Genomic DNA, 52702 nt, shown 5'->3' on the forward strand with positions numbered 1-52702 from the left:
ATTTTACCCTCTGTCCCGTTATTTTTTTCCCGGAATTTTCTCGTCTCGTTTCGTCTGTCCCGGTTCATTTCGAGAAAATTATTTCGAGACGCAGGAGTCTACATGGTACACTACATTCATATTTTCTGTTTTATCATACCATCATTGCTTAATGAAACGACCAACGACCCTGTGTTGGAGGTCTTTGAGTGGTCCCTTCATTTCATAACGCAGTTTAATGCTGATATCTTGAAGTGCTGCTGGCAGGTCATCTATGGCGGTTGTCCTCAACAATTTTTCAATTTTGTGTCGGAGTTTCTTGCCTCTTAGTTGTTTTTTGATGTTGATGCGTGAAGAATTCCCTGTATATATGATAGCCTGCGAAAGTCGTGAAGTTTTTATTCTCTTTCGGCTCAGTCTGACGACATTAGTCAGAAGTTTCTCTTTTTATTCCTCCTTTAAACCGTCAATGAATCCAATAGTTTTGTTTTTCACAGCTCTTAATTTACTCGAACTGAACAACATGGATACATGTGGGGATCTCTGCATGAGAGCGCTGATCATTTCCATAACTTTATCCGCATCCTTGTGGAGGCGGTCGCTTTTGGTCTCCTCATCACCTTAGGCTGTAAGGTTTGTGGCAAAATAATTAGCATACTGCATGTCTAAGGTTTCTAGCACCCTGTTAAGGCATTTCCGGATCATCTCTGTATCCTCTCCGTTTGCCTGAAACATGTCCAAGTTCGTTGATAGCAGAGCATCTTCCTGGAGTGGTTCTCCAAAAATGTTAGTAATGGACGTGAGCAGAGATAGGATGTTGAAAGCATATACGCATTACTTCTCGTAAAGCATTTATTGCCTGGATGTGGTTTATTCAGAAGCACTGACAAAAAAGAAATTTTTCATCTATGGCCCAGTTAGTTTTAGGCCCACTCGAGCAAGCAGGCAAAATTCTTTTATTGCAAATAGATTCAAAAAGTCTGCTATAAGTGCGGCACACAGGTCCCCATGATTGCTTGGCATATGAGTATGCAGCATCTGTTTGACGAGGGTGTGGTGCTTTATAAGAATTTTGCTGGTATGGAAAAGCATATGCAGGCGGTTGCGACGATATCATGGGATGATCCCAAGAGGTAGATTATTTTCCTTCAGGAAAGATATGAACCCTTGTCGGTTACCTTTAGCATCTTTGTAGCGCAGCTTGTTGAAAGTCAGGATAATTCTTGCTGCCATGCAGTCATTGCCGAAGAGCTTGCTCACTTGGCCTGATTCCAACTCCGCCTTTCTAAGTGTCACCCTACATGCTGAGGCGACCGAGTCCAAAGGATGCAAATATTTATAAATTGAACGAGTCCAAAGGATGCTCGTTTATAAATTGAACCTATTGCAAAGTTATGATAAATGACCGCAAAAGCCTTCTTGTGTTTATAAATTTAACCTGTTGCAAAGTTATGATATATGACCGCGATAGCAAAATCCTCATAAAGTTTTTAAATTCAACCTGTTTCAAAGCAGCAATAAAAACTTTATGATAAAGCATTTGAGTGCTAATGAATGTAGCAATGAAATTTACCTGTATCGTTTCACAATTTCACAATTAACATGTAACTAGTATAGACAATTTCTAATAGATAAACTATAGATAATTATAGATAATATAATAGATAAACCTACGCAAATTAAAAATGCGGCAACATTGAACCCAGAAAAAATGCGGTCAAACTCACTATTTTGTTCGTCACTGAGATGTTGACAATCGTTCATGAGGTCACACACGTAGGTAGGGATGCAGGCCCCGCCGTCCTTGCATCGGAATTGTGACGAGCTGCATTCACCTGTTGACCAGCGGCTCACTGGGACCATACTATAGGAATAGTTATGAGTTCGTAAGTCCAGCAGCCAATCACTGACGGCTTTTTTAGCGAACTGAGGCCGTACTATAAAAATAGTTATGAGTTCGTAACTCCGTCAGCCATGATCACTGACGGCGTTTAAAGGTTAACCCACTAATTACTGACGAGTAATCGGCTGATATCCCAGGAGGCATTCGGCGGTTGAATCAACGTTGAATCAGCTACGCATTACGACGTAGAGATCAGGGTGAAAGGGGGTTTAGGATGAAAATTGAAGCAACATATTTCATGAATCGTATTGACGTTACAATGCAACGTTGAATCAATGTTGCTACTACGACGTTGCTGCAATGTTGAATTCTATGGTTGAATCGGCGTTGAAACAACTACCTATTACGACGTTGAGATCGGGATGAAAAGAGGTTTAGAATGAAAATTGAAGCAACGTCTCTCATGTAACGTCGTACGGACGTTACAATGCAACGTTGAATCAATGTTACTACTACGAAATTGCTGCAACGTCAAATTCTCTAGTTGAATCAACGTTGAAAAACCAACCTGTTTTTCGTCCGTAGCAGGATTCGAACCCGGGATCGCTGGAGACCGCGCCACGCCTTAGCAACCTTGACCACTGCAGCATAAAAATAAGCTAAAGAATTGTTCGACTCCTTGAAAATTGAAATGCATTCTCTGGTCATTAATCGTGCACTTATATATATGTATTTCACTCAATGCTAGTGTGATAACATCTGTTCCATGCTGGTAAATAGCTAATAATTCAACGTACCAATATCGACCATTTTTAAACGTTGAAATAAGGTTGTTTTACGTCCGTTCTAGTTTTGGTCAGATTTCGACGTTGATCGGACGTTCAACAATAAATAAACATTCAACGTACCAATATAGACGTTGTTTCAACATTGAAATCAGGTTGTTTTACGTCCATTCTAGTTTTGGTCAGATTTCGACGTTTATCGGACGTTTAAAATTAAATAAACATTCAACGTACCAATACCGACGTTGTTTCAACGTTGAAATAAGGTTGTTTTACGTCCGTTCTAGTTTTGATCAGATTTCGACGTTGATCGGACGTTTAAAACTAAATAAACATTCAACGTATCAATATCGACGTTGTTTCAACGTTGAAATGAGGTTGTTTTACGTCTGTTCTAGTTTTGGTCAGATTTCGACGTTGATCGGACGTTTAAAAATAAATAAACATTCAACGAATCAATATCGACGTTGTTTCAACGTTGAAATAAATTTGTTTTACGTCCGTTCTAGTGTTGGTCAGATTTCGACGTTGATCGGACGTTTAAAAATAAATAAACATTCAATGTACCAATATCGACGTTGTTTCAACGTTGAAATAAGGTTGTTTTACGCCCGTTCTAGTTTTGGTCAGATTCCCACGTTGATCGGACATTTAAAAATAAATAAAAATTCATCGTGCCAATATCGACGTTGTATCAACGTTGAAATAAGGTTGTTTTACGTCCGTTCTAGTTTTGGTCGAATTTCGACGTTGATCGGACGTTTAAAAATAAATAAACATTCAACGTACCAAGAGCGACGTGGTTTCAGCGATGAAATAAGTTTGTTTTACGACCCTTCTAGTGTTGGTCAGATTTCGACGTTGATATGACGTTTAATTTTAATTGTTCAACATTTCAACCCGAAATCCACCAATAATCAACGTTGTTTCAACGTCAGATGCCTGCTGGGGTGTGTCCTTAGGCCGCAAAGTGTACCAAAGTGAGTTTAGATGGTACGACCCTTAGAGGCAAGCCTAGAAACATACATCGAGAGGAGAGGGGCATAAATATATAAATAAGGACAATTTCATGTTAGGAAAATCTGCTATCAATGCTGGGTAAAAGTTGTTCTTCAATGCAAGTGCGACTGGAGGAAGTAAATAGGTAGGGCAACATGGGGCAACGCGCCTTCCACTTTTTTAAACTAAATTTTTGATGAAGTTTTAATTGATACGAGGTGGTTCTTTGTTTTGTTTAAAGGTACAACTAATGAGGGATGTATGATGTGAATTAAAAGCCTATAGAGTTATTCAATTTTTAGTGAAACACTATTTTGTAAAAAGTGTCAAAATGGGCCCATTGCCCCACCCCTGGGGCAATGGGCCCATGTGCTTGGGCAAGCTGCGCCCACCCTTGGTCCCTTTACCACAATTGCATATTTTTCGTTTAAAAATGATAAAACAACACTTTACAGTTAAAAATATGAAAAATGTAATAAAAAATTTGACATTCATTCATTTACTAACAACTCAAAAAGTCATATCCTTAACTTGAAAAAAATATACTCTTGTCTTGAAAAAATATATCCTTGCGATAAAAAATTCGTCCTTGACATGAAAAAATGTATCCTTGACAAGAAAAAATATATTTAATCTATCTGAAAAAACTTCGTTCCAGTTTCGTCCATAATCAAGATATTATGTGCGGAGAATTCGTACCTATATATAAGCGTGATTTCAGCCAACACTATAAAAACTCATCAACTTTTGGCTCATTGGTGTTGACTGAAATCAACTTTTGGCAAGGCAAGAGTCAATAACTCGATAAGGAGTCATAAATACGCATAACTAGAAACTAAACCTTCTGCCTTGAGTCGGCAAATCAAAAAATCATGCAATATGAAGTGTAATTTGTAACTCAAAAAGCTAGTCATAGTTTTGAAAAGGTCATTGAGACAAATCTAATATATAACACAAGACTTCACCATGGGCGCTTTGTCCCGTGGCACGCTTGGGCCCGTTGCCCCACCAGGTATCATTTCTATTTATATCGTGTCAACATTTTATTTTAAAAGCTAATAGTCTAAACTTGATCTCAAAATTATCCCTATAAATATTACTTTCAAAATATAATTCACAGTAATTTCAAAAGCTTCATCTACAGTAATTGAAAACAGTTTTATATATCGGAAAAAAAACTTTTATCTGGGCTAAACAGTTATTCACAAATAACTTAATAACGCAAACACTTAGCAAAACGTAAATCCGTACACTTCATCCCAGTGAAACTGTCGACCGGCAGTAGAGAACACGGACCAATATCTGCCATACTTAGCGAGAAACCCGCTATGGGCCCATGACCCGCAGTGGGCTCGCTGCCCCATGTTACCCTATATATAACCGATTTCACATTTAAAATACAACATCTGCTATTGCTGGACTGAACGTGCTTCTTAATGCAAGTTTGATTGAAGAAAAAATAACGAAATTAATTAACAATTTTATTGTTAGGTTCCTACAAACGGTCGAACGGTGTTTTTCGTTGGCGCACTTACCATATCTAAGCCCAAACATGGAAGAAAAATTTTGTTGATCGTTCTCATACGTTCATTGAAGCCGTTGATTCAATGTTCTACTCAATGTGAAGAAAACTCAATTATAGGACTTGAATTAAACAGAGTTATCCTGTCTGATATTCATTGAAACCTATACAGTTTACACATGCACAAAATGGTGTAATTCGGCAGAAGCTTACATATACAAATAAGCAGGTTTTATTGAAGACCAGAGAATTTGTTTATTGACTGTTTGTTTTATTAGTTATTGGAAAATATTTCTCGTTAGGTAAATCTAAAATCGTTTTAAATGTATCAAAGGCATTTAACGACGTTTCAAATTTATCAATCATTCATTGTCAAGTTACGTCTTGAGTGATGAAATTTGGATCGACATAAGTACAATCACGCAAATAGGATACTGCTCGAAAATCAAAATTGGTTAGAAATAATGCCTAGTTACGAAAGTATGAAGATGTACAGAAATTAAAGCACCAAAAATTACTTCGAAAACAGTCTCAAGGTTCTGACAAATGCAGTAGTTTGTAGGTTAATGGCTGAGATCCCATCCTTGATGATGAAAGCCTCAGCTATCGCGAGTCGGGTGGCGTCGGGCCTTCGCAGGACGACGCTGGTGCACTCCTCCAGCACCGTACGTTGTGGGCTTCCATTAGGTTGTTCCTTGGTCCTCCAGACTGAAGGTGGCACGTGAAACGTCGGCTTAATGTTGTAGTAGTGACCCCGATATAGTCCATATTAGGGAGAAGTCTCCAACCTTCTCTATTGCAGGGAAATTTATAGACTATATTGATCTCTGGGAAAACTTCAGTTTTTTGCAATTTTGCGAAAATATACAGTTACTGAATACTATTAGCAAAGCTGGTAACTATAACCTAAATTATAACCTCAGCCCTCCCGCAGCTTCTGGCTAGTTTGGTGCAGCTACATGGCTCTGCTATCCGAAGCTTGTCGCTTGGTCTTGCGTTTGAAGCTACAGCCTAAATTATAATGTAGAGCCTCAAATATATTAACTAAAGTAAAAATTATGTATAAAGTTTTATTATTCCTTCACTAATCATACCTAGTTAATTTGGTCGGATTCCGTCCGGTATTGTTTAAATGATGTTTCGAGAGTGAAATTCCGATTATGCTCTATAGCCTCGTGGATAAATTTCCGCTCGGATCAAGTCGATACCTAATTAAAATTACCAAGTTGATACAGCTTTGGTGAAAGTCAGCTAGTGTTTCCCAAACTTTTGCTGGCTGGCACGCACTTGGCTCCCCAGTAAATTCCTTGCGCCCCCTCACAGACACATATGGAAATAAAGACCTCTTTCTTAAAATTTGATATGCCGCAATTTGAGAAGAGAAAGGTAAAAAACAAATGTGTATTTCACAAATAAAACCCAGTTTGGTAGTTGTATTGTATAGTATCTTCGGCGTTGAAGAACAAGAATGGATAAGCCTGGCGCCGATTCCTGTATAATTCGTGACTTGTTCAAATATTAAAAAAAACGGACGGTGGTTTGAAATAGTTCCTAGACTTTGTTGTTTCGTAGGGTATTAGGCATTTCAAGACTAAAGATATACTTCTGCGTAGCGTTGTCTAGTCTGTTCTTGAATGCTTTCATACTCGGAGCATCAACAATATCATCAGGGAGGCTGTTCCACACACTGGTGACTCGAAGCGAGAAAAAGTTGTCGCGTGGATAAGTTGCAGCGCAGTTTTTTTTAGTTTCTAGCTGTGGCCCCTGGTGTTGGTTCTTGTTTCAAACACTAGTAATCATTCTTGGACCTTGTATAAACCATGAGTATGCTTGTATACTTCAATGAGGTCACCACGCAGACGTCGACAGCAGAGACTGGGAAGCTTCATAATAATTAATCTTTCTTCATAAGACTTGCTCTTTAAGCATGGAATTATCCTTGATACACGTCTTTGAACACTCGACTAAATATTTGTCCTTTTCAAGTTTTGGTGACTACACGGCGTTTCCAAACTCTAAATTCGGGCGCACGACAGAGATAAACAACAGCTTCATCCTTCTGCATCTAGGTACTCGCAGGAGCGTCTGACCAGCCCAAGCAGTATATTGGATTTATTAGCTTGCGTTTCAATATGCCTAAAAATTTTCAGCCCCTTTTCGACACAAACTCCCAGATCTTTTTCTACGCTTGACTTTTCAATTATTACTCTCTCGCTGCAACCATCTCTTCTCATGCTGTAAGCCTGTTGTTCTTTGTTCTCGCCAATAATTAAGGTGAAGTAAACCAATATATATTTTTTAGCAGTTTCAACTGCTGCAGCAACATAGAATGGTTATTATATTTTAAAAAATTATACTAGTAATCAAAGCGAGCTTCAAAAAAGCAGATCTAGGCAGAAAAACCTATCGCTGGGAGCCGTGTGTTGCACGTGTTGTGCACAAATTTTCAAACAAACGTTCTAACTTCTGACTTCGACTTCGTTCTGCAGCCCCCCTACCCTTCTTCCTCACCGCCCCCCAGATCTCTCCACCGCCCACTTTGGGAACTACTGATGTAAGTAATAGTTAATTTAAACTAAAAATAACGCATTTTGCTATGCCAATAAAATCTTTTATCACTGTAGTCCAAGCAATCATCGATACCGTCTATTCTTAGATCTCGCTTCTGCAGTACTATGTTTGCGTGCTTCAAATCTTACACCGGAAATGTAGAGAAGCCGATAGATACATAATGAGTCAATGTTTTATGAAAATTTTATTTTCAATGATGAGTTCCGCTACATTAGGAAATAAGAGGGAAAGATCGATTTGAAGTACAAAGACAATTTTTGTTTTGTTAAGTCTAAGTTTTGTTCAGTAATTAGAAATCACGTTACAGTTTATGAAACAACAGGACTTGAACAGGAAATCCGTGATAAATGTTGGTTTTATCAATTTTTTTAATAAGAAATTTTCGTATGGTTGCTTGATTCGGGATGATGGGGCTCGGGATGACCGGAATCAGGATCACGGGATATAATATAAAGGATCAAAGCGATTTGTTATTGAGCGGTTCCAATAACACATAGTACTCAACTAAAATAATCCATTATATAAAAATTTTGTATGCAACTTGATACTCTGCTACATTGAATCATCAGAACCTTTTAAGAACTGAAATAGATAGCGAAAATTTCCAAACAAAACATTAATTCGAGAAAGTTCATCGTTTTCTGTGGCGTTCGCATTTTCACACATGCATCCTGTTAATTCTATCATAGTGCAATACTTCGCTGTCGTCGCAGCTCATGCGATCAATATAGAGATAGCAGCATCCGTTCACAGTCTTTGTGTCGTTTATCAAAACTGATTCCGGATACAAGTACGTGACAGCCTCACTTGAGATCTCAAACTAAATGAAAATTTACGCGCTCCTTCCTGTACGAATGTAAACGCGCCTAATGTTGTCGTATAGCAACTTATATTTTATTTACAATTATTGATATCTTTGGAGTGAAAATATTGCTTGAACTCATCTCTATGTCCTCCCAAATTCTGAGAACTTTGTGGTTACCATATCATGGTTCGGGCGGAAACGTTCGCTGTTGCAGCGCGCGATACAATTTAGCTTTGCCCGCAGTCTTGTCCCAAGCAGGCGTCAGAGGCGACCTTACTCTGACGCCTCTTCGCTGATACGCACGCGGGCCTCAAAAGTGATCACTGATTAAATTTGTTTCAACTGTTTGCAGCATTAGAAATACGTTCATTCTGGCATTGAACTCGAGTGCAACAAGGAAAATTTAAATTCGGCGCTTACTTTTTTTTCAACTATTGATGTCACTTGATTGCATAAATAGCGAATTCACCTGAAATTTGAAGCTAAGAAAATTCCACAATAATTGGTGTGCAATTTTCTTCGCATTAAAATTTATTTTACCTGAGCTCAAAAATAAATTAAAGATACTCTAGTATAACTAAAAAAATTTAATAGGAATTTATATTATATCTAACCATGAACTCTGTTGATCGTTTGCTTAGGTAAAGTTGATTTGGCGTAAATGAATTAATTTCGGTCTTTGATCACGTGAACAAGAACAAGAATTTTCTCCAATCATATATTTTAACGAATTTAACTTTCATCGTTTGGTGCAGTTTAGATACATATATATATAACATGCATGAAAAAATAGGAAAAATTCTGTAACAGGCCCTTGGTTTTGTTTAATTTATTTCCATTACTTGAACTTCTACTATTGAGTCTTGAGCGATAATTCATTTTCATGGCCGTATATGTTTTTAAAATATTCCCTCAAGTTTTGATTTACAATGTTTGACATTAGCATGTTTAGAAATTGATTCTTTTTACGCATTAAAATGCTAATCATACAATGCACAGCTGATTAGTTATTAATCATCACGATTATCTTCAATCAATACATTTATTATGTTGTTTTAGCTTATTCACAAAACACATAAAATTTAATTTTAAATTCAATACTTCAATTAAGTTGAAATTATGGTAAGAGTCTCTATCAGTATAACAATTCTTCAATAAAAGTATCAGCGAAGACCGCAAGTTACACGCGTGACGTCATCAGAGCGACGGGATGAGGGTGCCTGAGAAGGCGCTGTGCCTGGCGCTGCTGTGCCTCACGGCCGCAACGGCGCAGTCGCCTGCTGCTGATCAGGCGTGCGCGACAACGTTTGGCAACAGTGCCGGCACCAGTCATTGGTGAGGGGAATGGTGTCATAACTATTATGAATAAAATAGTAAGATCGGAATTGAATGCTGGAGTTATAATATCTCTGGTTGTTTGGTAACAAAAGTTATTAGAGCGAGGAACAGCGACATGCAAGGTAACGCATGAGTCCTTATCAAGAATGGGTTATCATTGCAATAACGTTGAATTGGAGGCCGCTGGCATCATTAAGTATTAGGAAAAAATAATAGTACTCGATAGAAAAAATCCCAATGATAATTAATGTAGGTACCAAATGTCAATAGAAATTGACAATTTCCGAACTAATATATGCAACTAATAAAACAGCATAAAAATAGTTTATGCAGTCTCACACGTTGATCACATTGAGTTGAATTTATTTACAAAATAAAACTCGGTATATTTAGCCACACTGAAACATCAAAAACTGTCAATGATGTTTTTTAAATAGTTACCAAGTCACGTGACCCTTTAAAGTTCGTGTATTTCAGGAAGCAAGAGAGTAATTTCAGAAATAGAATTCACTGAACACAATTTTGACCGTACTATTTCAGAAAGCAATAGAGTAATTTCAGAAATAGAATTCACTGAACACAATATTGACCGAACTATTTCAGAAAGCTATAGAGTAATTTCAGAAATATAATTCACTGAACACAATATTGAACGAACTATTTTCTCCAACTTTGCATCAGGTGCCCGGGCTGGTGCACGACATGGCGGAACCAGTCCTACTCCGAGACATACGGCGGTGGATCAGACGTTACAGGCACTTTAATTTATGACGGGGTGAGAGAAATTAACAGCATGAAAGCAATGATATGCTTTCAGCCTGAAGAAAATGTAATTCCTAGCCAATCACATTTAGGGTTTTTCGCCTGAAGTTTGGGCTTGATATTTCTAAAGTGCACTAAAATCTTGAAAATGTAGGCATTCATTTTGTTTTCTTAGGTCCATGGTTACAAGCTATGCCTAGAAATTTTACCTTTATTCTCAAATTATTTATCACGTTTATCAAATTATATTTTTCATTATGTTCAGTAGGGATATTAATTTCTGGGAGGTGTTTCACATAAGCGTTTGCCAAGGCAGGAAAGGAGACAACTTCTTTGGCACATTTACTTAAACGTAATGAGTTTATGTCACTTAGGCACGGGATACTTGATGTTAAAATGTCAATCATGTTGAGATGCCAAATTCAAGTCGGAAATTGAGGTTTCAAATTGATTGATTGATCAAGCTTAGAGGGGAGGGGGGGATTTGGGATGACGCTTTGCGATATCGGAACAATTATTCCAATAGTAAACTTGATTTTCATAATTACAATGCTCTGTTGGTTTCATGAGTTTGCAAGTAAAATTCGACCCAAGAACGCATTCTAAAGAGGAACGCATTCAAGGTAAACGCAAAGCCGTTGGTAAATTCGCTTCCCACACCTGCGAATAAAGGTTTTGAATAAAAATGTTTAGTTGTTCATAAGATTCGCAATATCTATAGTCCTATTATTTACAACTATTATGTCTCTCTAAAATGTTTCTTAGCCGACATGTCTCGCAGTTGCAAAAGACAATTTCGATGATGTTAGAACCCACGGTAAGACATTCAACTTTGTAACTGCTGCTCTGACCGAGCTGAACGTGGCAGAGCTCCCCGGTGTGTCTGGCCGCCCTCCACGCCGGCGTCTTGCGGGCTGGGGAGGACAAGGCGGTCGCCTTCACATCTGCGACGGCCGCCGACAGCTTCGTGGGCACAATCCGTAATCGCGTTGTGTCGAAATACAAGAAAGTATCGTGAGTAAAGACTTATTATTTAATAAAAACAGAGATTGGTATTCAAGAATTTATTCGCGTAGTGTCTAAAATCATGTGCGTTATAGAAACTTTTGACATTACATCACTATTGAGATCATTTTTTAGCAAAATGCTCATTTTTGAAGGAATTTAACATATATAAACATATATAAGTGAGGGATGCTTTCAAGACATTAATCGTGCTGTCATAAATAAATTGAATGAGACCTTAACATGACAGAGATTCACTCAAAAAACGTGTCCTGTAAGAAATGGAGTCAATAATGGAATCTTCAATATAAATGGATAAATATTTAAATTTTTAGATACCACGTAGAGATTTATCCTAATAAACGTCACATTTTTTACAGACCAAATCAACGATCGTTCAGTTTCAGTGAAAAATCCTTCCCAACGACCACTGGTAAGGCCACCACTCAGTGATAATATCCTCTATAAGCATTGTTATGTCACTTCTGGCTCTCCGTGAGAAACATGTCTCTGGGATTGGTTCATGATTCTAATCCTCAATATGATAACCATTTAACTATTACATGGATATTAGATTGACAGAGAATAATTGTGTCAAGTGCTGCTTTTCCATCCATTTACTTGCAATTATTCCCACTTTTTCCGCACTTATATTAACCGCGACAAAATATCACCGGGATGGTCATATTCTTACCTATAAGGTCCTATCAGGTAAATGAGGTATTAGGTAATAAGGTCCTATTAGGTAAATGAGGTAATAGGTAATGAAGTCCTATTAGGTAAATTAGGTAAGTTTCAAGAGTAAATGATCTCATCGGGATACACTATATGATAATCACTGACAATATTCTGTGCAGTACAGATCAGATTCCCGGGTTTGTCGACACGACGGCAAGAGCCGGAGCAGCGCCACCGAGACGTGGCTCAACGGCTGCGTCGGAGCTTAGGTGGAGCAATAGCACTAACTTCCTACTTAGGTGGAGCAATAGCACTAACTTCCTGCTTAGGTGGAGCAATAGCACTAACTTCCTACTTAGTGACGGCTAATAGCCTGTCTCTTATACACATCTAGATGTGTATAAGAGACGAGCAAGAGCACTAACTTCCTACTTAGGTGGAGCAATAGCACTAACTTCCTACTTAGGTGGAGCAATAGCACAAACTTCCTACTCTGAGTGACGGCTAATAGAGCCTCCTCGGCAGCCTTACCCAAATCTTATAAAGCCTTCTCAGGAAACACGTCAAAAGACAGAACCAATGTTTCGGAAGTTCACTGATATCTTGTCTAGTGCAGCTAGATCAATAGATTACCCCTGAATATTAAAATATTAGTTATAAAATCTTGATTTCAGCTGATTAAGATATGGTATTTAATGTAAATTTGAGGACTCATTAATTTATGAAGTTACTGCTTGCACTACCCGAATTCTTGGTATAACTCCACTAAATTGATCCTCAAATTTCGAACAGCGCTTGCATCGAAACAATTTCATGCCTCTCACATGTCAATGATGTTCTATATGGACAAAGCATGACTATTGACTAGTCCTGCATATTATTATTCTATGTATTTTAATCCGATTTAATTTGTTATTCATCAATAATAACGTATCATGAATTGATCACTAGAATTGAACTCTTTCACAGTTTTACTAAGCTAAGCACTCGCATTTTCAGGCGACCTAGACCTTGCGCCCAAATTCTTGCAGTTTGCCCTCGCTTTTATTTTGATTACGCTGTAGCATAGATTATGTTCAGATTATCAAGTCTGGGCATCTACTATTTCTGGGCATGCAAGGTATTTGCATCAATAATTAATGTGCTAATGTCTCAAGATTGCTTGAATCGCAAATTCACTAGGAATATAAAGGCGAAGAAAATTTCTCAAAAATTCAACGTATTTGAATTTTTACAGGTATTTACTTTATTACTCTGCCTTTTACCTGTAAATTTAGGTTTTTAACTTTTAACAACTTTTTAACTGTATTTTTTCAATCCCAACTTTATTAACTTTTCATTGTATTTGCGTTATAGATTTTTCGAACTGACGATGGAGCTGGTCTCCGAAACGTTTGCAATAGAGATATGATGAATTTTTGTGGAGCTTTCTTCGCTTTTAAATTCCTAGTAATTAATGTGCTTATTACGTCTAACCACCAATAACCTCCCTTTGTATGGTCGCACAAATTCGCAACTACCCATGTTTTTTAAATGTCTGAGTACCAATTATTCTAGTAATTTCACTTCAAAGAACAAATGTTACAGGTTGTTGTAATGTAGATGCTTCAATTATCCTCATATATTTCATGTGTCGGGTATAAAATGTCGACGTAGCAATAGTTTCATTGATTAATGCGTGCAAGTAACTTAACACCTATAATATTCGCACATATAAGGCCATAGTAACACTCTCTTGGCGTTTATAACATAATATCTAGGTGCAAATTATCTCCAAATTTAAAAAGTGTAAGGGGAAATTGCCTTTGTCTCTATATCCTAGGCGTCAATTATTTTAATCCTTCCGATATTTAAAAAGCAGTTATTCTCGTTTTATTATATACTTGCATCAACAAACTAGAGGAAGTTTTCATTGGAACATTTTTTATTTCATAATATCGTAGCATCAATTGTCCCCGAGTATACACTGGTCTAGCACAGTAATTATTCTCATGTTTATAACATAAATCATAAATTATTCCTAGGTCACAATTATTGACAAATATGTCACATACAAATTATTACATCACGCCAGCCCCTACGGCCCCCCAATTGAGCTTGAGGCCGTCCGCCACCACCGCTGACGTCACTTGGACGTCGCAGCGAGCAGAGCGCTTCAACGTGTCTTGGGTGGTGAGAGTCAGGAGGTTGTGTTGTGTTCAGCCGAGTTGACCGCAGTCATTTGTCTTCCAAGACAATAGTTGACTTAGCTTGTGAAATGCCCTAAAAAATCATTATGTGTGGAGTTTTGTTAGTAATGGCTTAAAATTCAAGCCATATAACGCTGTTATCTAATTCCTGATGTTACGATGACATCTGATTACATAGTTTAATATATGATTAAGAAGGAGATTTCTTATGCTGGATCAGTATTGTACAGGTTTCTCTGTTCAAGTATATTGAGCATTTTTACGGCATTTTCTCATTTATGGAAAAAACGTACTATTGTGCTCGCCATGTCCGTCTGTTCGTCCGTCTGTCTGTCCGTGACTTCACGTTTTCGTTGATTTTAAGAATACTCTGGAATGGGTCGTGATTTAGATTACATTTTTAAATTGGTTGGAGATTGGCCTCTCCGAAAATATGTAAGATAACCCAGGTCTTGATCTCAGCCATCATAAATAATTGACATAATAAATAAATAATACACGCACCGAAATTCTTAGCGCATTTTCTCATTTATGGAGAAAGGCGCTATGTGCTCGTCATGTTCGTCCGTCCGTCCGTCTGTCCGTCTGTCTGTCCGTATGTCCGTCCGTGACCACGTTTTCGTCGACGAGAAAATGCGCTCTCTGTCACTCACTGCAGTGAGTACTGAGTTATACTTTTTAATATATGTATATGCGCATGTTTCGCTGATTCGACAAGAAAAACAGTTCTATTTCAGACCTCCTGAACATGAATAAAGGCTTTCCGGAGGGGCCGAATGACCTAAACTCTTCCATTATAAAATGAAATAAACTGAAAAAAATAAAGCCTAAGAATAAATGAAGAATAATGTCCACCTAAACTGAAAAGAATAAAGCCTTTCCGGAGTGGCTGAATGACCTAAACTCTTCATTATAAAAACAAAATAAGTTCAAGGCCGCAGTGCAGCGTGAGATCTGAAGTATGCAAGTCCAATGGCGGGAAATTTAGGCTGAAAAAATCTAATTCTTTGCCAACACGAACAGCACCAAACAATTCTCCAACGCACTCAAAACTTTCTACGGACCACTGAAATTTGGTACCCACCCATTAGTGTCGTCAGTCGATAAGGCGGCCCGTGACCAGATCCCAAAAATCGCATCATGGAGCATCTTAATGTAGCTCCTTCAATTGAATGAGCCAAAAAAACAATCAAGTCTATGAGCGGGAAAGGCATTCGGCAAAGACGGGATCTCAGCTGAAGTGTACAAGGCGTTGGACGAAGTCACTTCAGGCGTTTCAGGCGGTCTTGACCAGCATATGGCAGAAGAAGACCAGGCCACCAAAACTCAGACATGCCTCCATTGTAGCCGGAGCAGAATCTGCCTGAATCACAGTGTAACTTCCGACCAGACCGCAGCACAATCGACATTTTCGTCGATTGACAGGCCGTCAATCGACGTAGTCAATTTCTGATGCGCCACAGTATGCACGGTCAAGCAAATGCAGGAAAAATGCATCGGACAGAACTAGAGTGTAGCCGCCATTTACATTTTTATAGGTTTTGCAGAAGTAGAATTAGTCTACTAGACGTAGTCAATTTCTGATGCGCCATAGCATTCCGTTTTTTTTTTGACCCTATATAGATGCCTCTATAGCGAGAGGAACGCAAGCCATCCGGTCAGTTAGATTTGTTGATTACTTGAATTATTGATTATGCCGTTTCATATTTATTTATTTGTCTTGGTTCATACATTGTCATTTCTTGTATATATCATGAACCATTCTTTGTATATTTATCTTCTGTATTTTCTTGTTATTTTCTTTCTAGAAATCGTACGTCATGGAATGTTCGTTCTTATCTTGCCATGATGGAGCGTAATGGAATAGCCAATCAAAGTTCCCGAAGGACTAGACACTAGACTATAAGAAAGTCCTTTATATAGACAGTCCATTTTATCTTCATTGACCTGACGAAAGCTTTCGAGTCGGTAAACAGGGACGCCATGTGGATGATCCTTGCAAAATGGGCTACCCAGAAAAATTTACCTAACTGATGGAGCTTTTTCTTGTCGACATTGCTGGCGAGATTCTTTCCGATGTAAAACCTCGTCCATAATACGAGGCTTTCCTTATATAAGTCTCGTCCAATAAAAGCCTCGTACTTTTGGACTTTGAAACTGCTCGAGGATGCAGAAATAGATTACAGTGCATAAAGACAGCCGTCATTTTCGCTTTCAAAAGACTACCTATGTATGTATGTTTTGCGCAGAGGACAAGAAGAGGAGGCTGCAGAGACAAAGAACACGAAAATGTTCGACAGTTTCTAAGTCTGTACGAGCCCCGCGTGCAGCTGACGCAGCTGGAGGCGTACACGGAGTACGAGGTTTGCGTGCGCGCCTTCAACAGAGGCGGGAGCAGTGAGACGTGCGAGGCGCTGCTCACCCTGCCTAACAGCGGTGAGGGGTGCCGCCTTCACATGCACGGAATAACCACGTATAAATAAACAGTGTGGTCGAACACGTATAATCACTAGAAGAAAATAATTCTCTGCTACTAGGAATTTTATATTATTTTATTCTTCTACTATATTATAACTAGTTATCTTTTGCAGAAAGTAAAAGGTAGCAGACAATTCTGGGGCTTTCCGTCTTGCTTCTATAATTGGATTATTAATTAAGTATTTTATTAAATTTTCTCAATGTGCCTAATATTTAATTTATACTATAAAAAATACCAGAAAAATTTTCAGAGCTTGTTGTAAAAAAAACCACAATTTACATCACTGGAAGTCAAGAATGGTCAATTTAGGATTTTAACGAATATGTGATTAATTTTCACAGCTCCTACCTTGCCAGTTACTGAACTGGAATGCCTGTCTTACGGATGTTTCGTTCACGTCGGTGACAGCTGTTCACAATTCAACGGACCCAACCTGACACTCGTGTGGTCCTTTTCTGGAGCCCCGGCCTGCAACGCTTCTGCCCGACAGTCACTGCGTTTTGAAGATAAATTATCTTACTTTGGTACAACAAGTTTCAACTCTAGAAATCTAAATTTTCTGCCCGGAATAACTTATAACTTGAGCGTGTCTGTCAAGAACGACTATGGGGAGGGCCAGCCAGTGCACACCACATACGCCAGCCCGAATGACAGAGGTGAGTGCCACACATCGGTTGAATGATCAAAATTAATTGATTTGTCTGCTAGGAAAGAACTTATTATTTCCTTTCATATTTCCTTTCCTTTCTTATTACAACACTTCTCATTAACATCACTTCTTTTTATTATACTTCTCTTCAACTTCACTTCTTGTTGTTTGTTTGTCTGCTACAAATCTGATAATCAATATTTAACATACTTCTATCAGTCCAATCGATCTAAAATTTTGGACATTTACGTAAAGTCGGAGACAATGCATGAATCAATTGACAGAATAAATAATTTTGAAAATTTAATTTTTTTCATATATTGAAAAAATTATTAATTAATTTTTTTAATATATGAAAATAAAATTAGAAATTCATTGTATATGTGTAACATTGGAGACACTGGATTCTTTAGATATGTTGTCTTTAAAAAATCTTTATAAGCATATTTTGTTTATTTGTTTGTTTGTCTGCTACAAATCTTATAATCGATATTTAACACACTTCTACCTCTCCAAGCTATCTGAAAATTTGCACACTTTCGTAAAGTTGGACAATGCATGAATCAATTGACAGAATAAATAATTTTAAACATAAAAAGATTCATTATTAAAAAAATTTTAAAATAATTTTGTCTGCTACAAATATTATAATCAATATTTAACACACTTCTAACAGTCCAATCGATCTGAAATTTTCCACACTTGCATAAAGTTAGAGACAATGCAAGAATCAGTTGACGGAATAAATAATTCTGAAATTTGTAAAAATTTTATATATTAAAAAATTTTGAAAATTAATTTTTTTAACTTTTTAAAATAAAATTAGAAATTTATTGTACATATGTAACATCAAAGAAACAGGATTAATTAGAAATGTTGTCTCTAAAAAGTAATTTTTAAGCGCATATTATATTTTTTAACATACTCTAACTTTAACTTTATTATGTGTTTTACAGTACCTCTCCTTAACTTCACTTCTTGTTGTTTGTCTGTTTGTTTGTCTGCTACAAATCTTATAATCTATATTTGACACACTTCTACCTGTCCAATCGATCTGAAATTTTGCACACTTGCGTAAAGTCGGAGACAATGCATCACGTGACAGAATAAATAATTTTAAATATAAAAAAATTTATTATTAACAAATTTATAAATATTTTTCTAATACAACTTTAAATTTAGTGTACATTTGTAACGTCGGAGACAGTGGCCTCTTTAGAAGTGTTGTCTCTAAAAAGTAATTTTTAAACTCATATTATTAACTTTAACTTAATTTAGCCAGGACTCATACACTCTTTATAACCGATATTACAGCGAATTCACGGAATATGTTAAGAGCCACGGGCTAGATTAGGCGTGACCGTGTTTATAGTTTTAGGTATATCATGTTTGCGAATATTACGCACTTTGTAGATCAATTCAAGCTAATATTTGAAACTTTTTTTCTGTCAAAGAATTCCTTAAACGATTAGACTGCATTTCTTTATTGTTACTTGAAGTAGGCTCTCTACGAGGTTAAATGATATAATTTGGCATTTGCAAACGAAAAAAAGGTTTTTTTTTGTGTCTTCACCATCAGTTCCCGGGCCGGTGGAAGAGTTGACCTCAACTGCAACGTCCACTTCCGTCAGCCTGCGCTGGAGAAGACCTTGTCCCCCCAAGGCCCTCATCCTCAGTTATCGTATCTTCGCTTCCGAGCGTCACCGTCAGTTGGTTAACCGTAACTACTCTGAGTCAGAGTGTTCCGGTAACGCAGCTCACTTCTGCCTCACTTTCACGGGATTGAATCCTGATCGGACGTACAAATTTGAAGTAAGATAGAGTAGGGTAAAGTAAAGAAAAATGTCTGTGATAAAGATTTCAATAAAAGTTCAATTAAAGGAGATTAACGATGAAAATTCCAGGAAAATGAGTCTTCGTAGTAGCTCGATAACATGGTCCAGGCGGAGCATTGTATCAGTTACTCTGGAAAACGTCAGCGAGTTTCATATAAAAAGGAACTCTTCGAAATAAAATTCATTTCACAATTGTATTAAAGCCTCAATTTACTTGAATTTTTTGCCAATGAGGCTTGCATGAAGCCTTGACCTTCATATTGCGTACCCGAAGTTCATTCGCGCAGCATTATTGTATAATTAAAAAATTACTTTGTTGATCAAACTATGCAGACTATGTGGTCCTGCAGGTACAGGGCTGCACAAGCGACTCTTATTGGGGATGTTCTGCAGCGGAGACGATAAGCGTCAGTACACGAGAAACAGGTCAGGCGCTGTGGGCGCAGGATCTCGGGAATCCTAACCACGGACTTTTTCAATGCTAGAGTTTATCGAGGATTTTTACCATGTTTTTCTTCTTTTCTCTTCGTGTCCGTCTGACTGTCTGTCATCAAAAATTCAAACCTTAATTTGGAGCACTTCTGAAGATCCTAGAAACTTCAAATTTGACATGCATGCTTATGCTGCCTAACAATTCAAGATTTGATCATCAGAAGTAATAATTAAAAAATAATAATAAAAAAATAAAAAACGTAGAAATTCACGTTTGGGAATCGAGTTTTTTATCGAACATCCAGAGTTGCCAACCTTGGAAAATGATTCGAATTGCTAAAATTTCCAAAGTAAAAAGAATAAAATAAATACATATAAAAAAATTTTAAAAACCACGTTTTTCTGGTGGTTGCAAAACTAAAAAAAATGAAATAAAACAAACAAAATACCTTCAAAAACCACATTTTCTTAACGGATAAAAAAAACATTAACTCTTTTACATAACATCAAAGTTATGTAGAATGTTATGTAATGTTATGTAAGAGTCAATGTTTTTCTTTTTTGTCCGTTAAGAAAACGTGATTTTGAAGGGGAGCGTCGGTCAAAATCGAAAATTTTTACTTTTATCTTTTCATACTCATCTTAAAGCTTACATTCTGACGCGTCTAACGGTGCCAAAACCATCTCTGTGCGTTGCTTTATGCGTTCACGACAGATCGTGCAAGAGTTAGGGGTGGTGGTGTTCTTTAACATTTAAGATAGGCCGAAATCACCGGTAGGACACTAAAATAGCTAGTCTGAACATGCTGTGCTTCAGTTATCCGCCTGCAGTCGTACGGGATGGTTCTCGTGCCGTCGTTCGCACCATTCTTGACAGAAATTGAGCTCCAATATCGTCTAGTCTTGCAACCTGGCCCCCTTGAATGTCTATTTCGAGGCGCGCGCGACTTTGTCGGGCTCTACTGAAAAGTTAACTTATTGCCACTGCAAACCAATCTCCTAGAGTTTTGAAGCTACATCAATGAGAAATATACCATTCGATTTGGAATTAAGAGATCTCCAAATGAAGTATGCGTTTTTCTAATTTCATTATAGTTTGGATTTTATTCTGCAAAAAGGGGGGGGGGTGGCGGTGGGTAAAATCGAAAAATTTACAAAAAATGCCCCCACACCCACAAAAAAAGTATTTCAAAAAACGCATACATCATTCTTGAGATATGGACTTAACGCATCGAATGATATGTGTCTCGATGTTGTAGCTTGAAAATCCTAGGAGGAGATTTCCTAGGATTTCCTAGGAGGAGATTTCCTCCCTCTAAGAAAGGGGGAGAAAGTACCCCTTTTTTGGCCGTTTTCTAAGAATTTCACGTTTTCTTTCATTTTTCGAAAAATTCACACGAAAAATTCCGTGAATTCACACACGTGAATTCCGTTCTACATAGGTACGTGTACCAAATTTCGAATCGATCCGTCCGTAAATAACCGAGATTAAAATTGCCACAGACGCTCCCCTTAAAAGTTTTTTTATTTGTTTTATTTCATTGTTTTTAGTTTTGTGACCACCAGAAAAACCCGTTTTAAAAAAATGGTTTCTATATTTATTTATCTTCAATACCAATAATTACGTATAATGTTACAATTAATTACATTAGCACAATAAATTATCGGGGAATATTTAATTTCACCCAATTTAATTTGGTTCAATGGTTAATTAAGGGGGGGTATACCCTGAAAATCGGAAATTTTGGCCCTCTCGGTTTTTATGCTCATCTTAAAGCTGCTTTTCTGACGCATTCAACGGTACCAAAATCATCTCTGTACGTTGATTTATGCGTTTGCGACAGATCCCGTAAAGGGGGAGGCGTCCGGGCCCCTTCAGTAAAGTTTAGGCGTTCACGGCAGATCGCGAAAGGGTGGGGGGTGGCGGAGTTCTTCAACATTTAAGATACGGGTAAATTAGCTTCCGAGCACTATATATAGAATGTCTGCTTGAGCTGCACTTCAGTTACCTGCCTGGCGTCGTATGGGGTGGTGTGCATGCAGTCATTCCCACCATCCTTGACTGGAATCAAGCTCCAGTAACGTTTAGTTTTGTATCCTTGCTACATTGAGTGCCTATTCCCATGCGCGCGGGACTTTATTTGTCGGGCTCTCCTGAAAAGTTGCAATTGCTCTCACTGCAAACCTATCTCTTCCTACAGTTTTCAAGCATTGAAAGATATACCATTCGTTTCGTAAAGACCATACCTAACGTGTAACGAAGCCTTTTTTTAGGTTTGTACATAGTTTGGATTGTAAAGAGGGGGGGGAGGGGGGGTTGGGAAATCAGAATATTTTATCCCCCAATCTTCTGATTTGAAATCCCCCAAATTAATCTTCTGATTTTATGCAATCAGAAGATTAATTGCAATTATTCGCGTTGGCTGAAACCCATATTGATATTTAATATTTGTTGATTGAGATTTAAATGCGAGTAATTATAATCATGTTAATCGATGACTCATTTAGTGATCATTTTTTTCATCTCACTAAGTTTAGTGACGAATCATCAAAATCTATATGTAACTTTTTTAAAATGTCTTATTGTTTTAACCTTTTGGGCTATGACATATTGACTCAAGTTATTGGTAAACTTTGAAAAAGTATTAGATTCGTTGACAATAGTAAATTTCTTCTACATTTGAATGAGCAATAATTATAGGGCAATTTTGCGCTTTTTAATTATAGTTTCTTTATTATTTTAAAATTTTTGAAATCTACATGAATAATCGATGAATAAATTATTGAATGCGTTATTGGAAATTGACTAGCCATGCGTTATCTGATATACACGAATACAACTAAAATATTGTAATGATGAAGGCAAAACTATGATGATTAACCCTTGAAATACTCTCTGTTCGTCAGTGACTTGAGTCTAACAGGAGCCTCCTATTACATACCCTCCGTGATATGAAATAAATTATGACGATTATTAATAGGTGTTTGAGGATAAATTTTGCCGGTGACTTTTTCTATAATTAACATAATAGGCTTATATTCCCCAACAAAATAGTTTCATATATAATAATTTATAACAATTTCACATGCCAACGTTAGCACAAATGGATATAAGTTTAAAATTCTCTGCGGACATGATTAACTTTATGTCAGTTTACACTTTCCTTAGCAATTAATTAATTTCGCTAATTACAGCTCCTGAACCACCAACGATGACGCTGAAGAGAAGGCTGAAGGGCTTGAACGTTTCGTTTACGCCGTCTGGGGCGAACACAAAACAATGTTTTATTGAAACTTTTCACGGCGGCGACCTCATATCTAACAATACTTACGACATCAGCGACAACGGGCAGCAGATGAACCCATCGGTGAGCATTCATTGAGTGATAAAATTCGATGAGGTCAAACTTGCCATTTATATTACGAAAAAATATTTTTGCGCGGTAAAATCAAAGATTGTGTCTTCACAATTTAAGAATGGAACTCCGAATAATTCAATATTCACCAATGTCAGTGTGCCTTCGTCGTTTTTTTATTCCGTTAAGAATCTCGTTTAATTTATCTGAAGAAATAGAGTAACGTTTCGGACGCTGGAAAGTTGATCAAATATCATCCCTTGCGCGGTATGAGTCAAAACTCTGATTTCTTCTTCCATCGCGCAGATGGACGATCTTCTTCCTAGTTCTGTGTACGACTTCTCGTCGTGGTGCTGCAACCACGTCGGCTGTTCACTGCGAACCAACGCCTCAGAAGCAACCGAGTTTGAGGCTCCGGTGGTGAGAGACAGGCTGCAAGTCGTGAGCATTTACGACACCAACGCAACCTTACGACTTCCCACCGTCGAAGCTGGAGACGCTCAGACGTAAGCAAGGAACAAGCGTTATTTGAGATTTTTAGTATCATACACGATCTTTAATGAATTTTATTCATTTCAAATCTCATTTGTAATTTTTTTGTAATTTGAATACAAAAATCAAACTTATAAATTTATTCTATTTTGAGTTCTGTTCAGAATCGAAAAGTTCCTTGCTAGTAATTTCTGCAACCATTTAGTAACATATTAACGTAACTTTAGTACAAGTCTAGCTAAAGTTTTTGAATTAAACGGGGCGTATTATTTTCTCCTTTACAACAGAAATTTCACGATCATGGTTCATAATATCAGTGCTGGTTTGGAAGGAGTAAATTTTACTGCTGAATTTCACAAATGGCGGAGAGCAAATCATATGCAAATCAACCGTCGCCGCCGCAGTTCTCGGCCTGGCTGTGCTGAGAACGCTCCTGTATTCATCGCTGGACACGTGGCTAAAGTAAACATTTCACCGATTTCTTAGAACAATTGGTAATAATGAATAAATGAGCATGACATTTGAATTAATGGTGAAGTGATTTCACTAACTTCAACAACTAGTGAATAAATGTTATATTCATTAAATATTTGGCGTGTGTCAGGGCACCTCGGAGTTCGTCTTGGGCTCGGGGGAGTCCGCCCCAGGCACCAGCAACTGCCCCCTGATTAAGGGCAACGCGTACGGCGTCGCCGTCATGATGTCAGCCCGTCTAAAACGTGAGCATTTATATGCACGTCATGATGTCAGCCTGTCTAAAACGTGAGCATTTATATGCGCTGGAAATATCATGAAGCGTGCAGCACATGGAGAATAAAAATGCGGTGGAGATAGCGTGGTCTGAAACATTACGACTAAGCATTCATATTTTTAAAGTATTTTGGTATTTGGTAAAATGTATCCTTATCGAAGCGGTACGATTCAGTCATTCGTAGAGCTTCTGTAATGTCCATATTTCAGGAATTTATTCTGCCTGAGATCTTTTCTCTGACAAGTTGCATGAGTGCACAATCTAATAATTTATTCCTATATTGTGACAGACGAAGAAGAATTCGTCTTAGTAAAGTTAGACCGTCCAATCATCGCTGGCGACAGCGGCGGAATGGCAGCAGGCGCTGGCGTAGGCATCGCCATAGTCGTGTTGGTGATCCTCGTGCTGGTGGTCGGTCTTCTGGTGTAAGTTCTTTTATTTTGGCATTGTAACTGCCACAGATCATACACGGTAAGAATACATGGTATTAACATTACCTGATAGCTGAATATTTTCCTCGTTCCTGACTAAGATCGTAAGTTATAAGAATACCATGTAATCTAATGAATCTATGCATAACTCAATGAATACTGGGTGATTTGTTTAACTCTACCCGTAGTATACCTTTACCTGCTCCGTGCACACATACCTCACGCTCCAAATCAACTGTGCGTGTTTCAAGGATGCCACGTGCTGGATCAAGTTCTCTCCTTCCAGTTTCAGGTCCAGCTTCCAGCGGCGCAAAAAACTGCGTAGACTCCAAGTCCCTGTGCGGCCTCCGGTTCCCGACACCCTTCCGTTACATCGTACGTGTGCAAGACTCGCCTCATGCAGTGCAGCAAAAAGACTTACTATGCTGACCTATACAAGTCTAGAAGAGTTTGATAGATGAGTTCATCAAGTCACTCTACGCAATGCTCAAGTCTATACGTAGAAATGATGCTGACCATGTTTTTTGGGTCCCTTTACCAGCTTTTCTTTAACCAGTTAAACCCAACCTTGAACAATATCCGTTTCAATTCATCAATTGCCACAATTAACTACACCTTCTTTAAACGTGCTATTCTACTCTTCCAACGTGCTTCGAGCGTTTAAATCTCCCAGCATCTTCAAAACCGTGCCAGAGATTGTTTTAATTAACAACATCAAACATACGAAACTTAAAACACGGTACATTACATTCCATTACGTTGCAGCATGCACATCTTTACGAGACAAATGCCGCCATTTAAGTTTGTATCACGTTGGTTTCGATATTACGTTCGCATTTTTATCGAAATGGAATATGTCAACTAGGACTACAATCTGATGGTAGAATAACTTTGACCTCTTCGTGCGGGCCTTACTTACGATCATTAACTGTTCACGTTCGATTAACAGCATCACAAATTTAATGTTCTCGCTGCACAGTGCGATGTAACTTCTTGCAAATAACCTATATACTTGGTGAGTATTTTTAGTTGTAGGTTATTAGATAATCAAAGGGAGTTCGTTTTATGATCCGATAACTTGATCCACCTTGCCTTATCTGACAAAATTATTTCAATACCGTAATACATCGCAACCCCAGAACAATGGACGACATTGTAGCTGATCACTACGTGCATGAAACTGAACATATTTATAACTGATATTATCTCATAATAAAAATAGAAGTAATTACAAATGGAAGGTTCAAAACGAATACGTCATTGATATAATATGGTCAACAAGCAGCGCTGCAACCTGCCCGACATCCGCAGCAGGATCAGAACGCACAGCAGCGAGATGCTCATCAGGGAGCTGCAAACTGCAGAGAATCTGCAGGTAATATTCATGTCATAAAATTATAATTTTTACTTATTAAATCTCTTAGCAAAAACAGGTCAAACGTCTTGGGTTGACCCAGTATTCATTAAGTTATGTATTCATTCATCAGATTACAAGGTATTCTTTTAACTTACAATCTCAGTCAAGAATGAATAAAATACAAATTTCACTGTAGTATCCTATTTACGTATATTATGTACTTATTTCCACCAAAATTTCAATATTTAATGCTTATTGTAACTTGAAAATGAACGTTTGTTGCATTCGAAACGTCGTTAATAAACTAAAAGTACTTCCTGATATGTGCCTTTCGATCTACCGACGTCATCTGAAGAATTGTCTGACTCTTTGATATATAAATATATAAAGGTGTCAAGCATTATAAAGAAGGGTTTTATACACACCTAACCCTAACTCTAACCCTAACCTAACGAGGTTGGCGTTTTTTAGAATGACCGGTAGTGTAGTTCATTTATTTTCGTGTCCGGTTTTTAAGTACAAACTAATTGCAGAGTTAATAACCGGACTCGATTTTGTCCGGTTTTCTAACCCCTGTCCGGTATTGTTACCAATTTTGTCCGGTAATTGTTCGAAATTCTTATATATATATATATATATATAATACCGAATTTAAATTGAAAGCTCTGTACTAGTATAGTTTGTCTCGATACACAGTCCCGTACCTAACACGGATCACGAGAGTTAAAAATTCACTCCTTAATTGGGCTCTATAATTAAACGTGATGTAAAAGGCTTTTGAAATTGTAAGTGAGCGAAGATGCTAATTTAACTGTTTTTTCTATTTTAAACCACATCGATAGAATTTAATTTTTTTGTATGTTCAACAAATAATTGGAATTAGATTCCCTTGTTTACGCCTAATAAGCAATTTTATATTTCAGTATATGATGACTTTTATGATTTCCGAGCCGGGTGGGTTCCGGCAGACGACTTGCCCGTTTCTATGGCGAACATCGAAACGTTCCTCAACAAGAGCATCGGGTCGCTGTACATGAAGCACAAGTTCTCGGTGGGAATAAATGTCAATGCTTTTTAAAATCAATAATGAAAATATTTATAGTCCCCGTGATTCTTAGGATCACGGACCATTACTTGTTCCCAAGGACCATAAAGAAGCTGACTCCTGCCTCAAAGAAAATTGTTCATAAGGTGATTCTTTTAGCAGTACTGTTTGTACCTATAAATTTTTGATAATTCGCGCATAGTCGATTATACAGTTATTTGCTAATTATATTTTGTACTCGTCTTTCGAAGTCGCTCTTGAATAAGGGGACCAACGAAAATGGGATTTAGTAACAAAAAAATCCCAATGCCCAAACTGCCACTGCCAGACCCGACAAATACAACGCCTAAAAAACAATGTAGAAATGAAAATGACAAAACTTGTCATAAACACCAATACGAAACCCTCCTAATTTAAGCACTGAAATTTTAGCTACACAACATATGCTCTGGTCATGGACCAGAGCTTACAGTCATTAGGCAATCTTCCACTTTATTACAATCCAAGCAGCAACACTCCAAACAAATAAAAGTAGGCACTCATCCCAACATCAGAACTCCCTAAACAGTTCTGAACAGCGACAAAATACTTGTTTCACTCCAAAAGAGAACAGGCCCATGCCGCCTCCTGCCATACAAACAGAAGTACCCCAAGAAAAATAAACAATATTTACACAAAATTGGCGGAAATTTGTAACCAGAAACAGCAACATAAGCATCATACTGAAACTGCTTATTTATTAAGCATCATTCAGAAAAACAGTCTATAATACATGAATGGTGTTTGACACTCCATCTAACATATATACAAAAACATAGGAGTATGAAACAATCCACTCCGAGCCATCACCAACACCTACTGCTCAGATTTCATCACACTGCATAGATTTTGTAAATGCTGTAACATGCTTCCAATCAACCTATAAGCAAACATTTAGTTAACCGCCTAGCGCATGTTTGCCTCCCTTTCTATTTCTACTTCTCCAAAGAACGTTTCCTGGATGCTGCAGTGAGTTTTGTCAATGCTATACAGATCTTTTGTGCATTTCTATGAGTTATGTTTACATTGATACTTTCGCGGCGATTCCTAACCGACAGAACAAAGATTGAATTTTCATTTCCGTCTTCAGGCGGAACCACATTTCCATCAATTTCTGAATTGTACTGCAGAAAGAACAACTCAAGCTTAGTGACCATATACCAACAATCAATGGCAGTGTTCCGTCATGGTTAGATTTTACATCCATGAATAGAGAACAAAATTTAATTATAGGAACAGTGTATCGTCTCATATGAAATCTAACGCAAATTCTTCAGACAATCGTGACTTGTTTGCGGCTTGGAAAATCTGTGTGCAATGTGGCAGTATGTAATTTTGTGACAATAAAACTTTGTTGGATCGATTATTTCATTCAATGTTATTATTGGCCAAATATCCAACTAAAATCATATGTATTGAGAAGTTCATTCGATTTATTTCTCTGTAATGCTTCACCAATATGCTTCACCTCAGAGCATCCCGGTGAACCGCGACAAACCCACAAGAGTGGCAGCATTGGCTGGCAATCTAAAAAAGAACAGATACGGCAACAACTTACCTTGTGAGTATAGCCTTCTGGCGTTCATGTTTTTAAAAGTATTTTTAAAATCTGAATACCAGATCATATCACTGTAACTTACTTTGAATGAATATTTCATGAATATCATCACAAAGTTTGCCTATTATGCTCATTGGGATACACAAACTTGTTCTCAGACGACGACACGAGGGTGCACTTGCTGGAGATCGATGATTATGCCGCGTACATCGACCCGCACTCCGATTACATCAACGCCAGCCACATCACCGTAAGTTTCTCTCAGCATTCAACGCTATTGTATTCCTATGTAACTTTACCTGGAAAATGATGGCCACGGAGGTGTCAAAGTTCTTTGTGCATGTTCTTCTAATTTAATTGTTAATTTCGTCTAATAATTATAGTGTAATGTAAATGCCACATCTTCAATGTGCTGAATGAGGTACATGTTAAAAGTCAATGTCGGCTTGAAACCAAAAGAAATTAACAACAAGGTAAAGCATCACGTTCATGTGATGTGCAATATTCCAAAATTTGCAACGATTCTGTAATTTCCTAAAGAAGAAAATTGTTTGGTTTCTATCAATAAAGTTTAGTGTTTTGTACTTTAAAGGGTTGAGATTTTGCTTAATTGAAAATATTTGAAAATGCATACATTTTCTCGCACCTGTCATCTTACGCGTTCCCTTTAGGCCTGTTTGACGCGCAGACCCTTGTTGCCCCGGCAAGTCGTTCCAGTAAAACACGGCTGTTTAATTTAGCTGTAGGTCATATGGCCCGGCTTCTTTAGTGTCGATGTTTGTAATTTACTGTGTCCTGAAAAAGATGAATGCGTGTAGATTTTCGTTTTCTGCTTCCAACATGGTTGATAGCGCATGGTTGGTACGGACGGTTGGCTTTTGTACGCGTGTGTGTCATGATAGAAAGTTCATGAATTTTTGCTCTGTGTCCAAAGTTGCTATAGCGGTCGGCTGCATGTGTAAGATTGCTTGTTTTTGACTAAGTGTACCAGTACAAGGATTTCCATTGCTCTGTTTTAAGTCATGATGATGTTTTAAAGTTTTCGTGCACTTAACAGTGGTTTAGCGCTGTATTTTGAGGACTGTTTGGGTTTTGATGCAATGGTAAGGTAGTGAATGTGGCTGCTTGTTGATGGTTTAGTGTCGTTGGCTGAGTGAACGTGACAGTTTGTGTATCTTGTTGTAGTTTGGCAGAAGTTGTTCTTTAATGCAGGTTCCATTGAAACTCAAAGAGTGTATCTAATTGACAATATTTATATTATTCATACCAATTCGGCGAATTAGGCTGATGATAGGGCCTGAAAATTCATATATCAGGTCTTCATGAGACATTTAATTATAAATTACGACGTTTCAAATGCAACTACATTCATTATCAAGTAGGTGAATAGTTTTGCAACACTTGAAGTTAAATTTTTGGAATGACGTTATAGCAAAGGGTATTATGAATATCTATACATTGTTTGTGTATCTATAGCGGTTTACACATTGATGTGTATACATGGCCCTATGTATAAATTTTTTATGTTTGTCTATGGCAGTCTATTCATGGATGTATGCACATGCCTGTATAAATGTATATACATGCCTGCATTAATGTGTGTCTAATGTCTAAAGCTGTGTACGCATGGCTGTGCGTAAGTAAAGCCAGCATGCCACTTCATACGCAGGGGGCCGGCCCCCACCGTCGCTACATTGCCGCCCAAGGACCCAAGAGCGAAGAGCTGTGCACGATCCCTGACTTCTGGAGGATGATCGACGAACAGCAAGTGAACGTCATCATTATGATTGGGGACTTCATCGAGGACAACGCAGTGAGTTGCCTTGCGTCTACAATGGTTGTGTTGGTACCTTTGCATGTATAATCGATTTGCTGCTTTTAAAGTACAACTGTAGTTTTTCTCTCTTATCATGAATGACGATTGAAGGCGAATTTTTTCGTGCCGCAGGACTGAATGAACTGTGTTTCATGTTTCATTTTGTAATCCCATACATGTGAATTTATTTTTTTATACATTAAATAACCAACTTTCAAGTTTGAGAAGCGATAGATGAACCGAAGTAGATAAATAACTTAACTTAGAAATAGATTGGGATTTTGGTTAAATTAAACTCATGGCTTATTCGTGAATTCACCAATAGAATAAAGTAAAAAAATAAACAGAAAAATTTTCAATGATCAAAATTTGACATTAACTGCAATAAAATTTAGTATTTCTCATCTCTATGCTGTGTATGATCGATGGCCATCAGAATACAATGGCTATTGGTCATTGTCTTCTCTGAACGGACGCTGGCGATATATCCATCAATCAATCAACACGAATTTACCCTATACCGCCTGACATGAGTATAACCAGATCAATATTGTCACAAGCCTATACTTCCCAAAAAGGATACGTTCCAGTGAGCGCAAAATGACTTGCAGTGAAGGTTGCCGCCAGGTACAACTTTAAATGTTCTCTGTTGCGTATAAACGTCTTCAGAATGCTACAATCAATAGTTTACGTATAATTTGAGTTGAAAGTTGTGCTCCCGGAAAGTGACATACGTCGGTAGCGGGTTAACTTCAAATTTCCATCCAGGCAATCGCAAATGGAATAGCGAGTCTGGGGCCGTAGTAATTACCGCCTCATAAGATACAAACAAAATAAGCCTGAGTAAATAGTGGACTTATTTCATCCCATTCAATTTCATGTGGTTCTGGAACATTAGGCGTTTTGCCATAGATTCGAAGGATGTGTAACAATCTACAGGATCAAATAATTATGTAACGTATAAATTTTAACGGTTTTCGTCTTCATCAGGAAAGCTGCGGCCAATACTTCAGTTATGACGGCGTGGTGATGCTTCAAGATCCGCCGGTATCTGTGATGGTCACGATGTTGTCTACCGAGACCCCCTCGAGCTACAACGTCTCTCGCATCCAGGTAAAGTTCAGACGCATCTCATTATTGTTCCTTATGTAGTGAGGTAACGCCGTGTGATCGGAGACGAATTAACAAATATGTTTTAACAAAGATTTCAGTCACTAAGCTAAAGATTTTTGACCTATTGTCCCACTCACCACGGGAATGATTCAGACCTTAACAATGAATTTTGGAATTGGTTAAAATTCTTGCCCGAGGTTATTCCGAAACAAGGAGCGTGTGCAATTCAATTCTATGTTTCAAAGATGCAACGATGTTCTTAATTTTAGGTTCAATTAATTTATTGAAAGGCTTTACGTTAACATTTGATAGACTCTGAGAGTAACTTGAAAAATAACACCTCATTTATTCACGACAGTGTAGTAATTTATGTTCCCCTGTACCAGGTAAAGATGGAAGTGGAAGGCAAGTCTGTGCTGCGTGACGTCACTCACTACCACTACGCCGCGTGGCCGCAGCAAGGAGATCCATCCGATACACTCGCGCTCGCCAGCATGCTTCTGGACATTGCCTCCAGTCACCCCAAAAGTATGTTGGTGTGGACTGAACGTTTCATCAATGGCGATGCAAATTTTATTGCATGCTGCATGCGGTTCATTGCCAACNTGCTCCCTCCAGTCGGCGCTACACTGAGAGCGGCGACGGTGGAGGTGAAGACGGTAGCCAAGATGGCCGCGGCTTCTCACCTCATTTGCCATCGCGTTTCAGTCGCAGTCGGCGCGGTGAGATCAATGCTTGTGTAATGGGCCAGGAGCACTATTGTTTGGCTAAATGTAACGAAGTAGAAGAAAATTCGGTAGCAAACGAAATTTGATTTTTTATCTTTGTTGGTAAAACATGGACCACTTGTTGCACCGTGATGTGGTATTGTACATATTGCTAATAACTTGGTATCTTGTACCGCTAAACCTCGTTCAGATTTCATGCATTAGAAATAAGTTGCATCGCTAGCCTATCATAGCACCTACGAAGAATTTATTTCAAAAAATTATAATCTAATTAGCATTTATGAATAATATATTTATATTTATATATTTTCTGTTGAATTTATTTGAAAAATTCTGCGCATTGAGACAGAAAAGCAAACTTTTAGCCAAAATGTAGCGAAAACTATACCACAAATCAAGATGTTTCCCAATTTCTGCCTCAGACATCAGCTGCAGTGTTAGTGTACGAGGTGATGGACTGGCCTCGCGGGATGGCCTGTCCTCTTGACGTCAGTTCCTTGGTCCGCCTTGCCGACACTTGCTGCAGCTCACCCAACAAGTCTGCAGGGCCCACTGTGCTCGTCTGCGGGTGAGGGCATGCATTAGTATTCTTACCTTCACATTATTATTATATCAATAATTATTGTATGACGGAGAGAACGACTTCAGGTTCATACAGGAGGATAAAACACCCGCCATTATCTTTGATTCACAAACAAAATGTGATGAAGGAAAAATGTCTTCATTGCAGGGATGGCGTGACTGCCTGTGGCCTGGCAGCGGGCGTCCTGAGCGTCGTCGACAGGCTGAAGGAGCGGCAGGACGTCGACGTCTACAGGACCGCCGTCAAGCTGCGCCGCTACCGCCAGCAGTTCATCATCAATGAGGTGAATAACATAATTACCGGTAAATCAAGATAGATCATCTGCCTAACTTTACTCCAAAACCATCATATTCCCCATACATATATGGAGCATTGGAGAATATCATAGTTATGACCATTAAATAATCAAAGATATAAACTGTCAAAAAAGGTGACTGTTATTATTATCATATCCCAAATTCCCCTGATCTTGCCCCCTTTATCAGGCGCAGCTGCAGTGCATGCTTCAGGCAGCCAGGACTTACCTCAGCGACTTCCGCGTGTACCAAAACTGACAGCAAAAATCCAGTGAGTTTGCGTCTCGGTACTCGGAATTTAAACGAAATGGAAAATACAGTTGTAATTTTGAACATTTATTCAGAGGTTAAATGATATTGAATAATAAAATTATTTAACTCTGAAATTCTCTGATTATTGATAATTTTCCTATCGTCTTTTGAAACTTCACATGACTGGGCTGTTGTGAAATAGGAAACGATTGCTAGAGAGATTTGAAGATCAGTTTTAGTCAAATTTACGAAGTATATATTTAAATTTAAAGCTTATAAGCCATAGAATCTTTGGTACTGCCAAGATCTAAATTTTACATCAAATAAACCGTATAAAATGTCACCTGTGTTTAAAATTTGATTTGCCAATGAAATTTCACAATAAAATGAAGACAGTGCGGAGGAATCATCGAAATATCTGTATATGTTTCAGCCAAGATGCAGTGGCTCTGACGTCACTGGAGGGCAACTTGACTTTCATGAACTGGGCTTTGCGACGGTCATGCATTAGAAACTAAATAGGTCTAAATAATTAGGTCTTGTGACTAAATTGTGCCAGATAGAGACTTGAAAGCTGTAACATTTGTTTTAAGTCTGTTTGACACATTTATTTTAAAAATTATTTGATATATGTCTGTCCTTAATTGTAACCAAGTTTATACACATTGTTGACATGCTAAGATACATATTACAATTCAAGAAAAATTAAAGACTCTAAACTAGTTTATTAATGCATTTATGCTCGATATGCGTCACCGTGTATAGGTTTAACGTCAAACAGTTTCTATTCTAGACTGACGGAGAATGGAAGGAGGAGTTGCTGAACTGTACATATATCAATGCGCCCCCCGCATTCAACTGAATGCATTCAGTGACTTAAAATTTTAGTTTTCACTCTCGGAGCGTTAATTACCACTTTCGTTTCATGAATTTCATAAGTCTTGTATATTTAAAATCGAAGCTTAGTTTGTTGCCACTTATGTTTTTTTCTGCTACTCGAAATTGTAAATAGATGAGTTTATCTGCTTTTTGCTACGTAATTCGGTTGCTAATTTAGATTTAACGTAATTCTTGCCCATTTTGGATTCAAATGTCTCTGCGTTCTAGAATTTTTAAGCTAATGAAATTGTAGCTGGATACTGAAGCGTCATCTATAGAGAGGTATTGTGAATTTTTTGTTGCATTTCCACTGCCATTAAACTTATAGTGAATTTGCGGCTCAAGCAATCAAGTGATATTTATACTTTCTTAACATTCATTCAATGAAAGAATCGTAATATATTGTGTTCTTCGGAAAAAATTATTCATGGAAATTTATGAGGTCGAATTATACCGTGATTGTCTTGACTTCCTATCTCACTGACTACGATTGATTTCACCGAGTCTAGTTTAGTGACGCAGTTCACTTTGTTAGCGCCTACTTTTAAAGTTTTTCGGACCACTGCTGGCGAGTGCCAACACGGAGGACTGCTGAGCTACGCTGGCTACCGGCCATGAGTTGTTGAGCACAGAAACTGCTGAAAAAACTTAAACTCGCTAAAAAAACTGTTGAGAAAGTTATAATTCTGTGTTTCAGAGATATGAACTGAACGAAAGGTAAATATTACTATTATCATGTCCCTTGTTCCCCCTGACTCCAAATTTTTATGCTAATTTTAAATGCTTGATCGTCATGAGACACAACGCATTGAAGGTTCATTGCGTGAATTGTAGCGCATGCATCGCTAATTGCCCTACGACAACCTAATGCACAGCACTATATAGAGAAGTTTATGGTCCAAAATATTTCTGAGTTTTGATGTAATTAGGTAACATCTCCTTTAATGTTTAACCATATTGCATGACCATATTAAGGGACATATTTCAATGGGACTGTAGGCTATGCGCAGAATCACTATTAAAAATCGTTTCCATGTAACATCAATTATATTTATTTTCATTCAAACGGCTCGCTCATTTATGTAAGTCGTTTTTCCAGTCGGTTTCTTTGTTTTCCTTTGTGTCTCATTTGTTGAATGCCATTTTGATAGTTTCTTACACCTATCGAGCTCGACAGCCTATATGACAAGCTAAAATCTACGGAATTAGAGACCAGTATTTAACTATGTCTTTCATACGAACCTTAGTTTTAAGGCGTTCAGAACTATTTCAATAATTCAATAAATCATTCAAATTTCAAACGTGTACCAAATCTCTTTCTCATAAATAAATAAACTGACAATTTTTACTGCTGCGATCTATCGGGAAGAAATTTTGTTAAAAAATATTTTATAATACTCATTAATTGTGCCTACTGCTGATCCGGCGCGCACGACAACGCCTGAGGCCAGTGGCGGCACCAAACTTTGGTGAAATATATGCATCTATGATGATTATGAACGATATTAATAAGAACAGGTAGACCACATTCAAATGCTGAAAAATATGTTTATTGACTCTGTTTTCACTGGTGATGGATAATTTTCCTCAAAAATAGTCTGAGCTGATGACGCATTCTTCACTATTGAGAGGATAATAAAACTTATTTAAAGTTAATAAAATATATCGTTATTCTGCGCTTCCCATTTTGATTTATAATTATGTTAGGTTTCACATTCGTTTGTAAAACCTTTTGTCATCTGGGAAACATTACACACAATCCCTAGACTTGCTTCTGGAGAAAGTATTAAAGCGATTCACCACGACAGTTTTCTTCATCGCTATGATCCTCGCAGTCTGCCTCACCGTCGCACACCACAACGGAAGGCAGGCACTCGAACTGCCAAGAACTGCAGCAGCCTGGTGATGGGCGGCAAAATAAAAATATGCGGTATTTACATCTCAATTCACCATCATCAATTCAACATAAAAACACATACCACAGGTGAAAACATTAGAATCAATTCTATATTAGAAGGAATTGAGACCATCAGACCCCAGACATATGAAGAGTTTGGTGCTCACAGTTTAGCTCGTCGCTGTTGTCGCCGCAGTCGTCGTTGCCATCACACACTAACCATTGCTCTTTGCAGACGCCATTAGTGCACTTGAATTGCTCTGAAGTGCAGTTACCTGGGGGCACCAAATGAACATTTTACAGTGGAGCATATAATTCCGTACGCAATTCTAATTTAAGATATTTCAATCCAAAACTCATTGGGATAAATCTTAAAGTAGGAAGAAAATCATACATAGGAAAATAGGCCAATTCCATCTTAGAGTAAAGTGAGTTTATTAGGATTGATTAAAAAAATATGGTTAGAGGCTCACAGTTTATTTCGTCATTGTATTCATTAGTCAGCGCAATTGTTACCATTGCATATCGCCCATGGCTCCTTGCATGCGCCGTTATTGCTCTTGAATTGCTCCGAAGTGCAGTTATCTGGTAGTGGAAATATATTAAACACGATAGTCAAAAAATAAAATCCGAATCCATTAAACACCTTATTTAAATTAAACGACTCCAATTGGCAATTTCCCGCTAGATTGTTTTTAGCGTATATAAAATTTATAAGGGATTGGGTTCTACCGTTTTCACCGAATCCGAAAACCAATGGTACAGCATCTATTGTGCCAATTATTAATCCGGAATAAATGATAAAAAATATAACTCAGTACTTTCTACAGTGAGTGACAGAGAGCGCATTTTCTCGTCGACGAAAACGTGAAGTCACGGACGGGCAGACAGGCGGACAGACAGACGGACGGACAGGACGAGCACAATAGTGGATTTTTTCGATAAATGAGAAAATGCGCTAAAAATTATTTCTAGATCAAATTTGATATAAGATGAATTAGGAGCATCAGATATTTGAAATAATTATTGCAAACTCACAATTTCATGACTTATATGCTATTGGAAAAAAATTATTATTATCTAATGCGACAAGTTTTTTCTACCCAACTATATGAAATTTATATTGATTATCCAATAGTTAATAAAACTGCATGATTGTTCCACTAAATTTCAAATTTATCCAAAAATGAGCAACTTTCAAGCAACCATATTTATTATATTTGAATATTTTTAATCTTGATTCTAATTTATTGATTCAGACACCGCACAATGGCTACTGTGGTCGCGCAGCCCGTCACCGCTCTTACAGAAAGAGATTAATAACATAATCAAAGTAGAACAAGACTTATTGAGTTATGATAATCAATATGCCTTTAATTTCAAATTCGTATACAAAATAAATGAATTGCTAACCAGACTACTGTTTCCCTTTCCTTTGTATTTGTTCAGAGGCGACACCATGCAAATCATATGGATTGAAGTAGCGACACCAGTGACAGTGTGAACTTGAGTTGGTCTCAATTATATCGTTGATACCTATATGCGATAAATAAAAAATACGTATGTATAATATACTTACCGTACTTGCGAACTTCGATCACTGATAATAAGACTATAAGTTCCACGTTTATTCCGGAAACAAGGTTATGAAGAAACCCGTTTAAAGCTGTTGGCTGAAGCGTTTCCGAAATGTTGCCACATGATACACGTGCGAATGCTCACATAAGGCCGCCTCTAGACGGTGACTGTTGTCTCGCAATATTAATACTTAGTAATAGTATTGATCGAGTTTGGCCCATACGATATGCTGTACACAATATTTTGTAATTATAATATCTCAAAAATATATTGCTTCTTGCTAATCCATGATAATGATGGTAAAATTGCAAAATTCCCGGTCTGGTGGTCTTTATCGATGACTTCATCTGGTTATGTCAATTACGGTTTGGTGTTTTGGGTAAAAAGTTAAATGACTAATTTGTCGAATATATTGAGAATTGCGGTCCAAAAGCTATGTTTGATATAAAAATTAAAGTATTTTAGTAGCCACGCGAAAAAGAATGGGACGGTTGGATTTTCTAATCATGAAGTGCCAAGAAAGAAATATTTTATCAGGAAAAGTAAGCTAATTCACCTCAATTATTCTGCAATTCAGTGCAATATTTTTCTCTATATAATGACTCACTTCAATTACGACAAAGTTTATTTGTCTTTCCTGTTGGCACGCTGCTATATAACCGCAATTTTCAATTACCTGAGCGATTTCGTAAACTAACATTCAAGCAAAACGCAAAAAAGCCATAAAATGAGTTATTAATCTAGATTTGATCTAAAACAAGACTTTTTACCCTCTTGATGCATTAAATGGATGGAAATGTCAATGATTTTTAAACTAGGTCCAATTAAGCTCACATTTTCCATGAGTGTAAGTAACAACTGATTTTTTTAATTTGCTCAAGTTATTACAACAATTTATTTATTTCATTCGAACATGAGAAATAGGTGCTCAGTAGTTGGTATAATATGTAGAAGAGGCAGATTAAAAATTCTCCTCATTAACAGTAGGTGCACGGGTTTATTCATCATATGCTAAATTCAACATTCTATATGTCACGTTACTCGACTCGCATTCCGTCGTATCACATAGCGAACGTACGCGTGCTCATTCATCGACGCCCTTTATAAAACGGGAGATGGTCATGGTTCGTGCGTTTACCCTGTTTATCCTCTGACCAGCCCCATCACGCGGTTAGCGTCATCAGCGTTTGACCAGGGGCATCATGACGAAGCTTGACCAGCTGCTCTTTTTAATCATATTACGCAGATTTGGCCTACCGGGCAATTGACTTCCAAAAGAGGCTGGTAAATAGCAGCTAAACACCCTACGTGGCCGACTTGCACCTAATTCACCCCTAAGCCGAATATAATGCCACTGAAACGACCTTAATCGGCACGAAAAATTTGACAGGGAATCCTTGAATTTTCTTCACTTTAAAGTTTTAAAGTTTGTTATAATTCCATTTATATCAGTTCCTTTGTTATCAAAATAGAATTGGTATTCCTAACTCTATAAAATCGATAGATCTCCCAACCTAAAAAATTATTATCCTTAAAGCGGTAAAAAGTCTGTTATGATTTCACATGTATCAGTAGAGCCGACGTAGTACTTCAGTATAATTCATAACGTTTTAAATTCAATTCGAAAATTCTCCCAACCTAGAAATTTATTCACTTTGAAGCGGCAAAAGCCAAAAAGTCTGTTACAACTTCACGAGTATCAGTTCAGCCGCTTTTAAAATAGTATTAGAATTCATAATTTTTTTACTTCAACTCTAAAGTTCTTCCAAACCTAGAAATTTATTCACTTTATCACGGCCAAAAGTCTAATATAATTCCACTAGTATCAGTTCTGCCGTTTATAAAAAGAATTAGTACTAGTAACTTTTTAAATTCAACTCGAAAATTCTCCCAAACCAGGAAATTTATTCACTTTGAAGCTGCAAAAAGTCTGTAATAATTTCACAAGTATCAGCTCACCCGTTTCTAAAATAGAATTAACATTCATAACTTTGTAATTTCAACTTGAAAGTTCTCCCAAACCTTGAAAGTTATTAACTTCAAGGAGGCAAAAAGCCTGTTATAATTTCACAGGTATCAGTTCGGCCGTTTCTAAAATAGAATTAATATTCATAACTTTTTAAATTAAACTCGAAATTCCTCACAAACCTTGACATTTATTCACTTCCAAGAGGCAAAAATCTATTTTAATTGCACAAGTATCAGATCGCCAGTTTCTAAAACAGAATAAGTATTTGTTAATTTTTGAGTTAGTGAAAATTTTCCCGAATATTGAAATAAATTCACTTATAACAGTCAAAACGTTAATCTAGAACTGCAATTAATACACCGCAATATATACATCATTCATTCGACATAGTGCGTTCTTTTCCTATTGAAACTGACATATTAATTTAAATTAGCTCAAACTTACTGTATTTTGACAGCATCAATTACGGTGTGAAAGTCAGATATATAGTAGCCTCCCAATCAAGATTTGACCATACCAGGAAACTTCCTAAATATTCACAGAGATTTATGTCGCTTCTTTGAGGTGCAATAAGTTTCCTTGAGCTTCATATATCGTCGAACAATGTTGTCGATAGTCAGAAAAAATTAACTTTCTTTTGACAATTTTGCAGGACAAGGAATTCATCAGCGTTTATAAATGAGATATGTGTTCTATATCTGCGTTTAAAATGAAGATATAGAACTCACTGATGATGTTCCTTCTTCGTTGACTGGTAAAAGATGTACATTCAAAAAAGGTGTCAGGAAAACATTTATTTCAATCAATAATCGAGAAGTGTGCGGGTATAGAGGGTAGAGCTAGCAATGTGAACAAAGGTGGTCGAAAAGAGTGTCTATAGTGTTGTGAACGCAACATTTGCCTTGGGATGCTAGCCTAGTTCTGTGGTCCTGCCAAACTTTTTCGTTCATTCGTCATCTGTCGGCTGCAGAGTATAGGCCGAGCTAAGATCAGGAACGAATTTTGGCAAGCCTAGTTTTCATGTTCGAACATTTCTTTGTTGTTTATAGAAAGCCTTTGTAATTACTTGAATATTTATCGAAAATTGTTTATAAATTCAATAACCTTGTTAATTTGAATAAAATTTTGTATTTGTAACGGTTTCTTTCCAGAAACCGTGACTTCTGGGAATATAAAGCAAAAATGAACCCTGGATGAACGCGTATTCATTAATCCATTTTTGTTGTAATTCAATTAATCCCTGCCATAAACAAAAGTTACGCTATAAAGCACGAAATAGGCCGCAACAGCTATTATTTTATCACACTTCACGTAACCTAATTTTTTATTGTAATCTAATTTTAACATGAATAAATCTATTAAAAATCGAATTAAAGAACAAATAAAAGCGAATAAGTCCCAACAAAAGTCCATTAACCGCAAATAATGCAGGACGTCAATCCAGCACGACACAATTTTCACACGCTACGAAGAAACCTGACTATTCGCTGTTCGAACGAACTCAAGATTAAATAACTGTCATTCTTCATGCTTCTTTATTTGTAATTTACTGCATCAAGATCCAACGTGTTAGAAGAGAAAGAACGATGATTTTTACCAAGTATTACCTTACACTCTACCTATAACCTACTACAAAGTAATATCTCACTAACTTGACCGCGGCAACACAAAGTGACTATATAATCATAGTGTTACCTCATACTGTCCCTATTTTCTAAAATACTGAGGATTAACGCTAACTCAACACTGGCAACACGCAGTGACAACATTCACAATGTGTTACCTTATTTGCATTCTAATACGAAGGAATATTTCACAAAATCAACGTTGTCAACAGACGGTGAATGCATTAAGTGAGTAAATCCTTGCTGCGTGTAACTAAATTTTACGGTAGCAATTCGCTCTAGCCTCAGAAGCCCTGTACCAGAGCTGGACAGCGCTACTCTAAAATGCAGCGGCCGCTACCGCTACCGCTAAACCCACTAGATTGTAGTGGGCGCTACCGCTACACGTAGCGCGCTACTGCCCACCTCTGCCTGTAACCAGAGATCACCCTCGCTGCGGTTCCAAATGCCTGCAAACTCCAGTTAAATGCTCGAAGAAAATACATAAATGGTTTTTTGTAATCGTTTTATTATATTTAATGATCATATTATATAACGGTTATACTTTTTAAAAAATTCTGAATGCTTCGTGCAGAAAGATCTATTCCCGCAGAAAATGTTTTTTATTGCGGACCAGGATTTTTTACAAAAGTTTCGGAAAAGAATTCATGAGCATTTATACTCAGAGTCGTTATTAATTAACACGGAAGGAAAAGCCAAGATGCATGTAAAGCCAATACCTGCCGATGCTGCTCTTTTATATCTGGTTTTCACACTGCCTGTTAATAATTAAAACAATGTATCGGCCCTCATTGAAATATCAATACTTTTTAACTGCATCATTGTACTTGATGTTACGGCTGCGTCATTATTGTTCAAATGTGCGAGACATGGAGATACCATTGCGTCATGGTGGCAGTAATTGTTGCACAGCGCATTTATCATTGCGGTTGCATCATTTTATTTCTGGCCTTTGATGCATCACAGTCTGTTATTTTTCCCTAGCTGCTACGGCAACTACCGAAGACCAGAAAATGCATAAAAAAATAGCTTTGAATGCCACTAAATTTTGTTTCAATTATTTTAATCGATGGTCCCTACATTTCAACTGTCGTCACTCAAATCATGTCGCCCACTACTGCTTCATTACATGTACTATCAATGCATCTCTGTGCATATTAATTGTGAATTACTGAATCAGTTATACGGACTAACTTCATCATGAAAATAGGTTACAAATGATCCACCGAATTTGTTACAGGTCTTTAAACCACTCCCGCACAACTGATCCCTGTACTAACGATCCTGCTATTACATCGCTATTGTGTTGGTTAGTATTTCAAAATTATATCTGTCATTATATAGGTTTACTCTATATCTGTTATTACGGTACTGCATTATATTACTTGACTATCGCACCGGTCTGTCATCACTGTAGTGCACAGACATAGAATCTCTGATTGGCACATGACGTGTCAACCAGGACGGCCGGTGATGTCCCAACGTACATGATGGCCGCACAGTCCGAGTTATCGTTGGGGTCAAGAGATCCTCAAGGCGCCGTGCCGGGCACGCCGGACATGACTTGGCCGGTACGCCAAGTCCACACGAGGTTGTAGCGGTGAACCCCCACGTGGTACAAATCACTACTCTTGCCAGCTGATGTAAAAGAGAATGGACGCTATGAAATTAAATAGGAAGGTCAACATTTCATCCCAAGGGGCATTGACGAGTATGTGCAAATAAATGCAGCCGTAAGGCAATCTCGACAAGAAGTATAAGAAATGTTAATTCAGAAGCTGTAATACAGAACAAGCTGCAATTCATCACGTTCACTAGTAATATTGTAATACCTATATCATTTTCATTATAACATACACGGTACGAATGACGTTCGATAGACGTAGCCAGCGAGCTTCTGGAAGTTGTCAGCGTAGAGAGAGACGAGCTGGGAGCCTCCAGGGCACGAGGCCTGAGCGACGTCGTACGTCACTGCGGTCTTCACCACAACCACGCAACCGACGTCCTCAACCCAGTCGAAGGTGGCCGGGCAGGGTATGGCTGTCGGTTTTGCTTAATTTTAATTCGAATGCCATCGATTAACTTTCATATATTATTATCAAATGAAGATTAGATACTTTAATTCTCAAACACAAAAATTACCATTTGAGAAGACACGAAAATAGTAAATTTAGCCAAGCAGGAGAGTGTTTTCATCTTTCGTGCTTGTACAGATGCAAATAAGCGATCATATTCATTTCATAATATATATTCACTATTTGGCTTCTGAATACAGTTGAATAATTGCTCTGATGTATAGTAAATTTTTCTTCAATTCATCTCGTTATATTTATAACAATATCACCTGTGTGCTTCACTACTTTCAACTTGCATCTGGAGATGACTTTTCGTTCTTCATAAAGCTTCAAATTCGCAATATACTTCCTACTATCGAAGAATTGTTTCATTTAATCGGAAAAGTTTTGAAAAATATTGTGTTCAAAATAAAATCTCAGGTTCAAAATCAAATCAGCAGAAAACGGTTCGCTCAATGTCTTTTACTCTTAATGACTGTTTTTGTTGCCTGTTTTATGAATAAACTTTGATTGTTATGAATTGTTTAGAATAGAATAGAATAGAAGTGTCGGCGTTGAAGACATAGGCCCATGGCCTGTTGCCGATTCTTGAACTTTTCGTGACTTGATTCACAAGGGATCCGGCCTTTGGAACCCGATCTTTCCATAACTGACGATTGATTGAGATAGCTGCTGGACTTATTGCCTGCTCCGTAATTTGCTAGGCATTTTAAGACTGAACATATGCTCCTGCATAGCTTCGTCTAGTCTGTTTTTGAAGATGTTCATACTCGGAGCTTCAACGATGCTATCAGGGAGGCTGTTCCACATGTCGGTGACTCGAAGCGAGAAGAAATGTTGTCGCATGGATGTGTTCCAACGCTGTTTTTTTAGTTTATAGACGTGGCCCCTGGTGTTGGTTCTTATTTCAAATTCTAGTAATCCTTCTGGGACCTTGTATAAGCCATGAGTATATTTGTATACTTCAATGAGGTCCCCACGCAGACGTCGATAATGGAGGCTTGGAAGCTTCATAATCTCTAATCTTTCCTCATAGGACTTGCCTTTCAAGCCCGGAACTATCCTTGTTGCGCGTCTTTGAACACTCTCTACTAAATTTTTGTCCTTTTCAAATTTCGGTGACCACACGACGTTTCCAAACTCCAGGTTCGGGCGCACGACAGCAACAAACAACTGCTTCATCGTTTCCAAATCTAGGAACTCGAAAGAGCGTCTGATCAGTCCAAGTCGTTGATTGGCTTTATTAACTTGACCTTCAATATGCTTAGAAAATTTCAACTCATTGTCGATATTAACTCCTAAATCCTTTTCCGTTGTCGACTTCGACATCGTCACTCTGTCGTTGCAACCGTGTCTTCTCATATTGTAATCTTGCTGTTCATTATTCTTGCCAAGGTGGATAACTTTACATTTGTCAGCGTTAAAACGCAGCTGCCACTTATCAGCCCAGTCAACCAGCCTGTCAAGATCACCTTGCAACTGTACTTTTTGCGACGTATTCTTATTTTGGATAAGACTCGTAAAATGCAGCATGACGTGAATATGGGTAAATTGAACAGATGAAATTTCTAGAGGAAGATAAATCAACGTATTTTATTTCACTTACCTACGACTTTTGAACGCTTATACTCTTGACCAATGTAGCAGTTGTAATCCCTGGATCGTGAATAAGTTCGGTTGAACAAGGCCGGGTACGTGGAGTTCAGCAGCAGGCACTGCCCGCTGGTGCTGTGCACGCACAGAGTTGGGTAGGCGATGCCGTCCAGAGCAGCCAGTTGTGAGCAGAGGATGACGTTCACGTCAGAGTAGTTCTTCGATGCCACGCCAATTGCAAGAAGTTGTTCCACCGCTACAGGTATGAAAGCGTAAGAATAAGAAGTTTCTTGAATAGCTTCGACCAATGTAAGTATGGCGGACGCCAGCAGTGGTGCAATCTCCATGACTTATTATCCCTCGTTCACCAAAGTAATTTTATCGTTAGGCTATCTGAAAAGAGGTTAGAAAGTTCCTGAAATTTAAATATTAAATCTCAGCTATGAAAAAATAACAGATAATTTTTGTAAATTTCGAATTTTTGTAATAAAAAATTTTTCTCAAAGAAACGAAAATCCAGCTTTTGAAGACGTCGTAGTTGAAATAAGGAGTTCGGATACGGGAAAACCCTTTGGTTCGGAATCAACTTTGTGAACAAATAAGGTGTTCGGGTTACCTCAGCACTGAAATTTTTTGAACAAGTAGGTAGGTCTCTGCGTATACTTCATATTTTCGCAAAAACAATGCAGCCTGATACGGAATAATTAGGATTGCTGAATTATTTTCTGTAATTAGTTAAGATACCGAAGAACCCTGCTCCCTTGCGAATGTGCTCCCTTGCGATCAGCCGGATTATCAAAACATCGCTAAGTACACGTAGCGACTTACGTGTGGCGTAAGTGCTGATGTGAAGAAGTAACTCTAGCGGTGGTATTATCAAAAAATTTGCGCGGAAGCTACGTACAAGAAGCCGTACATAGCTCTACGCCTGCTCGGAGGTGTCGTAAATGGAGTTACGTAGACGTTTTGAGTGTGCCGAAGCAATATAAAACTATTGATTTACTTGCAACACGGTGAGTTGTGATAGAATTTTGTCAATAATTCAACATAGGCATAATATGTGATCGTGCTAAACGGTTCTTTTTAGGAAAAAAATTCAATTAAGTTATGCCAGCTAATTTTTTTCTTTTTGTGCTATAATTTGCAAGCAAATCTTGATATTCGTATCTAAGAGTTTTATGATCATTCACTAAAATAATATCTTCATTACTTTTTGATTCAAAATTAAGTGGAGTTTGACAAGCCAACCATTTTTCTAGCTACGTACACAAATTCCTTCCTTTCTCCGCTGATAGTTGAACTCCAACTCAAAAAATGTTCTTATTCTAGGTAGCTCTCTAAAAAGTCCTCAAATTTTGAATGGGGAAAATGTAATTTTTTGCCTTGATTACAAAAAATTACAATCAAGGCGTTGTCATTGCTATTTAGACAACGTCTTACTCATTTCTCCATATGCTCCCTAGTCAGTCATCGCAGATGACGCTGACACAATACAACCTCCTTTCAACCACGCGCACAGCGTACTGAGTCGACAGGAGCTAGGAATGGCAAATTCGAAGCCTCTGATTGGTCAGTTAGTTGGATAGTTTTGATAATACCTTTTCAGATGAGTCTTGCGTAATACAATTTTGTTAATGCCAAATTTTGACTGACTTAGGCAATACGTAACTTTTTGAACGTAAGTACGAAAAGTTACGTGTACTTAGCGAAGTTTCGTTAATCTCTGCCCAGGTAGACTTACGAATCGTCCAATCGGAAAAAAATGTTTTCCACTATACAACCGTGGTCTGCTGTACGACCCCGGGTACTGTAAAAAAGACGTATTGGCAAAACTAGTGTCTGTATCTATTGATGATAAATTGGACATTATAAAAACCCTGGGGCCGGCATTCAATTGCTGATTTGACCAAGGAAAACGGCCGAAAAAAGCAAGATTTCCGCGATCTTGGGTCAGAAAGATGCCTTATTTAGCAATTTAGCATGAAAATGTTTTATTTCTTTCAGCCTATTGGAAGTACCACATCCACGTAAAAGGTCTAACTTTATTGGAGGTACGACACGGATCGGAGTGCTTACCATTAATTTTAAAGGGAAAAATAATCTCCGCTTTACGAACGAACTGCTATACGAACCAAGCTCTAGCACGAATAAAGTTCTTGAGGCCAGGTTTCACTATAACCAGTTATAGATTTCTCCTCAACAATATAATAATTTGCCTGTTAAATTAGAGAGCTCTAACTATATTTTCGACGTTTTCAGAATTCCCAAAATAGTTAGTCTCCGCTACGTCGAGGAAATTTTTAAGTAAACACTCGTGATTTGTTGGTCATTTGAATAACTTGAAGTTTTTCCCCAATTAAATCAATTTAATTTTGCAACTAAGTACCGGACTACATACTGCGTTGTTTAGTAGGAACCAACACTTAGAGAGATGCCCTCACCTCAACGAAGGATGGCATAAGACTGAGAACAAACCCAACGTGGCACTCGAAAAAGAGAAGGGGCATAGTTTTCTAAAGGCACGTGTGCATCTCTAGGTAACGTTGTAGGGAAGGATTAAATATTGAAATACAATCAAAACTAAGGTGGCAATTTATCTGCAGCCCAGACTTGCGCACTGGTAAAAATCATGGCGAAACAAAATCGGCCGACGGAAAGCCTTCCTAGCGCCGCTCTTAAGTCGCCCAAAAGTTTACGAGCTGCGCCGCGGTGAGCTCATAAATGAACCAATTTAATCTCAATCTTGAGCATTGGCCTGAAATTGCCCCCTGCAAAGTTTTATTAATACAGTCTACGACAATGAATTTGACACGACACACATTCATGCGCACCAGTTTTGTCTGGCTACATGACACGTGGATTTGTTTTGAAAATATTATACAAGTGAATTTGTTGGAGTTAATTGCTCCTTAAGAAATTTTTTTTTTGTTTTAATAACGGTCACCGTTAGATTAGCATATATAGCATACCAATAAGTAATGCTCATTTTTTGAATCGGTTGAATAAATTTCACGATGCTTTTGTATTGTAGTTCGTAAGGTGACATCGTTATGTGTACGGCTGGCCAGCTCGCTTTAAACAGCTTTCCGATATATCTTGCATTCGGTGCTTCGAACACAGCCTTCAAAACATATGAACTTTTGTCTCTAACGAAGAAACCGATGCAGAAATTCGAAGAACCGATGCAGAAGAAATATTATCTAGATACTCATCTGCCATTCATCTCTCATTTGCCGATATTGTCATCAATAGCACGTATGTTAATTAGTTAATTAAACCTGCGCATTGATCAGCGTCAGTCGTTTGGGACTGAGAGTAAAAATACCCGTCCTTCACTAACCCAAGTCTGACCTTAACACAATCGGATATCGATTAATTTCGTTATAGCCCTATCATGGAAATTAGGTTGTGATAAAAGGATCATTATGACATATAATCAAGCACTGTTTCAAGAGACGGTTTGAAAACTGTAATGTGTTTTTATTATTACATGTTAGAGCCCAATCACGTATCATAAATACCAATAAAACTGTAATGTATCTTGATAATTACATGTTAGAGCCCAATCACGTATCATAAATACCAATAAAACTGTAATGTATCTTGATTATTACATGTTAGAGCCCAATCATGCATCAATAATACCAATAAAACTGTAATGTGTCTTGATTATTACATTTTAGAGCCCAATCATGCATCAATAATACCAAAGACGTCATTTGATTCTCGACTCTCAGATCTCCCAATTAACGCTTTAGTCTTTATTGTTCATCTGCGCCGCCGTACGTTGATTTGTTCGAAATGTTGCATGTCTTTCATTCCCAGTGCATACAATTTAGTTAACAAGTTTGATAAAGTTTGATAACTGTATTCGAACTGTTATATTCGTATGTATTCTTTACTGTTACATGTTATAACAGTTCGAATATCAATGAGTGACAACTGTTATACGCAGACTTGGTTCTTCGCTTTGATAGTTGAAATTCACACTTTTGACTACAGTAATTTGACTTTATATGCTCAGGTCTAACGTTATTGGGAGATTATAAGTTGAAATATTTTTCTCGAGTCAATATGCCTTTTGAGGATCGTTTCAATAACGATCGAAATTTATTGAGGATCGATATCAAAATAAATCAATTCGAATTACAATTGTCGCACGTTGAAGACTTTCACATATAATTTCACTCCAATATGACATTCAAAAATATTCGGCACCTTCAGTCTTTAAATGCTCGACTACTTCGTTGCAACCCCAAACTGCAATATTTCTCCAGCACCAGCGCTAAAATATCAACTTTATATTTAAATATTTAAAATTCCTATCAGACTTGAACTGCAATATTTCTCCAGCACCAGCGCTAAAATATTAACTTTATATTTAAATATTTAAAATTCCTATCAGACTTGAACTGCAATATTTCTCCAGCACCAGCGCTAAAATATCAACTTTATATTTAAATATTTAAAATTCCTATCAGACTTGAACTGCAATATTTCTCCAGCACCAGCGCTAAAATNACGAGTGGCCTTCAGTTCATGCACACTCTGGTATCATGGATACGAGTGGCCTTCAGTTCACGGTCGAACACCGCAGCGCAATTGCGACTTGCGCTTCGCAATAGGCAATTTAATTCACGAATATAGCAGAACTGACAATGGGGTGAGTCATCATTTCATTTTGTTCAACCGCATTACCATTTCTAATACGCTCGTGGTTACTAAACCAGCAGCAGGTTAACCAATTACACTAAATGGTTTTACAGTTACTATCCACCAAATAGCCTGTTAGTATATCATTCATGAATTAGCGGCTTAATCCTGCGTTGCCGGGGTTAGGTAATCCTTGTAATATGATAGTGCCGCTAGCTCAAAATTCTACAAAAAGTCTTTTAAAAATACGAGAAAAAAAGGTTCCTATAGACTCATTTAACACGGAACTCATTTTGTCTTTTGTATATTGTTTTCAGTTATAACTCTTCGTGAGGTCAGGTGAAGTTAAAGCCTATTCGTGAGGTCAGATGACCTCTCCATGACGCGAAAACATCATGCCTACAATATAACTGCGTGCTGCAGTTGCATGGCTGGACTGTGTCTGGCGTGGCAGCCCAAACTAAGGGTCCTAAACATTTATTAAGAGTGCGCAACCTCACGAAGACTCTCATATGAGCTGGCTTTGACGGGAACGTAGCGTAGCGACGTTATCATACGGGATCGTACAGTAATCTGTGAATAGCTGGAAGTATCGGACCATTCTACTTGTCTGAGGCAGTCATGCACAAGGAAGCTTTGCTATCACTACTCAATTCATTTCGCTCCTCATGCCTATTCAATTTGTACCTGCCTTTGACTCATTGTTAATGTCGACTCATAGTAGAACCTGGGTTTAAGCATTCGTTAATTCCAGACTTATCCATCCGCCACAGACTTAACGCTTGACTTGAGCTAGAGGATAAAGATTACATGGATGTCATTAGTTAATACTGTAACGAAATGATCCTACCGCAATGATTTGTCAAGACTACCAAAGATGATGAGGCGACAGAAGCATTGCGTAAATTGAAATAACGGCATCATGCAGGGTAAAACGGCCAAATTTCACATTCACATCCATAAAACTTCCTAATTCTTATTAACGTTTACAGATTGTTACTTATTAATCGCAGCCCATAAATTATCGCGCCTAACCACCTTTGCAATCATGTCCTTCGAAATGAGTCTCATTTATTTATTTTTTTCCGTGTGCACTCAGCTGAAGGAAGTCTGCGCGTTGAGCGTAGACAGCTAACGTGTCTAAATGGCTGAATGAAACTAAACGAACCTGTCCAAAAATATTCGTACCTGTCCAAAAATGTTCGTACGCCGTTTCCGTCTAATATTGATAAAACTTTTGCTCGGGCGATGCCACCTGGAGGATGACGTCATTTCTGGATATAAACATAAACGCTGAATTTGCCACCAAATTTTAATTTAACACATATGAGGACGTTGTTTCTAGCCGAAATATTATCGTTATAATATTGATAATATATCAACAACACCGTGTACACATCGTGTCAACAACATCGTGTAATAGTAATTAAACACACGAACGACATTCACATACTCTATAGTTTTCATCGTTGGTTCCAGTTTTGCCGCGAATACAGAGGCGGCTCTGAAGTCATTGGATATGAAACATACATCAGTTCGATTACCGTCTGTGTTTTTGGTGAGTCAATTAAAAGATAATAGACAGTTAATACCAACTTATTTATAATTTTTAATAATGTATGTGAGAGGTGGGCCATATGAATAATTCGGAGCTTATGATATCATAGGCGTGCTCTTAGTATACATTAGCTACGTGAGGAATTCTATGCTACTTATACCAATTAAAATCCAGTATTAATTGGCCGTACGAAAAATGCTTGAACACCAACACCTTGACAACGTAGATCAGTTCTTCATGCAACCAGCTATGCAACCCTGCGATTGCACGTGACCTGCAAGTGGTGATCGCAGATGATGGCGATTTTTAATTCTTCACAAGTCCCTTCTTTGAAGAGTAGCAGAAATTAGTAATACCTAGAAAAGTTAGACACAAAAGTGCCTTTTCATTAAGTCACGATGTAGAAAGTTATGTTAAATGGTTGGTTTTAATTTCCAATGCATGCGTGCTACCGCGGTCGATTTAGCTAAGTCGTCGCGCGGTCCGAAGCGATCTCGAGTTCAAATCCTGCTACGGTCGAATGGTTGTTACAGCGGAGAAAATTAAAGGTGAGTGAAAGATGGGGTCGCAAATAGTATGTCTATATTTAAATAATACAGGTCAACATGACCTGCATAATGACATATGACCTAAATATTGGTCATATGTCAACATGATGTGACATTTTCTGAGAGCTCTTCATGTTGTGATGAGCAATGTAAAATTTTCAATAAATATTTAATTTTATACACCAAGCGATGCCATGCATTTTCTTCGGAGTTATTTCCCTATAATACCAATAAAGGGGCGTTTAAAGCTTTAATTGGCTATATCTTGCATATGAATGATTACAATTGTATTGTTTAATACTTTAAATTCAATTTAAAGTTATCTCAAATTTTAGAATTTTATCCTTTAATTTTTTACGCGAACTAGAATTCCATTTGTGACATCATTCGTCTGCTGTGAAAAAAGTTTTTATGATGTTTCTCAATAAAATTATATATAACTGCTTCCATACATATGAGTTAAGTTTAGTGGCCACATGTTTACTAGCGCTTCAGCTAATTAGCTATCTCGCACCGCAAGTCAAGATGAACATCCCCATCGAGGTGGAAAGTCGCAATAATCAAATTTTGTTCAAATCAACGATCATTCGTCACCCACAAGGGCGGAAGGTCTCAATTCAATGCATCATTGCACCACAT

At 37.7% G+C, this 52702-nt stretch overlaps 3 protein-coding genes and 1 long non-coding RNA gene across 4 annotated transcripts; 3 read left to right on the forward strand and 1 right to left on the reverse strand.

Moving 5' to 3' along the window:
• Positions 1–24802: 24802 nt before the first annotated feature.
• LOC125179467 lies at positions 24803–26265 on the forward strand. The gene is made up of 3 exons (XR_007157278.1): positions 24803–24895; positions 25188–25276; positions 26187–26265. It is a non-coding gene; the product is annotated as an uncharacterized LOC125179467 (long non-coding RNA).
• An 874-nt stretch (positions 26266–27139) lies between these two features.
• On the forward strand, positions 27140–32462 carry LOC108668208 (receptor-type tyrosine-protein phosphatase alpha-like). Its single transcript, XM_018155381.2, has 7 exons — positions 27140–27309; positions 28816–28903; positions 29059–29150; positions 30570–30713; positions 31707–31829; positions 32216–32365; positions 32448–32462. Exons 1-7 carry the CDS (start codon positions 27244–27246, stop codon positions 32460–32462), a joined length of 678 nt encoding a protein of 225 aa, XP_018010870.2. The 5' UTR covers positions 27140–27243.
• Positions 32443–34164, forward strand: LOC108668210. Its single transcript, XM_018155383.2, has 5 exons — positions 32443–32551; positions 32980–33125; positions 33288–33423; positions 33626–33707; positions 34122–34164. The coding sequence occupies exons 1-4, from the start codon at positions 32498–32500 to the stop codon at positions 33692–33694; spliced, it is 405 nt and encodes a 134-aa protein (XP_018010872.1). The 5' UTR covers positions 32443–32497; the 3' UTR covers positions 33695–33707; positions 34122–34164.
• Positions 34165–41997: 7833 nt separating this feature from the next.
• On the reverse strand, positions 41998–45702 carry LOC108668209. Its single transcript, XM_018155382.2, has 3 exons — positions 45318–45702; positions 43494–43676; positions 41998–43274 (listed from the first exon to the last, which is right to left on the reverse strand). Exons 1-3 carry the CDS (start codon positions 45649–45651, stop codon positions 43168–43170), a joined length of 624 nt encoding a protein of 207 aa, XP_018010871.1. The 5' UTR covers positions 45652–45702; the 3' UTR covers positions 41998–43167.
• Positions 45703–52702: the final 7000 nt, after the last annotated feature.

The sequence above is a fragment of the Hyalella azteca genome, unplaced genomic scaffold (genome assembly GCF_000764305.2).
Source record: "Hyalella azteca isolate HAZT.00-mixed unplaced genomic scaffold, Hazt_2.0.2 contig2140, whole genome shotgun sequence".
Lineage (NCBI taxonomy): Eukaryota > Metazoa > Arthropoda > Malacostraca > Amphipoda > Hyalellidae > Hyalella > Hyalella azteca.

Coding starts and splice junctions, on each gene's coding strand:
- LOC108668210 (XM_018155383.2), top strand. CDS start 32,498: ATGGCCGCGGCTTCTCACCTCATTTGCCATCGCGTTTCAGTCGCAGTC. Junction 33,126..33,287: donor CCCACTGTGCTCGTCTGCGG/GTGAGGGCATGC, acceptor TCTTCATTGCAG/GGATGGCGTGACTGCCTGTG. Junction 33,424..33,625: donor AGCAGTTCATCATCAATGAG/GTGAATAACATA, acceptor CCCCTTTATCAG/GCGCAGCTGCAGTGCATGCT.
- LOC108668209 (XM_018155382.2), bottom strand. CDS start 45,651: ATGGAGATTGCACCACTGCTGGCGTCCGCCATACTTACATTGGTCGAA. Junction 43,677..45,317: donor TAAGCGTTCAAAAGTCGTAG/GTAAGTGAAATA, acceptor CAAAACCGACAG/CCATACCCTGCCCGGCCACC. Junction 43,275..43,493: donor TCGAACGTCATTCGTACCGT/GTATGTTATAAT, acceptor CTTTTACATCAG/CTGGCAAGAGTAGTGATTTG.
- LOC108668208 (XM_018155381.2), top strand. CDS start 27,244: ATGGCGAACATCGAAACGTTCCTCAACAAGAGCATCGGGTCGCTGTAC. Junction 28,904..29,058: donor ATACGGCAACAACTTACCTT/GTGAGTATAGCC, acceptor ACTTGTTCTCAG/ACGACGACACGAGGGTGCAC. Junction 30,714..31,706: donor ACTTCATCGAGGACAACGCA/GTGAGTTGCCTT, acceptor CGTCTTCATCAG/GAAAGCTGCGGCCAATACTT.